Genomic DNA, 72,089 nt, shown 5'->3' on the forward strand with positions numbered 1-72,089 from the left:
ACAACAAAAGAAAATGTTCAACTGTCGGGTGTGTTAAGGGTGAAAGAGGTGTTAATAAACAAACAATTGGATGAAATTGCTAATCTGAAGCTTCAATTTCAAGAAGCGAAAATCGAAAACGAACGCATCCAATTAAAATTAAGCAGTTACAACTCCGCAAGCTTTGTTCTGCAGCACATTGTTCCCAAACCCATCGGGAAAAACAAAGCTGGCGAAGATGTATTTTCGGACGGAACTGGAGTGGGATATCATCAAGTCCCACCACCTGTTTTAAACAATTTCTCAAAGAAAAAGTCCGGACTGGTTAATGATGATGAAAATTCAGATGAAATAAAACTTCCAGAGTCGATTGATGTTACATTCTCATCATCATCATCTGATGATAGTGTTCAGACTGATATTGTCAAAAGCATGGCAGAAAGTGTCTTAGAGTCTGATTCAAATGAAGATGATGGTTGTTTCTTGGATAAATACATTCCGAAACAAAAATCCAAGAACAACTTAAATGAAGAACCAAATCTTGTCATGTACAAGATGTTGGGTTCAGATAAGTTGTTTTCGGATTCTGAGTTTCCGATTGAGAATGTAAATGTCAAGAAATTGAAAAATGTTTACAAATTGGTTGAAGTTGAGTTGACAGAAGTGAAGAGTTTGAACCAAACAAAAAGACAAATGAATTTCGAAAAGGATAAAGCTTACTACAAGAAACCCATTATTCCTCCACGTTTTTCTAATAACAATCGAAACAATTGGTCGGGTGGATATCAGGGGGGTAAGTCTTATCAGAAGAAAAATGTTCAAAACAAGAAGTTTGTTTCTAATGAAGAACCTGAAATCTTTTCAAAATCAAACAAAGAGTTCTTTGAGGAAAAAGCTTCACAACCTCAGTCTGAAGGCACAAGTCGGGCTGTTGATACCCGAACATGTTTCAGATGCAATCAAGTTGGGCATATTGCATGAAAATATACCAACTTGAAGCCTAAGACTGATGTTGTTGAAAACCAAAAGAAGAAAAATGATGAGAAAGAAAAGGCTCCATTGGTTGATAACACCAAAGCCAAAACTGAACCCGTAAAGAAGGTGGTAATTAAAAATGATAAATTTTACAAACGGGTCACAACAACTCAACAAACATGGAAGCCAAAAGTTGCTGTAATGAGAGCAAGTGGTTCAAAATCAAAGGTTTCTGAAATGGAAAAACAATCATCTTCTACCACATCGGTAAAGATGAGTGTTCCTGAAAAGAAAAGGGTTCCATTATCTCAACAAGTTTGGAAACCAAAAAGTGAGAAGAAAATTTCAACTTCCGAGGTGAAAAAGTCTGAAGAATAAATTACGGTTGATTATGATGCAAATTTTCCACCTCTCAAGGCTAAAAATTTCAAAATTCAAATTATGAGAGTCAAAGTTACACCTAAGGCTGATGAGGCCTGGGTGGATTCGATGTTTGACTAAACAATTTGATTTGCCGGAGCTTCCTTGATCGCGAAGCATGTATCGGCATCCTAAATTGATATATTCTAATCATGGTTGTTTATATGCAGGATCTTCCACAACTTGTTTCAAGATGGATCATGGATAGTGGAGCTTCCAGACATATGACAGGGAAGACTGCATTGTTGTACGATGTGAGGAATATAAATGGAGGATATGTTGGATTCGCGGGCAATCAAGGTGGTCGTATAGTTGGTGAAGGAACGTTATCCAATGGGATTGTAACGTTTGAAAGAGTCAATTACATTGCTGAGCTGGAGAACAACCTACTAAGTATTTCTCAGATCTGTGACAGAAAATACACCACTCACTTCACTGACAAAGAATGTTTGATACTAAAACCGGGATTTGTTGTACCTGAGGAGTGGATCATCATGAGGGCACCAAGAGTCAACGACCTGTATGTATTGGATATGAGCATATCAACGACAACAACGGGTCAGGCTCACTGTTTTATGTCAAGAGCAACTGAGAAGGAGTCAAGATTGTGGCACCGAAAGATGGGGCATATACATCTTAGAAAAATGAATTACTTGGTGCACAATGATCTGGTTACAGGAGTTCACATCAAAGGTTTTCATCTGGAAGGAGAGTGTATAAGTTGCATCAAAGGTAAACAGAAGAAAAAGTCGCACCCCAAAAAGCAAGTCAATTCAGTTTCTCGACCGCTGGAAAGACTTCACATGGATTTATTTGGTCCTGTGAATGTCAAAAGCATTACAGGAGATTATTATTGCTTGGTCGTCACTGATGATTATTCTAGATTTTCTTGGGTATCTTTCTTGAAGACAAAGGATGAAACGTTTGACAGTCTGATGGTGTTATTCAAAAAGATTGAGAATTTCTACCAGAGGCGTATCAGAAGAATTAGAAGTGATAATGGTACAGAATTTAAAAACAACAAGATGGAAGAATTTTGTGAAGAAAGAGGTATACTGCATGAGTTTAGTGCTCCGTACACTCCGCAGCAGAATGGAGTAGCAGAACGCAAAAACCGGACACTAATCGAGACAGCCAGAACTATGCTCACAGATTCAAAACTTCCAATAAATTTCTGGGCTGAAGCTGTTTCCGCCGCATGCTATACTCTCAACAGAGTTCTCACTGTCAAGAAATTCAACAAAACATGCTTTGAATTGATCAATAACCGCAAGCCTAATTTGAAGTATCTTGAACCGTTCGGGTCACCCTGTACGGTGATAGAACCTTTTGGAAAATTTGGTCCGAAGAGCATTGAGGGTATATTTGTTGGATATGCAAGTCCTTTGCGTCGTGTGTTCGTGCCAAGTGAAAAGCGGATTATTGAAGCTGCAAATGTTGAATGTCAAGGTAATACGATGCCGCCTCAGAACCCAGGAGATTCATGGCGTTACCACTACGACACGTTGTGGGATTCCTTTGATGTAATAGAAGAACCTGAAGATGAAGAAGACTTCTTTGATGAGCTGGATATTCTTAGAAACTATGAGTCATCAGAAGAAAGATTTCCAGCACAGTATTCTAGGCAATCTCAGAAAACTTCAGATGATGATGAAGCAGGTCCTAGTAATGCTGGTGAACAAGATGTTACTCCAGAAAATCAGACGGCAACAAATGATGATACAACAGATGTCGGTCCAACTTTTGATCATGGGGATTCTGAATCTGAGGGGGAGCAAATCCAGATCTTAGATCAAGCAGATCCTATCAGTGAAGAAGGTGCAAATCAAAATGTCACTAATCTGGAAGGCAATGTAGATGTTCCAAGTGAAGTAATGCCCAGAACTCTCTCATATCATCCGGAGGAGCTGATCATCGGAGAGCTTCAATCAGGAGTTCGCACCAGACATCAAATTGACCAAGGATTGAACCTCGAACGTATAAAGAGGCGCTTACTGAAGAATCTTGGGTCAACGCGATGCAAGAAGAGCTGAACCAGTTTGAGAAATTAGGTGTTTGGAAACTGGTAGATTTACCACAGGGTCACAGAAAAATCAACACCAAATGGGTGTTCAAGTGTAAGAGGGATGACAGAGGAGTAGTGGTCAGAAACAAAGCTCGACTTGTTGTTCAGTGCTTCAGTCAACAGGAGGGAATTGACTTTACCGAAGTATACGCTCCTGTGGCACGACTAGAAGCAATCAGAATTTTCCTAGCATTTGCATCATGGAAAAACTTTAAAGTCTACTAGCTTGATGTGAAGCGGCCTTTCTCTATGGCAAAGTGAAGGAGGAAGTGTATGTGGGACAGCCACCGGGCTTCGTCGATCCACACCACAAGAATAAAGTGTATCTCTTGGATAAAGCGTTATATGGCTTACATCAGGCCCGAGAGCCTGGTATGAGACATTATCTCAGCATTTGCTAGCCAATCACTTCATCCGGGGAACAATAGACGCCACCCTCTTCACAAAGATAGTCGACGGTCACCTGCTGATAGTCCAAATTTATGTGGATGATATAATTTTTGGGTCAACAAACGAGGACTTGTGCAAAGATTTTGAACAAGTGATGAAGCAAAAGTTCGAAATGTCATCAATGGGGGAAATGAAATTCTTTTTGGGACTCCAAGTTGAACAACTTCCTGAAGGAATTTTCATACACCAGACAAAGTACGTTCATGATATTCTAGAGAAATTTGGAATGTCAGGTTCTACTCCTGCGGCAACCCCATTAGCAACAAATCATGGGATTCACCCAGATCTCACCGGAGACAGGGCAGATGAAACACTTTATCGTTCCATGATTGGTTCTTTGATGTATCTAACTGCTTCAAGACCTGACATTATGCATCCAACGTGCCTTGCAGCAAGATTCCAATCTAACCTGAGAGCTTCGCACTTAATCATTGTGAAAAGGATATTACGCTACCTGAAGGGAACTCCATCGTTGGGGTTGTGGTATCCTAGAAAAGGCGATTTTACGCTCGAAGGGTATTCCGACTCGGATTTCGGATGCTGCAAAGTCAATGCCAAATCAACAACTGCAGGATGCCATTTCTTTGGACCTCGCTTGGTTACCTGGCAGTGTAAGAAACAAACATCTGTGGCGCTATCCACATGTGAAGCAGAGTACATTTCTGCCAGCAGTTGCTGTTCTCAGATCCTGTGGATACAGCAACAGATGCGCGATTACGGTTTGCAGTTTCTTAACACTCCTCTTTTTGTTGATAATGAGGCCGCAATAAATATAACAAAAAATCCGGTACATCACGCTAAAACCAAACATATAGAAATTCGTCATCACTTTATTCGCGATTGTTTCGAGAAAAAATTGATACGAATTGAGAAAATCCACATTGACGAGCAAAAAGCTGATTTACATACCAAAGCATTTGATAGAACACGTTTTAAATATCTTTTAAAACTGAATGGTATGATGCTTTTGTCGGTGAAGGATGGGATTGTTGGCGTTGATGAGGATTCCACTGTAGATGATGTTGATAATCTATCTGCAATGGTTTGTCGATTTTTTACCTGTTTTGGTCTTGATGGGGAGATAGGTATATTTGTATATACTTTTAGAAAATCCAAAAACATTAAAAAAATCAAAAATCCAAAAACATGATAAAATTTCAAAATCCAAAAACAATAAAAAATGTAAAAGAGCCTGTGTAAATGGGAAAATGATAGTACATCAGCTAGACTGTTACGGTATGCTAAAGATTTGTAAAGTTTTAAAAGGTTTAAATAGTCTCACTAATGATGTGTCGATAGGTTTTTACACAGTCAATAGATTTGTTCGGGATATAAACTTAAAAATTCAAAACGAGACTTACTTTGTGGGGAACACTATTTGGATATATAGGTAACCCCTGAAATCTCGTTTGATAGGTCCCTTATTCTGAGATACTAGGTCTTTATACTCAGTGATATCTGGGGTATTATTCCAGGACTTCTGCTGAATGGAAGTTCTGACCTAGTCCCCGAATAATACTTTCCGCAAAATGCTTGAAACATAGCATCACCCTCAGCAAGCTGATGAAACAATAAAATTGATAATCGTTGCTGTTGAAATCAAAAGATCCTCTAAAGGGGACACACCGAAATGTCGAAGCCGTCATCTCTCTGCGTATACGGAAGTATCGACCTGAGCTCTCACGGCCCTCGCATTTAACCCCTTACAGATATCATTTGTGGTATACTCACCTGTAAGACTGAATATTGGGAACTTGATACGGGAGTATATTCAAAAGGTGGGACACATGAATGAGTTAAGTTTATAAGACATCTAAATCGTATCCTGAATAAATTGAAATCTGTGAGAAAACTTAAAGTGGATAAGTATATCGACAATCGAGGTGAATTGTTTAATCCTGAATATGAAATGAAGCTTAACGGCACTTGTAACTTGTCCAAAAAGCTGATATGATTCCCTGACACGCTCATCAAAAATATGTTTGTAAGTAGATTTCCTTCTTTAACATTCTGTCTTTCAGTTTCAGTTATACTTTTATAGTTTAGAATCTGCATTAAAAACTCAAAAAGATTTTGCACTTCTGCATTATTTTTGACAAACCAAAACGGAGGATTGATCTTCAGATTCACAGTCTGATGCAAGTTGTAGGAAGTTGTTCTGAGCTGAAAAACAAGTTGGGAGCTAATCTTGATACAATCAAAGAATATAAAAAGTCAAAATGCAAGTTCATTAAGTTGAAACTTGTAAAATTTTCAGAAAAAAATGTTTAAAATATCAGTTTGTTTTTGCTTCGGGTCAACCAAGGTCATTAAGTTGAACTTGGTCGACAAATTAAGTACCTAGGGTCATTAACTTGGACCTAGATACTTAAGTGGATTTCTCGAACACTGATAATGTGATAAGGGTCAAAAAGTCAAATCGGTTTGAAAGTCAAAGTGCCTTGGATCGAACAGGCCAGCCGATCGGCTGGACTAGCCGATCGAATTGCCTAGCCGGTTCTTTGACACCATATAAATAGGAGTTCATGCTTCATTTGTACCTTTTCGCACTTCGATCGAACCAAAAACTCCCTCAGCCGACTCACTGTTTTCATTGATTTTCATTATATCTTTGCATCAATATCTTTGATTTGTTGACTTACTCATCATCTCAAATGGCAAAGGTATGATTTCTAACTTCAAAATCTTTGAAATTTTTCGTGTTCTTCATGTTCATACCTGTCGGACTTCATTTCTTAGATTTAGGAAGATTTAGGAAGTTTTGATGAAATCTAGTTATAGGGTTTAGATCGCAATACAAAGATCTTTAAGTTTACCGGTTCAATTTTTGAAAAATCATGTTAAAACTTGATAGATCTGAGATTAACGTATTACGGCAGTCGGCATGTTCATTGTGAAATTAGACCTTGTTTAGGATGAATTAGACAAGAATGAACATAGGGTTCTGATTGCGACAACATTAGGAACATAGATCTGTGCTCAATTTGTAATAATTAGCATAAATTTTTGAATCATTAGTTTATGTTCATAAAACTGTTCTTCATTGAAGATGCCAGCCGATCGGCTAGCCCAGCCGATCGGACAGCAATCATAATGTGTTTTAGTTGTTGATGCATAAGGTAGTTCATGTCTTGAAAAATGTGCTTTGATTGTGCTAAGTGCTTGGAATGTGGTTTTGCATTGTGCTAGCCGATCGGCTAGACCAGCCGATCGAATAGCAATGTGCTAGCCGATCGGCTAGACCAGCCGATCGAGTAGCAATGAAGATCATGTGTTTGTGTTGAGATAATTGATAATTCAATGTTGATGCCTTGAAATGTGTGCTAAATGTTTGCTATGAAATCTGTGTGTTTGAATCCTTTGAAGAACACTGTTTGATCATAGCATTGCCAGCCGATCGGCTAGACCAGCCGATCGAACATCAATTGCTAGCCGATCGAACAGCAATGACAGCATTGTCAGCCGATCGGCTAGACCAGCCGATCGAACAGCAATGTGCCAGCCGATCGATCGGCTGGACCAGCCGATCGAACAGGAATTGCTAACCTATTGAAAAGCATATGTTAGTCAATAGGGCAGCATTACTTGTTGAAAGGATAGTATTCTTTACACACTTAGATTTCTGTGCATAAGTTTGTTAGCCGATCGAAGAGCATTTGCTAGCCGATCGGACACCATATGTAAGAACTTCTTTGTCACATTTTGTCAGCCGATCGACCAGGCACTGTCACTATATTCATTCTCAGCCGATCGAACAGTAATGCTCTTCGATCGACCAGACCAGTCGATTCTGTAGTGTTGTCACATAGAAATTTCAAAGTGTTAGAAAAATTTTCAAAATTTTCATGTCTTAAGTCTCTATTCTTGTTTGAATAATTTTCACTGAATATTTTTACAGGGACGAGGAAAAGAGAAAGACAAGAGTCATAACACACCTTGTGAAATTGATTCTGAATCAACCACTGGTACTGTGGTAGAAAAGATGGCAACGTTTTTGAGAGAGAGCAGAATAGCTAAAGCTATGTCTGATAAAACTGTGATTTATGAATCACATGTTAGAACATTCTGGAACACTGCTAGATATGAAGATTCAGACAAGATGATACATGCAGTATTGAGAAAGAAAGATCGAGCTGGAAAGGATGTAGATGTGGAATTTAAGTTTGATGTAGGAGATGTGAGGAGAGTTCTAGATTTACAAGATTCTGACAATGATCCAACAATCATGTCTGAACGTCTTGTAAAAGGTTTGTGGTGTAGAATGGGTTTTACTGGGTACATTAATGGAAAGATGTACAAAAGATGCTTCTCCAAAGCATATAGGTACTTAATGCACTGTATGATACACTCAATGGGACATAGAAAGGGAGCATATGATGAGGTTGCTGATTACATCATGAATATGATAACAAGCTTGGTGTTAAACAGAAGGTACAACATTTCACAAGTGATTTTTGAGTACATGAAGGAGAATTGCGAAGCTGGAGCAGATAAGTACATCATGTATCCTAGATTCATCATGATGATACTAAATGACAAAATCAAAGATCTTCCGAAGGACTGTGAGGATGTGATGGAGGTGAGTGTTGTAAATAAGGTGACAATAGGAAGAATTACAAAAGATAAGGATGAGAAAACCAAGCAGATGATTTGCAGAATAAAAGATAAAGCATATGTTGCTCCTGAAAACGATAAATGGAGGCATGACGATAGTAACTCAGACAATCAAGATTCAAAGATGAATGAGATGGTTGAGAAAAAGACTAGGTGGTGGCATGTTAGAGATGGAAAAAGGAAAAGGACACCTAAGTCATCCCCTGCGGTTGTTATTCCTAAAGAAGTAGAAAAGGGTATAGTGAAAGGGGGAGCATTAAGACAATTAGATCACATATGGTTTAAATGTTACTAATCTTGTTATCTATGTTTGTCTTGTAGGGTCTTCTGGAGAGCCACAGCAAAAGTTAATTGATGAGACAGTTCTAGAGCCATCTGTGGTGATTGAACAAGGTGCTGATTTGTTAAAGCAATCCTTGGAAAGCTATTTGAAAAAGAATGAAGAAATTGCAGCACAACAAGCTCAAGGAACAAGTGTTCATGCTGAAAGAGCTAAAAGAGTTGAACCAGAAACAGAAGCTCAAAATAGTTCAAGTGAAGAGGATTCTGAAGCTACTCAATCTGAATCTGAATTGATTCCTGAAACTGTTGGTAAAGGAAAAGTTCAGTTAAAGAAAAGACCGTCAAAGAAACAAAAGGGTTCAGATGAAGAAGATTCTCCTTATGATCCTAAAAAGTCAAAGGGACAGAGAAAGAAACGAAAGGCAGCTCCAGTTGGTATAATTCCCAGAAATGTCAGATCAAAGAAATCAGGAGCTGAGACTCAAAAAGATAAAGAAGGGAAGGCAGCTCAACATGTTCAGAAAGAAAAATCACCAAGTGTTGATGTTCCAAAAGAACCGGAGGTGAAAACAAAAGAAGTTCCAGTTGTTGTAACAGAAGACAAAACAGATGATGAAGTAGAGATCACTGGATTCAGAGCTGCTAGTCCAAAACCTGCTCAACAAGATATTCCTCAGTCATCACATCAGAAAGTAGAAGATTTTAACTTTGATTTTGATAATATTGGTCTGGTTACTGGTATTTTCTCTGAAGATATGCCTGAAGGTGAAAGTGATATGTTCAATGATCAGGCGGTTAAAGAACTGATTAAGAAAGTTAAAGAACTGGAGAAAGAGAAAGAAAAAGCTGAGGAAGAACGTGATATGCTGAAAAGTCAAATTAATGATTTGATGGAAGCTCACAATAAAATAGTTGCAACATTGGTTGAAAAGGAGAAAAGAATGAACCAAATGAAGGATGATGTCGAGGGAAATTCTAAAGTGTTTGATTCGTTAACTCAAGAGATATCTTCTTTGAATGCCAAGATAAAGGATCTGGAGAATATAAATCAAACATTAAATCAGCTTCTCAATGAGATGAGTGAAGCTTCGTCGAATGAGATGAAGGCTATGAAGTTGGAGATGGAAGCTATGAAAGCTGACAAAGTAATGAAAGATCAACAACTTCAGATGCTGGTTGATGTAGTTGAAAGCCATCTAAAGATGAACATTCATGCTGCTTTTGACGAAATTGATATGATAAGAGCAAATGAAAGGAGATTGGAACGTGAACGCCAAATGGCTGAAGAAGCAAACCTAAAGAACAAAGAAGTAGTTGAAGAGGTTGAGATAGTTGATGCATCTTCGAGTCAACCAGATGTTGGAGGTTCTTCTTCACAGCCTGATGTTGAAATGATTGAAGTTGTAGAACCAGTTGAAGATGATCAGGAGATGGTAGAAGCTGAAGAGCCTCATGAACTAGAATACTTAATTGTCAGTGAGCCTTCTGAGCCAGTAATTGTTGAAAATATTCTTCGGAGAGTTGAAATTATTCAAAGAAGAAGAAGAGCAAGAGAAGTACTATTGCTGGAGTATACAACTGACAAATTTGTGTTAGTTGGCAATGCTTACCCTGTGCCATACAATTCAAAAGAAGTGGCAAAGTTGTTAAAGTTTCTTGATCGAAAAAGAAAGGGAAGAATAGCTCGTGGTGAGATTGTGGATGAAGATTCTGATAAAGAGTTGTTCGGAGATGATGAAGAGGAGGATGAAGAAGAGGAAAAGGAAGATGAAGATAAATCTGATGACAAAGATGATGACAAGTCTAATAAAGATGACAAAGACGATGACGACAATGATCAAGGTGCTTCGGGTCTATTAATCAGAGAACCAAATGTTCAAGAAAGAGTGGATGAGTTGATGAACAATGAAATAAATGAGCAGGAGGATGAAGTTGAATATGAAGCATCGTCGTCTGGAAAACAACCTGTTGATCAGGTACTTCTTTCTAATCCTACTGTCATTTACTTATCTGGTAAACAACAAGGAGAGGTAGAGGTTAGAAGAACACGGGCTGAAATGCTAGAGGAATTGGGGTTGGAAGATGGAAAATTTAAATTTGACATTGAAGATGAAATTCCTCATTCACCTGAAGTGATTGTTGAAAGCGCGTTGAAAGCGCGTCAGATTCAGAAGAAGATAGAGTAGATTTTCATTATGAAGGGGAAGATGTTGCATTCCCTACGTTTACTGAAATGTTTCAAGATAAGAATGAAGATGAGCTAAGAAGAAAGATTGAAGAAAGAATTTCTACAGCAGATATTCCTGAACCGGTTCCTAGAGAGATTACAGCAGAAGAAAGAAAAAGATGGTTCAAGAATATGCCAAAAGAAAGAAAGACTCTCAGGGCTCTTCAATACTTCACTCATAACAAAGATCTTTCTTGGGGAGATATTCTATCTTGGGGATATTTGGAAGATTTGAAAGTTTATGCAATCAGAAGGGAGCAGGGTGTACAGTACTTTGAATTCTTAGCTGATATAGCTACTTTACCCTGGTGGGACGTAGATGAGTTGGTGGTTACAAAGAATATTAAACAATACTACTACGGTCCAGAAGTTCGAGAACGTGATCAGGATTTGTGGAATTATATCAAATGGCAAGCAAAGAATAATTATCCAGATTGGAAACCACAATATCCGAAGCAGATTGTTACTTACTTGGAGAGTGGAGAGAAAGACATTACGTTGGACGTAAAGCCTCCAAGGTGTTTGAAAAATATGCCACTCAGAGCCATTGAACAAGACTTCTACGATCTATTTCAAGCTTGGCTATACAATCCTTCTACAGCTGAAGCAGTTATTTCTCTGTATGACAAGACCACTGGAGAAGGTCGAAGAATAAGTATCTTGGATCCTATGTGGCTGGTCAACTGTTCGAAGAAAGATATAGATTGTCTGTTTGTCAACAAGATAATCTATGATAAGAAAGACAAAGAGATAGCTATGCAGTATCAAGGAGTGATAGATGTTTGCTTCGCAAAAGAAATCAATTCAGGAAAAAACTGGAAGACGAAATGGAGAGATCTTGAAATTGATGAGTTCCTAAAGGTGTACAAGCGAAGTCAAAGATCGAAAGAGATAGCTAGAAAAGCTGCAGAGAGGGGAAGAAGAAACCTTGGTTATGTGCCGCCTACTGATCAAACGCCTATAGAATCTGAAGAGAACAAAATTCCAAAGTGGGATCGAAAGCGTGATGGCGACCCAGAATACCGAAAATGGTGGATAAATGAGGGCAGGCATAAAAGAAGAAGAATGTTAGAGGAACGAGCTAAACAGAGAAGACAAAAGGCTAAAGAGAGGAGACGCAACAGGAGGAAATAAAGACTATGTTGGAAGGAACTACAGCTACATCCGAGGGGGAGTCTGTTAGTGCAATAACGTCTGTAGCTTCCGTCAACATGTAGTCATATTTTGTATAGTTTTGTGTATGTTTTGTATGTTTGTATGTAAAGCAGGACAGAATACGATGAAGTTTTGTTAAGTGCTTATGCTGCCAGCCGATCGGCTAGCCCAGCCGATCGGACAGCCCGGCCGATCGAGCAGGCTACTCGATTGGTTAGCATTGTCAGCCGATCGGCTAGCCCAGCCAATCGACCAGCACTCTCTTATTCTGTCCTTGCCTATAAATAGCTGGTAGGTCAGTTTATTTAGAACCTTTTGACACTTTCACTTTCTACCTACCTTTTGTATGTCTGAGTTCTTTCTGGCTCCTGTACATTTTCATATCATTCAATAGAATATCAGACGGTGATTCAAAGTAGAATGTTGTCTTTGTATATCTGCTATGTGATTACATGAATTCCGTGCATTAATCACTTTATGATTCAACTACGTTTATGAACAAGAAGATCCCATCCAAGGGACCAACACCATTAAACTAATAAAAACAGAAATTAGGAGGTTAAGGACACTTACAATGGTCCTAAGCACAATTTAGAACTTTAAGGAAACTTGTTTGCAGATCAGAATGCTCCAGCTAATTGTTTGAAGCGCAAATGAAATGAGCAAGGATAATCTTTGCAACAATGAGCTCTTATATAGGATCTTAGATGCAACAAGATTGTTACACATAAGTCTACAGGTGTTCTTTGATTAGTTCCAGGTGTCCCTATGCATTAAAAACCATTGGAGCAGCCCCTGGAATCGAGAAACTAGGAAACTAATGCGGTGGAACCTGCAAACAGGCATCTGCCAGTTCTGCTGAAAAAGCGACTCCGTCACGCCACGTGACACGTTGTCGCGCCATGCGAGGGGACCAAGTTTAAAGTTTGTTTGTTTGTTGCATGTTCAGTCCCTGCACTCTTGTAGTTCGATATTCCGACATTTTCAACATGCAAAGTCAGTGAAAACAGGTCAGGGGTGTCCTAGGGAGTGTGGCCATGCATTGGAAAGTCTTGAATACTTTGGAAATGGCTCCCGAACAAAGAATTGGGATATTTACACTTTTAACCCTTATTCTTGGAACTTTAATTTATATCAGGATTTTGAATTGGATCCTTATGAAACTTTTATCAGATGTTCCTGAGGGTGTAACAATGTATTACAAACTTTCAGGAATGTAAAAAGGCTTCTCAGAGGTAAAATTAACATGTTGACACTTTTAACCCCTGTGTTTTGTAACTTTTGATTTATAAGTGCAAACGGCTTCTAGTGCTTGATAATTTATTCAATAATGAATACGGATGTTATACAGAGTCATTCAGAGGCACAAGTTTGGCATGATGACGCTTTTGGTCCTTCTGATTACATCTTTGCACTAGTTGACAGTTTTAGTCCCTCAAGATATCTTTAATCACAATCAGGGTTTATGACACGTGTCATTATTAAATTGGACGTGATTTTACGAGGTGTTACACTGGTATATGTGACTTTGTCACTCTATTCTGTGATTGCATCCGGTAATTCATCCGCTATTCTTCGCAAATGTATGATCTTTTGGACTTCATATTCACATTGACCACTTCGGGGGTCGAGATTTGATAGCGATGATGCATTCCACATTATTTCTTGTGTTACCAGACTTTCTTTGTCCTTATCTCCCCCTAAGACTGGGAACATCGTTTCATCAAAATGACAGTCAGCATACCGTGCTGTAAACATGTCTCCTGTCATTGGTTCTAAATATTTAATTATGGACGGGGAGTTAAAACCAATATAGATACCCAGTCTTTTTTGGGGTCCCATTGTAGTACGTTGTAGTGGCGGTATTGGTACATATACCGCACAACCAAAAATTCTAAGGTGGGACAAACTTGGTTCTCGTCCGGAGACCAGTTGCAATGGGGAGTATTCGTGATCAGCAGTTGGTCTCAATCTAATCAGTGCAGCGGCATGCAAAATAGCATGACCCCATGCAGAAGATGGTAATTTACATCTCATTAAGAGTGGTCTAGTGATTATTTGTAATCGTTTGATCAGAGATTAAGCTAAACCGTTTTGTGTGTGAACATGAGGTACTAAATGTTCAACATTGATCCCGATTGACATACAATAGTTATTAAAAGCTTGAGATGTGAACTCTCCCGTATTATCCATCCGGATGTTTTTAATTTGATTATCGGGGAAATTGGCTCTCAATTGTATGATTTGAGCTAAAAGTCGGGCAAATGCTACATTTCGAGTAGCTAAAAGGATCACATGTGACCACCTTGAGGATGCGTCTATTAAGACCAAGAAATAGCGGAATGGTCCACACGGAGGATGAATAGGCCCACAAATATCCCCTTGGATTCTATAAAAACGATGGGGTTTTAGGTGTCAATTTAGTTTGTGAGGGCCGAGTTATAAGTTTGCCCAGAGGGCATGCTGCACATGATAAGTCTTGTGGTAGCAAAACTTTTAAGTTTTTGAGAGGGTGCCCGGTTGCACTTTTGATTATTCGTCTCATCATTATGCTATCAGGGTGACCTAGACGGTCATGCCATATACTGAATGTGTCTTTATCTAACAGCTTTTGGTTACTCACCATGTATGATTCGATAGGATTGATATTCGTACAATATAATCCAGAGGATAAGGCTTCTAATTGTTCAACAATTGTTTCTTGGCCATTTTTGTTTGAAGTAATTTGAAGATATTCAATATTATTTTCAGATATTGTTTTTAGGTGGTAACCATTTTTTCGAATATCTTTAAAGCTAAGTAAATTTCTTCTGGATTTATTAGAATATAATGCATTATCAATAGTTAATTTGGTACCCGAAGATAATGTTATATGTGCTCTGCCGGAGCCTTCGATAAGGTTACTCACACAAGATATACTACTAATCGGTGTCTCTGTCGGAGACAACTCAGAGAAAAATTTCATATCTTTGAGAATAGTGTTAGTACTACCGCAATCTACTAGACATTCATCACCAATAATAGCTCTACTGGAGCTAGCATGCATATTTCTTCAGGAAATAAACAAAAAAAAAGTTAATTCAAGTGCGGTAAATTCAAGTTTTGATAAGTTCGACATATTATCTACAAAGGAAAAAATAAGGCATTTTAAAAACAAACATTCCAATGAAATGTATATTGTATGAGAACTTCAGGTTCTCTTTTGCTAGAACTGCAAGTTCTAAACTTTAAGTATGTTTATAAAATAGAGAAGGAAAATAAAGTCGTTTATGAATTTTGTATCCTGTAACATGGTTGTCTGGTAACATTATATTGGGTTAAAATTGGAATTCAAATAAATATTCGATCAAAACTAATATTAAATAATTATTATTGATATGTAATCAAAATATTAAATAATAATTATTATTAACACATATATTTTAAAACCACTCTTTAGTTCTTTTTCCCATCAAAAACTCCAATAACCAAAAACTGTTTATATATATAAAACATGGGACCAAAGTAAAATGAAAAAAAAAAAACAATTGTGATGAGAATGATAAGTAAAAAGTTTTAAATTCACATAGTCTCTCAATCTTTTATCTTTTCGTCATTTCATCCAGCCATATAAATAAAAGAGTAAACTGTCATTTTGGTCCCTGTGGTTTGGCCAGTTTTGTCACTTTAGTCCAAATCTCAAACTTATTACATCTGGGTCCCTGTGGTTTGCATTTTGTTGCCATTTTAGTCCAAAATCCAAAAAACTCCCATTTTGACTGTTCAGAGCTGCCTATTTTGTCCTTTAGTGCAGGGGCATTTTGGTCATTTTTTAAATTGAAAACTGATTATTATTTTTTTAGCTCTCTCTCTCTCTCTCTCTCTCTCATTAAAACCTATATTATCAGCTCTCTCTCTCTCTCTCATTAAAACCCAAAACAAATAATCAGCTCTCTCTCTCTATAGCACCACCACCACCGCCACGGCGCCACCTCCTCCCTCTCTCTCTCTAGAAAGAAACTCAGCAGCACATTGATTTGGGGAAGGAACTCCGATGACGGATCTGAGATTTGGGGAAGAAAGACGGTGGTGGCGTACGACGACGACGCTGCTGCTGCCGGCGATTGGATCTGGGGAAGAAAGACGGTGGTGGCTTACCGGAGACGGCGGCGCTGCTGGAGACGGTGGTGGCTTACCGGAGACGGCGACTGGATCTTGGTAGTGACGGCCGGCGGCGGATGGTGGATCTTAATGGTGGAGATGGTGGCGGTGGTGGATCTTAGTGGTGGAGATGGTGGCGGATTTGACTCAGTTGCAGTAACTTGGTGAGGGTATTAAGAATATAAGGGGTTTCAAGTTTTGTTGCTAATTGATTTGATTTCTTTGATTGAGTAATCGATGTGTTGATTTACGTAATCGATATGTTGATTTGCGTGTTCAGTTTTACAATTTGACTGTGAATTAATGAGTGTTTTGTTCCTAATTGATTATGATTTGTTTGATTATTCACCAAATTTTGAAGTTTTTCTTATTGATTGTTGATTCCATATGTTGATAAATCAGAGTGATGACCAGAGGGAGAGAAGAGAGAGAGAGGGGTAGTCAGCGGTGAACATTATCAACAGTGGTAAATCAGGGGGTAGGGTGCGTAGAGAGAGAGAAGAGGGAGAGAGGGAGGAGGGGGCGGTGGTGATGGTGGTGCTATAGAGAGAGAGAAGAGAGAGAGAGAGCTGATTATTTTAATCTGGGTTTTATTGCTAAAAAAGTGAAATTTAAAAAATGACCAAAATGCCCCTGCACTAAAGGACAAAATAGGCGGCTCTCAACAGTCAAAAAGGGGTTTTTTTGGATTTTGAACTAAAATGGCAACAAAATGCAAACCACAGGGACCCAGATGTAATAAGTTTGAGATTTGGACTAAAGTGGCAAAACTGGCCAAACCACAGGGACCAAAATGACAGTTCTAAATAAAATAGCATTTACGTGCGTCATCACTTTGACTTTATTAACTTGTCCTTTATTTATTTAAAGTTAAAATTACTCTAAAAGTACCACGAGGTCCATGATGGATCACACCATTTTTTTATGAGAAATGCTTAAATTAAATTGAGTAAATTACAACTTTTGTCTTTTACGTTAATACCTTTTTACAAGCGGTTTTTTTGGCGTAATAGATGACGAGTTATATACTTAATTTTTTAAAATTTTGCACAGTATGTCTTTTAGCCCTAACTCAATTATATTTTGTAGCAACTAGGTTCACTTTTTAATACAATGTATTACAAAATATAATATAGATAATAACGAGACTCTTGTTATTTGTGTAAAATTCTACTAGTATAATACTGGTTATATAAACTAAATAGGGAAATGTAAAATACAATTTAATTGTACCAATCTTGATTCAAGTCGATGTCCTTGGAAGAACTTCAACGCACCTTCTTGTTCGAAACTCCGCTGCATGACAAGCAAAATATCGTTGACGGTTTTGGTTAAGGATCATGTTTGACACGAGACCTTTAAAACAGGTCTCACACCTACTCTCAGACGATAGACGATCTGTTTGAAGAATATAACAATCGAAACAGTAGTTGTACTACCAAAGATGACTCTCACGCCCGAGATTACACCGGGTATAATCGTATTCCTCAAGTAGCAAAAATTTAATCTATCTATTATACTAAATGAATTCTCTTAGGCCACAAGGGCTATTCTTAGCCAATCATTTTGATGATGTGGACATGCTCTAAAGGCTGATAATTCCTTTTGAGCGGGATTTTGATTTCTCCTCTTTTTCATTCACGCGGTCGTCCTTCTGAGTTTCCTTTTTTATTCTCCTATTTAATTGAAATTGAAGCTTCTTCTAATCAAGAACCCTATATCCCTCTGTATTCTGCTTCTCACGTACGTTTCTTCTTCGCACAATATCTCTCTCCTCAACCTTTTCCCTATCTTATTTTGCAAATCACAAAACTAGGTGTCTAAAGCAAGGATTGAAAGTATCGATTGAAGGCAACACAGTAAGTTATTTTCGATCCTTAATCTGATCCACATATGATTTTTTCATAACCCTAATTCTCAGCGAGGCGATTCTCATATATCTCTGATTCATCCTAAATCGTTACCCTCTGTCCTACGTTTCTACAAAACCCTAATTGTGATATGTGCGATTTTCAGACCTTCAAACTTCAAAGATCCAGAAAGAATTTGAGGGCTACGGTATGAATCAGATTCTGATCGTGTGAAAGGTAATTGTTTTTTGTTCAGATCTGGTTTTAGTTCATTGAATAAATTGCATGTTTCTAATACCCTAATTCCCTCAATCCGTATGATTAGTGTTATAAAACTTTTGTGATGTAGACAGTATGTTCGTTCGTTTGTTTATGTTCCGATTTTGTTTTGAAGTTCCAGTATGCTTTTCAATTTTTCTTTCTTTTGCTTATTATTTTTGCATTAACAATTACAATCTGGGCGTTTAGATCTTTAATCGGGGTGTCTAGGTCTTTATTTTGGTTTTTTGTTGTTATAAAGCAATGGTTTTGTTTCATTTTTTTCTCAATTGGCGTTGTCATCATTTTGGATTTTTTAATCGAGTTGTTCAATTGGGGGGGGGGGGGGTTAGATCTCTACATCTGCGTTAGATTTTGTGTATAAGAATTGTTTTTGTCGGATTGTTCTGCTTGGATTAATGTCCGTCTGCGAATTTGCAACATTATTACTAAGGTTGGTGGTCGCAGGCGAGAGGTTTTGTGAATAGGGCTGGAAGTCACTGGTTAGAACATGATTTTTTTTTATGAAATTAATTCGGTTTTTTCTTATGTTTTAATGAAATTGAGTTTTTGGTTCTTCATTGCTGATTCTTGGTTAAATTGAGTTTTTTTGTTTCACTTTCATAACCTCTTTAATGTCAGTTTAACCTCTTTTGTTTTAAATCATTAATTTGTAAAACCCTATGTTTTTGTTATTGAGGAAGTTGGATAGGGAATTTGGTTATGTTGGTGTTTTATAACATTTTTTTGGAGGTGTTGATCCTCTGCCGCATGATTCTTGGAGAGTGTGCACAGTGGTTTTAGTTTAACTTTCTTAATTTTGACTTTTGGTGTAGAGAAAGGTCAAGAATACATTTGAAACTTTTTTATATAACTAATGCAAATAGTGCTATCAGTTTAATCTATTTGTGTATTTTATTCTTTTAGTTAATTTTGCAAATTTTATCAATTGCCAAGTATACGTATTTAACTAAATGATATAAACCGCTAAGAAAATAAAAGGTTGAAATAGATAGAAGGGCAATGAAGACTGTTTTATTTGTTGTTATAGGTGCCAATGTACATACTAAAAAATACTCTATGAAAAGGCAAGGGCTTGAACTTCTTGAAACATGACCAGAGACGTTTGATGGAGATCACAAGAAACAAGCATGGCTTCAATGCAAGTATGCATCCTTGGTGGTTCACGGTGAATGAGATATAGTTAACACCTGCTGAAACTTTTATATTTTATTTTAACTAAGTTTATTTATGAGTTGTTGTTGTTTTCATTATTATTATTATTCTTATTTTATTTTTTATTTTTTTTACATATTTTGCAGGTCTTAAGAGGCTTTGCTTGCAAACTATATGATTGTCCCTTCTTCCTTTGAGACTTTGGGCATATCATCCACCTGAACTTGAGGGATGAACATCTTCCATATAAGAATTTTATAGCCAAGGTATTTAATTTAAGACAACAAGAAAAAAATGTTTTTGAAGACATTTGCTCAGTGTTGCCTATGTTTGTCAGATTGTTTTGGACAATAACATGCCAAAGATACAAAGAGTTATCAGTAAGATTGATGCCATCAATAATGATAGGACATGATAGGACATGCTATCATGTTGCATCTACAAACACAAAGGTTAAAATAATGTGTGGTTATTGGAATTAGGCGTAGTTTATGTTCTATCATATCTGGTTTCATAAAGTACTTTTTATTGTGTAGGAATTTTATAATTTGGTAGATGTATATCTGGATGTTGTTTTCTTTCCCAAAGGCAGTCACTTTCTAGAGTCGGTTGGTATTTGAAACAACCTGTCTTCTTTCATAGTTAATTGTGTGTTACGGGCAGGCAATCCTATGGATATTGTAGCAGGTTGAAAATTCTTGGTCTATTCTATTTTTAGGTTGAAAAATAATGACCATTGTTCATCTCTTCAATACATTTTGCAAGACTTATATTAATTTTTTTTGCCCTCATGTAAGTTTGACTTTTTTTTGTCTATGTTGAATTCTAGCCTAATCCAGATTCCACTGGAAGCTTTGTTATTTCTCATGGTTGCAATGAAGTGGCAGCCCAAGCATGTAGTTTGGTTGACTTTGAGCATCAAAGGGTTAGTAATATCTTTTCTTAATTTTGTTGACTTGATGGTTCTAGAGAAAAATTGTGGCTGTTTTAAAGGTAAGAGAATGGGTGTATCGGGCGGGTCAATAACGGGTCGTAACACTAACAAGTTATGGTGGAATACCAGGATGAATGGTGTTCTTTACATGCTTCAAAGTATGTTAAAACCCTTAAATCATGTCTCCCTTTATATATTATGCACATGTTAACCTTTCTGTGGCTACCATTTGACCTAATCACTCTTTAGTGGTATACAAAGTCAACTTCACCTATATTTCACCTTATTGATCAATATTCTTTTTTTACTACATTAGTTGAATGGTTTGAATAACATGGCGTTTGGTTATTGATATCTTGAACATTATGTTTCACCCAACACTTGTAGTGGATATCACCAATCAGCTCTAAGCTTTTGACCTGTTTCATTTAAATTTCTTTATTTTGACATGTTTCATATTTTTTAGAATTATTTTGACCTGTTTAACCTAATTCATTTTAATTCCTGTACCTTGACCCACTTAATATTAGCTATATTTTACCATTTGTAAAATTAAATATAAAAGCAGTGTTTGAATTATACTTCAAATATTTAACCATTTCACTAATGATAGGACATGATAGGACATGCTACACAAAGGTTAAAATAATGTGTGGTTATTGGAATTAGGCACAGTTTATGTTATATCATATATCTGGTTTCATAAAGTATTTTTTTTATTGTGTAGGATTTTTATAATTTGGTAGATGTATATCTGGATGCTGTTTTCTTTCCCAAATGTGTGGAGGACATTCAGACTTTTCAACAAGAGGGTTGGCATTATGAGTTGAACAACCCTGAGGAAGAAATAACTTATAAAGGTCAATATGATTTTCGCCAAGTAATCCTTACTGATCTTGAGTTTTTAGTTTTTATTATAAATATATATTCTATTGTTATTTATATGATTACATGCTCGCATAGACTTCTCCTATTAATCAAATTCCTTTATTAAATTAGCTCAAATTAAAGTTTTAGTTGGCTTGAACACATATAAACTCGGCTCGATATTAACTTGCTAAACCGAAGATTTTCGTTTTTAACTTTCATCAATTTCATAAATACGTCTTATTTCAAACTGACTTCAAAATATAGTTCTATACAAATGGTTGAGCTGAGATCATTCTATTGTTTTATTTGAAAAGTTTTATTTCTACAGCAAACAATTGACGGATTCATGTATACGACTTAACTTTGCACATGATAAAGATTTACTTGGCACGTAGCTTTTAAGGAACTTTTTGAACCAACTAACAAATTGGGCGGGTTAGGCAGGTGTGGGTCACCTGTTAAAGTGACTTTGGGTCAGAATGAGTTCAGGTCAATATGGTTTAGGATTAAAATTAGTTTGGGTTAAGACGGGCTCAGAGCAAAATGAGTTCGGTTCATTTAAAAAACCTATTAATTAAGATCGGGTAAACATGAGTTTGGAGCAAAATTAATTTGGGTCAAACAGGTAGTTTAAAAGAAAAACTTTCAAACTTTTGGAATCTCTTGAAAAAAGTAAAGACTGGAAAATAGTGCGGGTCGGGTAATGGTGAAACAGATGGTTTGAGATACGGGTTAAAAAGGTGAGTCAACTCAGTTAACCTCTTACACCATTACCATTTATTATAGTTTTATAGTTGTTGAATACATGGTAACTGAGTTTTTGCTTATGCAGTCTAGAAATCACAAGGCATGTTTCAGTGATTATAATAACTCTCTCTACAAAGGAACTGAATACATCATCTATTGGGTGAGTTGGTTTATTACATTTTCTATGTTTTTGTTTAGTTAAACGTATCATCTTCCGGTAGGTGTTAATTTGACCATTTACATGTGAATGGGTCTAATTTGGTTAGGTTTTACATCAGATGGGTCAAATAAAGGGTTAGTGAAAAGGGACAAACGAGTTTAATGTTGGCTCAAAGCCAACATTTATTTCAAATAGGTCGAACAAAATAAATCTGAAAGGCAGCCATTGTAACGGGTCGAATGGGTTGAAAGTGGCTGAAAGTATGTTTTTAATGCAAACGCCCTTTTTCATTGTTTAATTCAAAGATATAGATGATCATTGTAATTATATTGTTTCTGAAATCATACATATTGAAATAATTGTTTTGCAGATATCAGCCCACATTATCAGCTAATCAGATGAAAGTGGCAACTGAGTTTGAGTATCATGGAGGTATGTCTTTCTAGGCATTTGTTTATCAAGCATTAATGATGAAGAGTGCACGTGTAGCTAAGGAAGTCGATCACAAGGTATTGCTTCTTTGTTCTGTGTGTAGTGATTTGTGTACACTTCGGATTTGGTTTGGGTAAAAAGGAAACTGGGTTGATTTGGGTAAAGATGAAATTTCATTTGGGTGTTTTTGGGTCCGCTAAATTAAACAATGGCTCAATTTGGGTCTTCTAAAACGGATCAATACGGGCTATTCTTATAAAACCCGCTAACTTAAAACGGGTTCAAACGGGTTTGCACTACCCATGACCCATTTTGACACGACTCATTCACGATTCCATTTTGGCCAGAACCTGTTTTGACCCAAAACTATTTGGAAACATTTTAAAACGGACTGTTTTGACCTGTTGGCTGACCTGACCTGGCCCGACCCGACCTGACCTGTTGGTTGAGTTGAGCTATACTTGCTTCACCCCTGCAAAAGAACAATTAATCCATGCTATTTAATATTTATCATGCAACTTTTTGCCAAGTAATCCTTACCGATCTTGAGTTTTTAGTTTTTATTATAAATATATATTCTATTGTTATTTATATGATAACATGCTCGCATAGACTTCTACTATTAATCAAATTCCTTTATTAAATGACCTCAAATTTAAGTTTGAGTTGGCTTGAACACATATAAACTCGGCTCGATATTAACTTGCTAAACCGAAGATTTTCGTTTTTAACTTTCATCAATTTCATAAATACGTCTTATTTCAAACTGACTTCAAAATATAGTTCTATACAAATGGTTGAGTTGAGATAGTTCTATTGTTTTATTTGGAAAGGTTTATTAAATTATAAGACATGTAAAAGTAAATCATCCTATCTTATTTAGTAATAATATTCAAAATATAGCTCTATACTACAGGCCCGAAAGAAAGCAAGAAAGGCTTTGGTGGTCACGATCTCGAACAACGAGAGGTTGTGGTAAAATTCCCACCCTATCACAAACCCGATCCCGATGAGTCTACTGTTTCGTAGGAGATGACGAGTGAGGATGGTGGTATGTGGAAGTAAGCAACAACAGCAGCGGCTGTGGCACCAGAGACAAATGCCGATGAACCAAATTTCCCCCGGTACGCTAATATCCATTCACCATTTTGTTCAACCTTAGCCCAGTTTCTATAATTCTACATAAGTTATTTAATAGATTTTGTTTTGTTTTGAAATATGTACAGCCGCCTCAATAGAACGTGATATCCAAACTCGATGCATCCAAATTTGATGCTAAGGTATTTGATTTTTCAAGAATATTTTTTTTTTGTTTTATTACACTGAAGGTTACTTATAAGTTATAATTGTTCGTGGCCAGGAGGGGCAGGGAAAAGAGACAACACTGTAAGTCTGTAAAAATTTAGTTTCCAAATTGTAGTATATGTCTTAACTCTTTTGATTTGCATGATAACCCTCACAGTGTATATACTTTGCATTCTCTCTAATTATTGTTGTAGTTATAATCTATTAATCAGATACTTTTATTGTAGTTTAATTTCGGGTGATTGTTTTCGATAAAAGATTTCGAATCTATTTTTTCGTCTTTTTATTTTATTTTTTAATTTTTATAGTTGAACAACAAAAAAGTGATACTACATGTCATATAAAGAATTCCGGAAAAAATTATGAAGTTTGGGACAAAAAATGACATGCGAACATCACAATCAAGTGAGCCAACCAAGTCAGCAGGCTTTTTTCCGTATACGATGATTTTGGTAGTTTGCTCAACTCTAGAACTTTTAGTAATAATCACCCTTTATGTACATTATGCTAGACATGCGACATTAATGACTCAAAAGGAATTACCTATTTCGTAATCTACTTATCTATTTATACTATCATCTTTCTAATAGCGATCTATTGGGATGGAGGAGAAGTCTGCCACATCTCACCCTTCCCAGCCCTACTTTATTAGCAAGACATTACTAAGAATGTTGTTTGTTTTTATTTTGCTATTTGATCGCGCTATGCTGTTTTTTTGAAGCCAACAAAAACTGAAAAGCTCAATAGGGCAGTTGATCTCATGCCTGGGTTGTTGAGCATGAAGAATCCAATAAAATGAATGCTAGAAACATTAGCATGGTTATCGCCCCAACATGACTCAGGTAAATCTTTTTAAATATTCATATTAATGTCCACAATCCTTATCACCTACTAAAACCAAGGTAAGATTTTCGTGGAGTTAATGCAGAGAGGCAAATGTTAATAAGTCAACTCCATATAATTCTTCAGATAGAAAAATGGGCGGGTTGGGTCACTGGTTAGACGGGTATATTTTTCATACCAAACGGCTGCCAGTAGGGATGAGCGTGGTACTGGTACCGGTACCGAAAAATGTTCGGTATTGTACCGACACAGGACCGGTGTGGTTCTGGTATTTGAAGGCAAAATTCGGTATTTTTCCGGTGCCGAACTGAAGGTACCGGTACCGACAAGGCCAAAAACTGGGTACCGAATACAAATCCGAAAAATTCGGTACACGTAATTTGGTACCCAGTACCAAATGCTCATCCCTAGCTGTCAGTCCAACACTTTTTTGTCCATTCTTCTAATTTGTTACTTAGTTTGTACACATATCTTCATAATAATCTGTATAATTTTGTATTTAATGTTAGTCTATACCCAAGAAGCCTGCAGATATGTGGTTGTGCATATCAAAAATATTCAAGGACATAATGGGTTATGCATTTGAGGAATAATCATGCGACTGGTAATTTGAGGTATGTAGTTATGGTTTAGCCTGCTTTTAGGGAGTCAAGTGGAATTTAAGAGAGTATACTGGCTTTAACATGATTAAGCTGCAGTAGTGATTTTCTATGTTCATGTTATAAGAATTGGGGTTATTGTACATATTAACCTCAGTTTGCTCTATGTGATCTTATTTCAAGTAGTTTTAGTTTCATTACATACTCATAAGCAAAACAAGTAAAGGCAATTAGTATTATTGTTATTATTATTCTAGAATGCAACAATATGCTCTTTCTTGGAATAATAAATTATTTAACTACACTGCAAGTTTGATCTTATAAAAAGATTCTACTAACCATACTACCAAAGCATTGTTTAGATCATATTAGGCTGAATTCACAACAAGATGGATCTATAGAAACTAATACCAGTTGTTTGGACACAACCATCAGCAGTGTTCTTTTATACAACCCGTATAATACACGTGAACTTAATTTATGATTATTTCCATGATATAAGAGATTTTCTCATTACAAAATATTATTTAGACTTATATATTATATAGGATGCATCACTCACATAGTATAAAACTTTTTAGGTTAGGCATACCCAATAAAGATTTGAAACATCCACTGGTCATATGTTTCGCAATGACAATCAACAAAAGTCAAAGGCAGTCACTTTCTAGAGTTGGTTGGTATTTGAAACAACCCGTCTTCTTTCATAGTTAATTGTGTGTTACGGGTAGGCAATCCTATGGATATTGTAGCAGGTTGAAAATTCTTGGTCTATTCTATTTTTAGGTTGAAAAATAATGACCATTTGTTCATCTCTTCAATACATTTTGCAAGACTTATATTAATTTTTTTTGGCCTCATGTAAGTTTAACTTTTTTTGTCTATGTTGAATTCTAGCCTAATCCAGATTCCACTGGAAGCTTTGTTATTTCTCATGGTTGCACTGAAGTGGCAGCCCTAGTTTGGTTGACTTTGAGCATAAAAGGGTTAGTAATATCTTCACTTAATTTTGTTGACTTGATGGTTCTAGAGAAAAGTTGTGGTTGTTTTAAAGGTAAGAGAAGGGGTGTATCGGGCGGGTCAATAACGGGTCGTAACACTAACAAGTTATGGTGGAATACTAGGATGAATGGTGTTCTTTACGTGCTTCAAAGTATGTTAAAACCCTTAAATCATGTCTCCCTTTATATATTATGCACATGTTACCCTTTCTGTAACTACCATTTGACCTAATTACTCTTTAGTGGTATACAAAGTCAACTTCACCTATATTTCACCTTATTGATCAATATTCTTTTTTTACTACATTAGTTGAATGGTTTGAATAACATGGCGTTTGGTTATTGATATCTTGAACGTTATATTTCACCCAACACTTGCAGTGGATATCACCAATCAGCTCTAAGCTTTTGACCCGTTTCATTTAAATTTCTTTATTTTGACATGTTTCATATTTTTTAGAATTATTTTGACCTGTTTAACCTAATTCATTTTAATTCCTGTACCTTGACCCACTTAATATTAGCTATATTTTACCATTTGTAAAATTAAATATAAAAGCAGTGTTTGAATTATACTTCAAATATTTAACCATTTCACTAATGATTTAATTTTTTTTTGTTGGAGCAGTTCTTTGGTGAGCTTAAATGAAAGCTTTCGAAGATGTCTGATGTAAAAAACTGCATTTTGTTCCTGATGCTCATGAACCTATGATGAGATTCAAGTGATATTGGATTTCAATATACTTTAAGTGCATATCTATATATGTGTGTCAGGTTATTTGTTTGGAGATGGAAGATCCCGACACCAATAGCTCCAGGGAACAGGGGGTAACTTTAAACATGATAGCATGTGCATTTTGTGAGGTGACAGCTGAAACAAGAGACCACTTATTGGTTCGATTTTGCACTGCAGATTCAGTGTGGCAGGAGCCATCTATATGGCTAAAAGCTCCAAGGAGTTCATGGAACGCGAGGAACCGTAAAGTATTTTCATGAAAGGAACACTTTGATTTATATAGTGGTGGAAGAGATGAAGGAAGAATTGTTTGAATGAGTAAAACATATATGGCGAAAGGCACACGGGTGACATGAAATGAATTGCCAAGATTTGATTTCGCAAAGATTTGATTACTTTGTATGTAGTATGTATGTTTGCTGTAGGGTGTTGCTTTACGGTCTGTACTTAGGACTGATATAACATCTTGCTGTTTTGTCTATTTTGGTTGTGAATTAAAAATATCTAGCATCATGGTATGGTGGCTTCAAGATCAATGCTATTTGTTGCATGCTCAGAAACATGCTATTTTGGGATTGGTTAGAGGGCTTATGTTCATTATGGTTGGTTTATTGTTGGGAAGATTTTGGTGTTGATGGAAGAGCAATTTATATGCCAGAACTAGAGACTTAATAAGGCAGGGGTATTTTGGGCATATTTTGGAAGTTAAGATAAACCATTAGTTGTGTCCTAAGATTTGGTTAGGAATGAATGTTGGCTGCAAATTCTGGTAAATAAAAGCCAATATAATCCCAGGATTGAGTGGATTACTATAAATTTTTAGTGGGAAATAATTCTAAAATGTAAAAGGTGTATTTATATTTTACTGTTGGTCAGAATCTAAAATGTGAAATCATGTGAACTAAAATTCATGATACTTATATTTTTAAACGATTATCAAAGGCAAATGGTTATATACTATTGTCATATATTTTTGACACTGATGTCATCTTTAAAAAGTAATGTTCGGTACTTTTTAAAGATGGTGAGGTATAAATTATAGTACTACTTTTGGTAAAATTGATTTGTTTTAATGCAACATTTATTTTATTTAAAAGTTTATCTCAAACACTATTAAATAATATTATGTATTGTGAGACCACCCCGTGTAACACACGGGTACTTAACGAATTTTAAAATGTTGTATTGGTTTTGACCTGACCCGTTTCAACATGTAGAATTTTAAAATGTTACAGGAATTGTATTGGTTTTGACCTGACCCGTTTCAACATGTAGAATTTTATAATGTTGGTTCTAAAGAAGTGTATAAAGAAGTCTTTAACGAATTGTGGTGTATATAGGGACGTTAACCATACGAATAAAACAACTAATGTGGTTTATAAGGAGGTTTTCAACGAATTGTGATTGTTGTATATTCATGTATTTCAATTTGTCGTTCTACTCTAATATATTTTTTTTTTGTGTTTTAACGTGTATAAAGTCATAAAATTATGTCAACGGTGATAATGAAGATATTTTCTTTTACCAACAGTGATATGCGGATTAGATATTTTCTTTTGCTTTTCAAAGGAGGCAATTTCCACTGGCCGTATGTTTTGCAATGACGATCAACAAAAGTCAAGGTCAGTCTCTTTCAAGAGTTGGTTTGTACCTCAAACAACCGGTCTTCTCTCATGGTCAATTGTATGTTGCCTTATCAAGGGTGAAAACAAGAAATGGGGTCAAAATACTCATACTTGACAACAACGGAAAAAAACAACTAATGTGGTGTATAAAGAGATTTTCGTCGAATTGTGATATCTGCATATTAATGGTTAATAAAAAGATTTTACATGATTCGTTTCAAGACGTGTATATATTCATAACATTTTATGTAAACAACGATGATGGAGCGATATTATCTTTAATCAACCTGTGTAATACACGGGTCCTTAGGCTAGTTGTATATAAAGACAAATTTAGAGAATTTACTTCCCTAAATTTCCATAAAAGACAAGTTCTTTTTACGTGTGTATTTCTTTCTATGTCACTCCAAAATGAAATTCCATGTTCATTTTATAATCACACAAAGAATTAGTCAACCCCATTTAATATGACAATAAACAAGATAATAAAATTTGTAATGAATACGGTTTAATTTCTTATTAATCTTGTTTTAACAATTAAATAGATTAAAATGAAAATGCCCATTTTTATTCATGATAAAATTAAACGAGTTGAGATCATTTAGACATTAACTCACTAGTGGTTGACCAATTTGACTGGTTGCCCGTGCGCGCAGGTGAACCCCCGCCATGGCTCCTGTCCGACAGGCACTTTGTGCCGCGCCAGATGGAGTCCGTGTGCCCGCGCTATTCGGAAGCCGTAGGTCCTATGCCTTCCAGAGTCGCGCGCAAACTACTCTTCCGCCGTAGCCAATGAAAGACACATAAGGAACTTGCGTCATGCGCTTACGCCGCCCAAGGTGCGCCATAAGCTGGCCACCCGCCATGTACCTGATCACATGCTCACGGACAAAAATACAAATGTGGCTCTCAAGCGGCGTTGCAAGTGTGTGCCATCAAAGCGCGCCACATTGCGCCCATCGCCCACGCCACACGCGTGTGCGAGTTAGGGTGCGACACACTCTATAGGGTACCACTAGTGTTTGCCTTTAGGGAAACAATATACAAGGAGTGCTTTTCTTTATAAACCACTTAAAGTTTTGTCATCCCACCTATGTGGGACAAGTTGACAAAGCTCAATCCAATTTTCTTATCTTTGTTTGTTCCAAACATACAACTTCAAGTTTAGATATCTCATTCATCTTAGCTCCATTTTGGACATAGTTTGGTTCGTTATGAAACTTTCACAACATAGAACACAAATCCAAAAATAATTATTTATACAACATATATATAAATATTATTATTGGTGTCCAAAATATTTAGTGAAAACCCCATTTTCACTAAACTTTCCAACAATCCCCTACATGAATGGAGATCGATTAAAACACACAAAATTCCCCAATGAAAATAGGTAGGTGTTGCCTTTGAACCTTCCTTTGTAAAGTATACTTAGCTTACTAGGGTTTTGTAGAATCGTTGTCCTTGAACAATCCCCCATTTGTGTAAATGACAATATACATTCACACAATACTTTCCCTAGTCGGGCCATCCCTTCATTTTTCGTGTCCAATAACGGTCATGGAACACTTTGCTGATTCTGTAGAAGCTCTAGGAATTGTGCTCTAACTCCATTTAAAGCGACCACACTTCTCTCCAACATAGGTGATTTCCCTTTAAATCATTAGAAGGTTTATGGTTTACTATGATTTACACAAATCATCTTTCCACTTATTATGCTTAACCTCATAACAATGTCACAGAATATTATAGGAATGGACTAGGACGTATCTAAACACCCTTTTATAGTTTAGGGGGATATATAAATATATATACTAGCCCATATATAAACATATATATTAGCTTTGCCCCCACAGTGACTACCCTTCGATTCATGATTAAGTTGTCCTATTGAACCTAGATCTTGTGATTTCCAGTCAACTACGTTATATTTCCCTCATGTCCCCTTTTCCATGGTTTTAGTCTCATTCCACAACTTGATCTCTTATCAACCCGCTAGTTGTTGGATCCAAATTTATCTTTCACTTCGTTAAGTCAATAATTTTCAATTTAGATCAGTTGTTCTAACATGTTCTTGACTTACTAGTCAGTTTTGCCCTTTAATCAATTCGTAAGACTTATAACTCATGATCTCATCATGGATTTAGTTATGTATCTTGTCTTTAGAATGACATGAAACTCAATTCATGGCTAGACACGTTTCCATCATGCCTTTGGTATGTCATAACTGACTTCTTACTAGATTTTGAATATAACCAATTGGCATTCAAGTCCAATCAACTTGATTGACTCCATATAACCATTGTGTACTCCACTTGGTCATGTGTTTGCAACATTTATTTGGATTACTAAAATCCTTATCGCCAAACCCTCCGCGTTCAAATGCAAGTCACCCCACATTTAAGTGTTATTGGATAACATCTAAATGGGGTGATGAAAGGTTCTGCCTTTCATTTCGAGTTTAAGAAAAGTTGTCAACTACCATTTCTACATACACTAAAGGGTTGTTTCTTAAATGGAGCTTATCACCACACATTGCTTGCACTTTGAATAAGTTTGAGTAATCCTTTTGGTTTGAAGTGAAATTATATTTATAGTTTGATTTAAGCACAAAATTCATTCTTATGTCATAACATATTTTGAATGTTTAAAGTTAATTTAATCTCCGTTGAGCATGTAAATTAACAAGTATTAGTCTAGTATGCTTTAGACCATAATACTATTGCATGTGAATAGAAAATACATCATTCTGATTCTTCACAGCCTTAGGACATAACACTCTTTCTCTTGCGAACATTCGTTTCTTAGTTTAGACACAATAGCGAAATTTTATTTCACCTTCCAAAACCTCGGTTTCTAGGAAGGTCTTGAAAACCATAGTTAACTTCATCCGTTAGGATCACAAGTCATTTGCCTTTAATCTCCAAGGCTTCACCATTGACTCACAAGGACTTTGAACATAAGTCTTACTCCAAGTCATTGTGATGACCACATTCATCACGAAACAAGATGAATAATATTTGTATAGATCACTAAAGTCTTCTAATATAGTCAAATAGATTGACACTCAAGAAAATGGCAATGCCAATTGCCTAAAGTGATTTATATATTTTCATTGTTGTTACCTTGAAAACCATGTAATGAAATACTCTCCCCAATTTAAGGACAAATCCTCATATAGTTCAAACAACATTGATGGAGATAGAAGCATCTACAAGTCCATCACTATTGTAAATATCTCATAATAAATTTGCTATGTTATTAAAATCATTTACAATAATAACATATATTTCTTCCATATGTTATAGTCTTCGAAAACATACATGTGTATTTCCATGTTGATGCTCTCAACAGTAGATTACATATCTCGTTTGCGTGTATTTCATCTCAACATATTTGCCACGTTTTTCATGATTCTCGCATGATGTGGTTAGACGGTTGTTGTCTCATTTATGACTTCTTACATTAGTCACTATTACATTTCGCTCATTGTGTTTGTGCAAATCACTTCTTGCACCTTCTGTTAAAATACATTCTTAATAAAATCGTAAAAGAAGTATCTTTAAATACACGTCTTGCATTTTTCTTTTATATTTATCATTTATTAGATTTGGTCAACTTGTTTATATATAATAACTAGATAGAAGCACCCCTCGCATTACGGGGGTGCGTAGAATCATGCGTCGTGCGTGGTGCATAGAACCGCGCCTCGTTTATTATGAAAGCACGGTCTCATTCCATTGCATATATGGTTATGTCTTCTTTTTAGGTTGGGTACTCGATTTTTTTTCAACATGTTAACATTTGAATTTCAAATTCGTATCTAGATAAATATGACATAATTCTTATAAGGAACAATTTAAAACGTGGGACTGGTGGGGGGAATATTTTGAGATGGGATTATTAATGGCCAATAAGGTGTAGGTAGAATTATTACAGGCCAATTCCCCTTAATTTTAAAGTTTTATTTGTTAAGTTTACACGTTTTAAATTGTTCCTTATAAGAAGGGGAATTGGCCTGTAATAATCTCACCTATACCTTATTGGCCATTAATAATCTCATCTCAAAATATTCCCCCCACCAGTCCCACCTTTCACCTATTTTTCCTACAATGGTCCCCCGTTAAAAAAACTTAACGGAGTTAAGCTTTTTTCCAAATTACAAACAGATTTTTAGGGCTTTTGATCAGAACGATGATATGAGTCCATTGATGTAAAACTTACTTCGAAATGGTGCTCCAAGTGACTTGATTTTGGTTAATTGGAAATTTCAACACCCGAATTGAAGCGCCGTTTTCATCGTTTGGAGCACCGTTTCGAGGCAAGTTTTACATCAATGGACTCGTATCGTTGTTCTAATCAAAAGCCCTAAAAATCTGTTTGTAATTTGGAAAAAAGCTTAACTCCGTTAAATTTTTTAACGGGGGACCATTATAGGAAAAATAGGTGAAAGATGGGACTAATGGGGGGAATATTCTGAGGTGGGATTATTAATGACCAATAAGTTCTAGATGGGATTATTACAGACCAATTTTCCTAAAATTAATAAACCTACCAAATTTAAATTGTCTCTATTTCCTAATGGAAGAATAATAGTTTTTTTATTTTTCTGCTTTAAAAATTAATAAACCAACCAAATTTAAATTGTCTCTATTTTCTAGTAGAAGAATAATAGTTTTTTACTTTTCTATTTTACTTGAATTACGACTTTTAATATGTAACTTACCTGCTTTTCATAATTTACGTTATCAATTCTCACTTATTCATATATTCATATATATGTATTAATTTCAAACATAACCGAGGAACAGTGAATTCACGTTAACGGCGTCAAATGGTTTAACACTTTAACTTTACTGGTTTAACAACGTTCACATGTACACAGAAGGCGATGGAGCCATCACCTCCGGCCGGCATCCTCATCTCGGTGCCCACTTCGACGGTGATGATGATGGTAACGGTGCCTACCTACCTACGTCATTCATCGGCTCTTATTCTTAGGATGCCTATCGTCTTCCTCGCAGGAAGGTTCAATCCTCTTTCATCTGCTTCGTTTTCGCCCCTTCATACGAACAGGAACGCCGCCTATTAGGGTTCACTGCGAAACTCAACTCTCCTCTCAGGTATTATTTTTTTCCCTTTTTTTGTTATTGATTGTGCTCTATTCTGTTGCATGGGTTTGATAGTATCGTCTGGAGGATTGAAGAAAGAAAGAAGAATTGGGGAAAATAGGGGTTTCAGAGTTTGATTTTGTTATCTATGAAGCATATTGAGTGAAATTGGGGTAAAATTTGGGGAAATTAGGGTTTCAAATTGTTGATTTAGGATGAAATTGACAAGTGAGATTCGATTAGTGTGTTGATTGTACTAATTTTGAGGTTGATTGAAGCTGATTTTGTGTATGACAGTGATGAATTATGAGTTTTTTAGTTTAGGTTGGAAGTTTATTAGAAAAAAAAAACACAATTGGTTTACTTGTGAGTTGTGACTATCAGACCATGATTATTCTTGTGACGGGATTTTAAATAATAAGCATGTGTGACTTTTTAATCAAGTCATAATAAATAGGTGTCGGTTATTAGCAGCGTTGTTGCGTTGATCATGTGTTAAACAACATAAAAAAGATCGTTTTGTTTGTATTTGAAGTTTAAACTGAAGTTAAACTTTTAGGCTATTTAGTTTAAGCTTATGAGGATTAGACTTCCGACAAAAGTGAGGATCGAGAGAATAAGAATATCTTAGCATACCGATGTTGACCGACTATAAAGCACATTAATAAACCCTTAGGAACTAGATTCTTACCTTCCTTAGATTCTTCTTACTTGAATTCACAAAAACAGGTTGTATTTTATCCTTTTTATATGCATTGAGGCATTGTATAAGGTTTGATTATGTTTTTCCTCTTCAGTCTCGCGTGTATAAACTTCACGCATATGAAGTTAAACATTATTAATGAACTTATAATTAGCTCATTTAGCCGTCGAACGCCGCTTCATCACAGCTAATCACCGCCGTCCTCTGATTTGTGATTTTAGATTGGCAAAGTAATAAATAATATGTTTACTTCAGACTCAGTTGAGTTGAGATCTAGAGCAGCAATAGTTTTGTGTGAACTCTTTGTTTGAACTGTAAAACTTTAATGCTAGCAAACATCACAATTGTCGTGGAAGTCATGGATTAGGTGTTCGATTTTCTACGCCTTCGATGTAGTATGTAAATTAGACTACTGAACTCTTTGCATAAGGTTAACTTGGTGATTGGATCAGGGTAAGAGGCCAATGCAAGCCAATTAAGTTGGCTAATGCTATTTTTACTTTTGCTTTCTTGAAATATTGCATGAAAAATTGAAGGCAAGTATATGTTATGACTTTGAAAAAAAGATTTGAGACCTACAACTGAATGACTAATTTTTACTTGGACTTAATTATTTTTTAAATATATTTAATGTACACAATCTAGAGAGAGGGAAGAAAAGAAACATTGGCTAGAATATTGAAAGTTTTTATTCACCAATATGTTCGAGTTGATTGTTGTGAAAAAAAGGTCAAAACAGATAATTTTAAGTCAAAAATAGGTAAATGTTTGTGTGGGTCAAAATGTGTTGGATCAGGAGAGATTGACCTGTGAACTTCTATCTACTCAGATTTTTAAACATTGTGAACTATAGTAACAAATACTATTCTATTACAGTTATAATCTCATTTGTTTGAATAAATCAATTTAGTAGGTTTTCCTATGCCATGTAAATCATCTACTTTTACCCGTTAAATGAGTTGAAAAAAAAAACCTTTTCTTATTATTATATGACCTTTTTCAACTGTAATCTAACTGCTTTTGGAGCAAATATCTTGCACACGGTCAGATACATATACAAAAGACAAGGTGCACAAGAGCTCGGAAGAAGCAATTTACCTTAATGGTCCAACGGGTTCAGAACAGAGGGCATTTTTGGAAATCACAAATTACTACAACAAAAGGTAAGCAGAAGCAATTTTGATCAAATTTTTATCTCACTTAACCAATTTTGTGTGTCTTATATCAAAGTTTGTATATATAGTTTGATCAATCAGAAGCAGTTCGAGTTTTGAAAGATATTGCACTCTTTAGTATTTAAAAAAGTGTATCCGTTTGTGTAGAAAACGTAATGGGTCAAAATGAGCTTTAATTTGTACTACTTCGAATGGGATTCTAATGTTATCATGATTTGTTTCATTTGTTATAGAATGATTCGGATTAACGCGCCGCAACGCGCGTGGGGTTAAAACCTAGTATATATTAATTCACAACATAACCGAACAACAGTGAACTGACGGTAACGGCGTCAGCTTTATCATCTTCTAAACCCTAAATCACATTCTTCACTTCTTCTTCACCAGATCGACACCTTCCCACCACCGCCCTCCATCATCGTCTTCAACGCCAACGCCACTCACTCCGTCGCCCACATCCGCCTCCATCTCCATCACCACTTCCCTGTCGCTGCTTCCGACCACCACGGCCTCACCCGTCTTCTCCAGCCATACCGGAACCACTACGAACCACCGTAGATCTGTGGTTATCTATGATACAAATGAGATTGTGAGGTATTAGAGAAAGAAATGGAGCGATGATTATTGCACCACCGTTGCCGGAGGCACCGGCTTCAGGTCAGCGTTTTGGTTTTTATTTTTCTTTGCATTTTGTGGTTTAATGTTGGGTTACTTTGTGGTGTGGTTGTTACAACCGCTGGTATTGTTGTTTCACCACCGCCGATGATTGGAGCCTGCCTATTGGCGTGGCAACTCCGGTTGCAGCCTGGGCGACACTGAGTCGTCAAGACGATGACGATCTATTAGATCCGGGTCTGTTGGTTTAGTTAAATCTGTTTTTTGTGAGGGTGAGATTTGAGATTTTGATATTGTCGGTGGTTTACGAATCTCTATGACGGCGACGAACGGTGGTTGTGGATGTATAGTGTTTCCTTAATTTTGGGGGTTTCGTGGTTAGCTTTTGTGTCATTGTTGCACGTGAGTTTGAAACCAGCTATGGTTGTTGCTTTTTTTTCCATGGATATCGATGTGTTGAGCTATGATGATGTTGTATGAAGTTTTTGGTGGTCTGATATACGATGCTTACCTGGCCGTGATGGTTTCCTGAGCCTTGGATGTGTGTTTCCGTTAACCTTTGTGTGCATTATGTTGTTATATTTTGTTATGGGTTGTACCCACTTCGTGTCTGTAACGAACTTAGATTGGGTGATGATGATTATGATGCATTCTTGGCATGGCAACTGTGATGCTTGAAATCAAGCAACCAGAACTGCAGCCATGAAATTAGAATCTGAGCCTAAAATCTTTAAATTGAACATGTGAGGAAGAGGATTTTTTTTTGCGAAAGATTGATCGGGACTGTGCTAATGAAGAAGAAGGTTTCTTAGATTGGAACATGGGTGTCTGTTTGATTTAATTTTAACTTTACTAACCATTTACATTTGTGGTGTCATCCGCAAGTGTCATTTGGGATATTGTAAACACACTCAAGGGGCGTGGCGTGGCGTGGCTTAAACTATGATCCGGAGGTTAATTATAACCAGAGTTTGCTGATCGACTACACGGTAACGTGTAGTCAATTTCGTTTCCCGCGATCGTTCTCATACCGTTGCACCATTCGGAGTTCCGCCTTCACAATGAACAGGTACGCCTCTAACGAAAACCTAACTGAACCCTAGGAAGTTAATAAATTTTATAAACTGCTCAGGCTACCATGGTTGAGCAGTCGTTGAGCCTGCGGGTTTAGGTTTGTTTTCTGGTTCGTCTTCGTCGAATGAGTTTAGGGCTCGACCATGGGGTTGTTTGATTTCACTTTATATCTTTCAATTTATATTACATTGAGTTGTTTTTGTATATGTGGGGGTTGCCATGAAAATGAGCTTAAAACGTTTTAACTTTTGATATTTGATACTCAGGTTGTTAATTTGGACATCCAATCCCAAATGTGTGGGCTTGGTAAAATTTGCAAGTTGGTAAAAATGAGTGCTGAATAGGCGCACTAAAAAGGCGGGTCAGAATCGGAGATTAGCCATAAACGAACTTTTCCATCTCACCATCAACTTCCAAATAGCTGCAAGAAAGGCAATCGAAGCAGGTTTTGACCAGCCTTCAAGATTCACCTAGCAAACACACAATCGACCAGTTCATGAAAGATTAAGTTTTTACCTCTTATAGCGTTTATGCTTTGTTTGTATACGGTGCGACTTAATTAGTATGCCCCTAGCCGCATCGCCGCAACGCGGCGGGGCTTACATCTAGTATGTATTAATTGACAAATGGTCGGTACAATAGTAAAGTATCCAAGACTCTTTATTTGACACCGAACTTTTCATCTTCTATGTTTCTATGCTCTCTGCTTTAGTCTCTCTCTACAATCATCGCCTCTGCTTTTGCTCTCTCTTCAATCACCGCCAAAACACCACCATAACAACAACAAAACCTTCAGAGACAGAGATCCGAAGCCGGTGAGTCTCAGAGACAGAGATCCGAAGCCGGTGAGTCTCCGGTCACCGGCCTCCGGCGCGAAGCCGGTGAACCATGATGGCAGCAGTGACGGCGTCGTGGCTCGAAGTCGAAATAGTTATACTTATATAACAATTTGCGTTGTTCTTGTCTACAGTTTCCGTTTATAGGTTTTGATGACTACATCTGCCGGTAACCTTGATAACCCACGTCACTCAACCCACCGCTTATACCACTGGTAACCCTCCCTCAAATTGGGTTTTCCGACACAACCATCGCCATATCAACACTGTGAACCGAGGTTTTCTGGTGGGTAACGACCATCGTCACCACAATCCCCTTCTCAAAAAGTAGGGCAATTCCTCACCACAATCCACATCACTACAACACCTGACATCCTCCACCAACACAGGCGCCCTACACCAACATCATCGTTGCTCTTAAATCAAGCTATTAAATTAGAGTTTCATCGCTCTGTTTCTCTCCCTTAAGGTAACATCTGTAATTCAGTATATCAACATCGGTAACAATTATAAATTGCTTTGATTTGTATCAACTTGATTGCCTAGGGGATGATATTCATGATGTTTAAGTAAAAAGTTAATTTGTTTAAGTAAGAAGATTATAAATTGCTTTGATTTATCACAGATAATAGGATTTAGGGTTTGGCTCATCTGGTTTGACTAAAAAAGTCAAAGATTTTAGATTTTTGGTTCCTGAGTATTTATTTAGGTTATAGGTTATGAACTTTCACTTTGCTAATAAAGTTGGGGTTTGCAGAAAAGAGTTTGTCTTGATTATTGTACAGGTTTGATTCAGCCATTAAGGTAGCAAAGGCATTTGTAAATCTAAGCAGGATTCATATTAGTGTTAATAATTTGAAACAAGATCTAACTAAAAAATAACGATGTGTCAGTGTTTCTGATTTTGGTTAATTAAAGACGCTCCAACATCAGTTAGCTTTTACGCTTTAAAGTAGGTGTTCAATTTAGTTATTGTTGTTGAAACATGTTTTCGTATTAAAATGACTACTTTTTTAGGCAAGTTTGTTGGTATTAGTTTCTAATATTTCAATTATCAATAATTATGTTAGTTATTATTAATTCAAAACATAACCGAGCAATAGTGTTTTAATGGTAACGGCGGTTAGCGAGTTCTTTTATTTTCCTTTTGATTCGATCTATGCTGTTCGTCATAGGACCTGCTCATATCATCACCACCACATCGTTCCCATCATCCTTGACGACAATTTTCTGCCGATGCTTCAACCCAACCACCACCACCGTCACTGCCAGCACCGCGCCGCTGGTAACGTTGGGTTGAGATGGAACTGAAGGTAGGCGAAGAGGGAGGATGTCCATGAATTCGATTGCCAACTGCAGGTGTTGATTTCCGGCGAACTGGAGCTATTCTGGTGAAGGAGGTGAGATCTGGTTGCTATTGTATTTTTTGGAAGTGGTGACCGACGGTGTTTCCTTATAACGTGGCGGTGGTGGTTGATACGTTAGACAACGATACTCGGCTGCTGGGGTGATTTCGGACAACCTAATATTCTGACAAGCTGTTGCGCGGGTCTCCGGTCAGGAGTCGTGACATGGTGTTGAAGGTCCGATGGGAGAAAGAGTAACTTGGGTTTTGTCATTTGTGATAAACTTGGTTGATTTTGGGGTTTTGAATGAGAAGACTGAAAGGACATGATCTGTGGGAGTAGCAGCAACTTTTGAAGATAATTTTTGTTAACACTATATTAATATTATGATCAGGTTAATTTTGTTTGCCTTGGCATAGAAAAATCCAAAGCTAAAACATTTCGTTAGCAATGAAGAATTGTAATTTCTTTTGTGAAATTGAAATGATAAATTCATTTGTTTAAGGTAGTATTTATGATAAATTGACATTGTATACCTATCGTATTGTGTCAAATTGAACATCAGTATCAGTACATTAATTAATACATAAACCCATATTGTGACGAATCAAACTTATATCATCTGAACAACATCAGTAGTGATACCGGTATTCAGTTTCATAATTTTCCATCAATGTAAAACACCTCTTGATACTATACCAAATGTCTCTATAAACAACCGCCGTGAAACGCGGAAAAACCCACTAGTTTCTATCAATTCTCATTACTCTATCTTCCAGAACACGCCTTATCTTTTCTCAACAAAATTGGACCTTCCTTTCAAGATTATGATGATGTATGTATATTTTGTAAATCTAGTATGCAATGGTTCTAAATTACTGGTTCATGACAATAACAGATCTCTTGTTCATGGGTCTAGGTATTCAAACATTACTTGAATCAACCCGACCAAAGCAACCCGAGATCCAAAATGAACCTTTAGGCCAGTCGTCACATATGACATTCTTTTTTTTTACCCAACTCAACACCTCCAAGAAATCAACAAAATCAAGACTTAAACAAAACCCACTTCAAATCTTAGGTCATGACCTGATACAAACAAAAATCAAACTCAACAATCATCTGGAATTCCATGTGCAAGTTTTTAAGCCCCTCCCCTCCCCCCCCCCCCCCCAAAAAAAAAAAAAAAAAAAAAAAACAACCAGTAGCGGTGTGAAGGGGTATGGTCCCAAAAAGTTGCGCAAACCTCAGATCAGGTTACGCGTGAGACCATACTCCTTAACACAACAACTTGTTAACAACAACCTCGCGCGACCTACATCGCACTACGATTTATCCCGCGCGAGGGATTGCACACAACAAACCCAGATATCAGCACTTAGCATAAAACAATGGAAGAAATGAGCCACTCAGCAGGGAAGCGCGCGGCTACCTACAGTGGTACATAAGGTACAAGTGGCAGTAAAAGGAGCCAATGAGCGTCTAGCAGGCTCTGGTCAATCGTGCGCCACGATCGCCTGACGAGAAGTACACAAGGACGCCTACATGGCACCAATCAGAGGACGGAGACAACTGTCCCACGATCTCCACTCATCTGCTGATGACAGAAGGACAACAAGGCCGACAACAATGACACGTGGCTCCAATCAAGGTGCGCCAGCACCAACGAGCATCTAGAAGCCACTAAGCGGTCGACGCCAGTGAGACAAAGAGCATATCCGTTTTGTTGTCCGCTTCTGGCCCAAGGCCCATCAGCCCATAACCCCTCACACCTCTCCGGCTATAAATAGAGACCTCATTCCACAGGTTAAACATTCTATTCTCTCGGCTCTTACTCTTTACACTTAATCACTCTCAAAGCAGTCGCTTATTCTCACGCCGGAGCCTGGTTAAGAGGGAAACCCCCACATTCCCCTCTTAACGAGTAACGGTGTTCTGTTTTGCAGGTTAGATCACCAAGTCGGAGCTCAAATATCCTTAAAGAAGATTAACCCTCATGAAAGGAACATAAACCAATCTAATTAACTCCCAAATTAGATCACTGTTTCTTCATTGGCGCCCACCGATTTTTTTTCTATAACCACCCTCATCTTCTTTTATTTGAGCCTTTGACACCTCTTCCTTCCTTCGACTATGACTGGTCAAGGAATCATCCCAGAGTTCGGTTTCGGAACCAACTCTAACACGGCGTTGGGCGAAGGAATCCAAAACTTCCAAGCCCAACAAATCGAAGAAATCGGCGAAGTTGAAATCAACAATACTGGGGGTCCGCGCGGGAGTTTCACCCGCATCACCCAAGTGGTCACCCCAGGGAACGGAGAAGGACCTTCGAACACAGCGCCACCTCAAAATGTATCTGCATTACTTGGCTTACCAGAAGGCGAAACCCCAGCCTCATGGTATGCCAAGAACATCGCCACTATCAATGCAGCATACCAATCGCTCATCGCGCAGCAGGCAGTTTTGACGGCAGAACCGTCCTTGGTCACCCCTCAGAGTCAGGGGGTGCGCCAAATGCCCCCACCAGCCAATATACAAGGCAGAACCAACAGGCCTCCCCCTACAAGACGTTTAAGCGTACAAGACACGCGCGATACAAGAGGGGAAACGGATAGTTACTATGAATATCCGTCGAACCTTCAACGAGGCCCTGTTCACAGCCGGCTCACGCCGCGCAACATGAACAATGAATGGGAAGAAACGGACCCATATGATCCCACATGGGAAGGTGACGAAGAATCGTCAGTCTTTAATCGTTTACCAAAAAACCATGAGTACTACAAGCCAAGACAACACATTGGCTACACAGAAGAAGCTGAAAGAGATTTCCGCCTGGCATACAGACCAGCGGAAGCTGCGGAACACTCCAAGTTTATCCCGAAAATTTCACTCGCGCCGCTTTCACGAGAAAAGCTACCCCCAACTGTTGGGAAATTCAATGGGTTGACTGACCCAGACGATCACGTCAGAACATTCACGAGTGTGGGCTGCATGGGTGGGTGGAATATGCCCATGTGGTGCCACCTGTTCATTCAAACTCTTACCGGAGCGGCTCGCGCCTGGTTTGACAGCCTCCCGCTTGGGAAGATTAAATCATGGACAGATTTCAAGACGCAATTCTTAAGCTACTTTAGCCAACAACGTCGCTACCAACGCGACACAGCTGAAGTAGAAGATATTTGGCGAAGAGATGGTGAAGGTCTGGAGGACTTCATCACGCGTTTTGACAAAGAGTGCCTGGAAATTGGCGGCGTCAGTGAGCAACTCATGCGCTGTCACTTCAAAAAGGCTATACGCTGTGATAGTCTCATTAGAACCATCACAGGCAAAGATGGAATGCCGAAGGAGTGGGATAAACTGATGGAAGCCGCAAAAATCGTCGCGCAAACTGAGGAGTCCCTTGCTGGTGGAAAGGGCTACTACCCAGAAGATCGATTTTCAAGAGGAAGTACGCGCGACAACAACAACAAGCGTAACAAATACAAGAGTCATGACTGGAAGTCTGAGAGACCAAGAGGCCGTGACGACAGGCCGCGATACAAAGAAGATGCGCGAGAAACGATTGACCGAATCGGTTACAAGAAGGCGGTCAGAGACGACAATCGTGACAAACACTGGACTCCGCTCACAAAAACTCCAAAGGAGGTATTGATGACGGAGAATGTCGATTTCAAGGCGCCAAGGCCAATGACAAACAAGAAAGGGCAAGACCCTAACTTGTACTGCGATTTTCACAAAGATTCAGGGCACCTGACTGACGACTGTTACAGCTTGCACCAAGAAATCGAGAGAGCGCTCAAAAGCGGCAAGCTAAGCCATTTAGTGAAGAATGTACGCAAGGAAACCCGTCAACTCCAGCGCCACGATGAAGGGAACCACAAAAAGGTCCGTCGACTAGAAACTCACATGGTCAACGGACCCAGGTACAGCGCGAAAGAGAAAGGCAAACGCCCTTATGAACCTTCTTGGCAAGAGCAGCAAGTTATATTTCCAGTAGTGCGTGGCGGACCTCGCGCCACACGTCCTGTGGTCATCACCGGCATAATCGGGCATTATGAAACTGACTACATATTCATAGACTCGGGGAGTACTGCCGACATTATTTACGAACAGTGTTTCAATCAGTTGGATGAAGAGGATAAAGCGCGACTCGAACCTGTCGATTATCCTTTGTCTGGATTTTGCAACGAGATGGTTTTTCCTCTCGGACAGATCAGTTTCCCCGTCACGCTCTCTGACGGGAAACACTCAAGAACAACAAATGTGAACTTCATGGTAATGCCAGTGAAATCGAGGCATGATGTGCTTATTGGGAGGGAAACACAAGGCGAGCTAAACATGGTGACTTCAACGCCTCACTCTGCGATAGGTTTCCCAACCAAGACAGGAGTAGCAATCATATATGCCAAGAAAGAAGTAATGTCAACTGAAGAGCTGCCCCCAACAAAGGCGGCGAAGGTCTCCACGACCGAGCCGGAGAAATGGGTTTTAAACCGAAAATACCCCGAGCAGACTGTGACAATTGGCCACGACATTTCGTCAGACATCAGAACACGTCTAAAGCAACTGCTGTTTCGAAACATGGATATATTTGCCTGGACACCGGCAGACATGACCGGTGTCCCGCGCAACATCACCGAGCATTGCTTAAACACGTACCCATCTGTCCAGCCAAAGGTCCAAAGAAGGCGCAGCCTAGGGGCAGACAAGACAAAAGCAATGAACGAGCAGGTATGTGAGCTGCTCAAAGCCGGGATCCTGCGAGAGGTAAGATATCAGAGTTGGGTGGCGAACCCCGTGATGGTCGAAAAATCAAATGGCGGATGGCGCATGTGCGTAGACTACACTGATCTCAACAAGGCGTGCCCAAAGGATTGCTATTCCTTGCCTGAGATCGATAAAAAAATAGATTCTCTCGCACCATACCGGTGGAAGTGCTTTTTGGATTGCTACAAAGGATACCATCAAGTACAGATGAAGCTAGAAGATGAAGACAAGACAGCGTTCAAAACGGATCTTGGAATCTTCTGCTACACAAAGATGCCTTTTGGCCTGAAGAATGCAGGCGCGACATATCAACGCTTGATGGACAAGACCTTCGCAGGTGACATCGGAAAGCATATTGAGGTTTATATCGATGATCTAGTGGTTAAAAGTCCTGAGGAGGACCAAATGTTGAAAGACATCGAGAAAACGTTCAACTCATTGCGCAGCGTAAATATGAAGCTAAATCCAGCCAAGTGTTCCTTTGGCATGGAAGAGGGGAAGTTTCTAGGCTTCATTGTCACAAACGACGGTTTCAAGGTGAATCCAGAGAAAGTACAAGCTATTGAGCGAATGCCCTCACCGAGAAACATCAAGGAAATGCAACGACTAGCCGGCCGGCTGGCCGCGCTTAATCGTTTTCTCTCCAATCACGCCGCAAAGTCGTATCCCTTCATTAGCACGTTGCGCAATTGCGTGAAGAAGCAAGAGTTCAAATGGACCCCGGAAGCCGAAACAGCTTTTCAACAAATGAAAGCGTGTTTGATCGAACTCCCTACCCTGACTGCACCATTTGAGAAGGAGCCCCTCGTACTGTACTTGTCCTCCTCGGATAAGGCAGTAGGGTCAGTGTTATTGGTCGACAGAAACGGGGTACAAACCCCGATCTACTATGTCAGCAGGGTACTCACTGACCCAGAAACAAGATATTCCACAATGGAAAAGCTGGTTCTTGCACTGCTACACGCCTCCCGAAGGTTGCGCCGATACTTCACAGGCCATGTGATAACTGTGCTTACAAATTTCCACATTGGCACCATACTACAGAAGCCTGAGACATCAGGCAGGTTGGCAAAATGGGCCATTGAACTGGGCGACCACAACATCTTGTATAGACCGCGCCCGGCCATTAAGGGCCAGGTCCTCGCCGACTTTATCACAGAAGTGCCGGCTCAGGAATGCGAGATGATAGAGACTCCCAAGGAAAATACAACAGAGGAGACTTGGATGCTTTACACCGACGGGGCATCAAATGAAGATGGCGCGGGAGCAGGTTTACGCCTAGTGAGCCCAGAAAAGCACGAGTTTACTTACGCCATTAAGTTGGACTTCAAAAACACCAACAACGAGGCTGAGTACGAAGCATTTCTGGCAGGCTTACGCCTCGCCATCAAGATGGGAGCAAGAAACTTGCGCGCACATGTTGACTCACTCCTGATAGCCAGTCAAGTAAACGGCATATACGACGCGAAGGGAGAAGTCATGGCTCTATATCTGGAACAAGCGAAAGAATTGCTCCAACAATTCGAAACTCACGAGGTTATACATATCAATCGCTCAGAAAACAAGCCTGCCGATGCCTTGAGCAAGCTTGCCTCGACTTCCTTTCAACATCTCGCCAAGGATGTAAGGATAGAGGTACTCAAGAATCCATCGGTATTACTGCGACAAGTGAACGTGATCGAAACAGGGCAACCATCGTGGATGACTCCAATCATCCAATACTTGCAAGAAGGGGTACTCCCTGAAAACAAAGCGGAAGCAAGAAAGATCCAAAACAAAGCCCTACAATACGAAATAAACGGCGGTATCTTGTACCGAAAATCCTTCCTAGGGCCACTACTGCGCTGTGTGGACCCCCAGGATGCGAATTATCTGATAAGGGAAATCCACGAAGGGATTTGCGGCATCCACTCCGGACCACAGATGGTTGTCGCGAAGATCATGAGCGCCGGTTACTACTAGCCTGGTATGCATGTTGACGCAATGAAGGAGATCCGCAAATGTGACTCTTGCCAGAGGCACTCTCCAAAAACGCTGCGCCCTAAAAATGATCTTATCCCCGTATCCACCGCATGGCCCTTTCAGCAATGGGGAATTGACATGGTGGGACCCTTCCCGGATGCTCCCGGCGCCGTAAAGTTCATCATAGTAGCTGTCGACTACTTCACAAAGTGGGTAGAAGCCAAAGCCCTTGCATCCACCACAGCTATGATTGTGCGCAAATTCATATGGGAGCACATCATATGCAGATTTGGCCTCCCGCTCAAGATCGTGACTGACAATGGAACCAACTTTGCTTCGGACGATCTTAAGAAATGGATGAAGGAGATGAACATCGAACACACTTTCACATCCGTTGCGCACCCACAAGGCAACGGACAAGTGGAAAGTGTGAACAAATGCATCGTCGAAGGGATAAAGGCCAGATTAGGAACAAGGCGGCGAGGATGGGTTGATGAGCTCCCAAGCATTTTATAGGCTCATCGGACCATGCCAAAGACAAGTACCGGCGAGACCCCTTTCAGCCTGGTCTATGGCTCAGAGGCGGTCATTCCGGCGGAGATTGGCCTGCCCTCGCCACGCATGACAACGGTCAACACAGTTGACAATGAAGCGGAAAGGCGCCTAGACTTGGACCTGTTAGAAGAAAGACGCGAAATCGCGAGAATCAGAGAGGCCAAGTACAAAACCCAGCTGGAAAGGTACTACAACACAAGGGTTCGCATTTGTACCTTCAACCCAGGGGAATACGTCTTCCGCGACAATGAAGCATCAAATGCGGAACGTCCAGGGAAATTGGCACCTAAGTGGGAAGGCCCATATCTGATTCATGAGGTCCTGGGCAAAGGGGCCTACAAATTGCGCACCCTAGATGGCCACATCTTACCAAGAACTTGGAATGCGCAACAATTGCGCAAATGTTACATGTAATCTATTTCGGCCTTGCGCCATCTTTCAATTCACTACGCCGGCTACAAGCCATTAGCAATTATGTATGAAGGCCTAAGCGCCCATTTCTGACTTGAATGAAAACATACGACATGTTTTTCTATTACATTTTTTCGTTACAAATGCATGCTAAACTTTTGATTAGCGCGAAAACGCTCCAGCATTTCAGGGTTGTTCAAACCACCTCCAAGGTCCTCCGCGAACAAAGCGCGAGACCGGGTGGATACCTTAATACTTAAAAAACGCTTCCATTTATTCGAGCTAATTTAACATAAAGTTTTTATAGCAATGCAATAATTGCAACGGAAAAAACAAAAAATGTTTCATTTCATTTAAAACTTGCGCAAATGCGCAGCATTGTACATAGAGTGTCCGAAGAAATTACAAAGGCACAAATGCCTATCAACCACCTATTCAACAAACTATCCTATTCATCGCGTCGATCATCACCATCATCTCCGTCATCTTCACCATCATCATCGTTGCCATCATCATCATTGCCATCATCATCACCATCACCGCCATCATCACCAGCTGGCTCCTCGTCGGACAACTCGACGGTAACTGGTGGATCGAGGACTGCCTTAAGACGCTGGCACCAGTCGTCTTTCTTCAACGATTCAACAACCAACTCCATGATAGGCAAGGAAAGGTTGTCATAGGAGTTTTCAGCACTTGCCAGTGCAGCATCAGCATGTTCCGTCACTGAGCAATGACTTATGTCAAATTCCTGCCCAAGCATCTGCTCAACGTGATCGGCACACTCCAGGTAGCCTCCCCGATGACCCACCGCACGCGCCGCATCTGTCAGAGCCGCTACGGCGCGGTCTAGCTCGCTCGCATTCAGGATGGAGTTGGCAACCTTCACAAAAAACAAAAAGCATTAAAGATAAAACTCTCAACAAGAAAAAGCATAAGACAAAGGCACTTACCAGCACTACTCCACGAGTGCGCATCCATTCAGCTTCTGAGACAAGCGTATCGACGATGCCTTGAGCCTCGGAGTAGTTGGTTTGGGCCACATTCAGCGCAGCAGTGCTAACAGCACGCGCCTCCTCAGCCGTAGCAGCCTTAACCCTCTCAGCTTCCAGGTCGATCTCCAACGACTCGCATCTGTCAATTTGCTCGTTTAAGCGACGTTTGAGCTCCGCAATCTCAGCGTCCTTGGCGTGGAGATCTCTGTCCTTGCTGGACAGTTGTAGTTTGACCTCAGACAATTCAACCTGAAGGCCGACAAAACAACTTAGGCCGATGTATTAACAAAATAGCAAGTATAAAGGAAAACAAATAGACTAACCTCCACCTGCTGTTTGGCAGCCTTCTCTCCCTGCGCCTCCTCTACCTTCGAGGTCAAGTCAGCAACTTTAGCCTCAAGATCAACTATTTTCTGTCGAGCCGCATAGGCGCGCTCATTGTCTTGGGCACAAATACGTTTAAAATCGGCCTTCTCCTTGGCCAGTTACTCTTCAACATTGTGGAGTTTTTTCTGCAGCCCCTCGCGGCCCCACTCTTCAGCCTTCTTGTCAGCCTCAAACTTGGCTCTCTCCTCACCAAACGCGGCTTTAGATTTTTCAAATTCAGCAATACGTTTCAGCATACGCTCGCGATAAGCCTCCCAGTCGGCGCGCTCCCTAACCATCGTTCGCCATTCGCGAACTATTTGATAGTTGGCAGCACGAGCGTTGGCCTCGCCAAGGATATAAGTACGATACAACATCTCGTGAGGTTTCGCCCTTTGCCGATTGACTTCAGCAGGTGTAAAGGAGTTCAAGAACCACTCGCGCGCAGGGCTGAACTCAATGAAGGTATCTTTCTGTTTTAAACTCCAGGGGGCTTGATGAGGAGCGTCACCACGTTCTTCTTCATTGTAAGTCTTGTAGTAAATATCCCCAACGGTGTCCTTCGCACCTATCACATTGGGGTTATAACCCCCAGCTCCACCAGAGCTCGCGCCGCTTGAGGAGAAGCGGCTGGAACCCTTGGAAGTAATAACAGGACCGGTGTTGGTTGGTTTGGTGACCTCAGGACCTGGAGATTTAAGAGGCTGATCCATAGCCTTTTTCGCCGTTAGCTCCTTCTCTAAGGCCTGCTTCCTCGCCACTTCAGCCAACCTCTCCTGTTCCGCCATCTGCTTCCTCTCCTCCTCCTCTTTTCTCTTTCTCTCCTCCTCTATCTTCTTCCTCTCTTCTTCTTTCTTTTTCTTCTCTTCCGCAACTCTCTTTTTCTCCTCCTCTCTCTTCCGATCCTCCTCCACCTTTCGCTGCGCCTCAGCAGCCTTCGCGGCATCCTGAGCAGCAGTGTCAGTGGACTTGACGGTAATCTTGGGCCTTTTCGCCGCAGCCTCACTGAACGTGACACCCTTCTCAGGGGTCTTCTTCTTGATTTCTGAAAAACAAAGCAAGTGCATTTGAGTAAAGAGAAAAGTATTAAGAAGAGAAGCGAAGAACTTACCAGGAGAAAATTTGTATAACGAGCGCAGCTTGCTCGTTTTCCCAACCACGGGAATCACAACAGATGTAGGGGCGGAAGCCACACCAGTCGTGGCTTCGCTCCTACCCCTCTTCCGCCCAATAAGATGGGCACCAGCATCTTCCTCTTCTACTTCTTCATCTTCTGGGAAAGACGGAGTCGCGCCAGCTTCAGGGTTGCGAGAACCCGCGCTCCCAGAACTCTTAGACCCACCAGCACCGGTCTTCCCCTTAGCTGCATGTGATAAACCTTCATATGAGTCACTGATTATCACATAGTCCTCTAAGTCACGTTGACGAAGGCGAAGAGTACCTTTGACAGCAGCAGATGTTGCGCGACTAGGGCCAGTGCCCTTACTGGTCACCTCAGGCTCCACCTTCTTCTTCCTCTTCACCGGTTTCTTCTTCTTCTCCTCGGGGTCAATCCCCAGGTCGCGCAACACACCTGCAAAGATTTTAGACCAAGAGCTTAGCTCGCCGCTGGAAGAACCTACGGACTCCTCGCTGGAAAGATAGAAAGTCTCTTTCCCAGCGAGAGTCACAGAGCGCAATGGACGAGGTTTAGGGTATTGCGCACCTTCAGTAGCGGTCGGCGGTGAAGCAAAAGCATCAGCAGCAGGAAACATGAAGTTTCCTTTAATCTGGTCATACCAGCTTTCCTCGTCATCGCGCAATGGGCGAACGCCCATGGAACCACCAAAGGTAGAGAAGGCAGCTTGGTAGAGTTGCGCTTCTACAAATGGAGATAAGTAAGTGACAATTACAGAAATCCTACTTAGAAACAGAATAAAGAAGACACTAACCTTGATCGCCGATCTTCAAAACCGGAACCTCCCTGCTGCTAGGTAACCACTGGTCACTCATCTTAGCAGCAACTAACACATTTTCCCCAAACACCCGATTTGAGGTTGGGGTTAGCTGCTGGTACCACCGAGCAGTTTTTGGGATGGGAAGATCTTCCTTCGGTATGGCCTCGGTCCAGTCCCTAAAGGGCATGGCAATCGGCAAGACTTCTTCCCTGATGAAGAAGAACTTGGGTTTCCAGTCGTGGAAACTCTTAGGAGGATTCAACAAGATCTTCTTTGCCGCGCCCCGGCTTGCAAACGAGAAGAACCCCATCGTTCTCTGCAACTGGTAGAAAGCACGAAACTTATCTACCGATGGCTCGACGCCATGGGAATGGCACAAAAATTCAAAGTGTCGTACCCTCACCATCCCGGGAGGGCTCATCTGAGATATATGGAAATTGTAGTAAGAAAGGATACTGCCTAGGAAGTTGGTCGCCGGCAGTCGGAAATTACCCTGAAGAAAGAAGTCTTCATACAGGGTAATGTAACCGGGTGGTGCATCAGCCGCGGTCTGGCCCTGAGCCGGATACCGGGCATCCCACTCCGGTGGGAATCTGAAACTACGAACAATCTGTTCGAAGAGACCTAAGTCCCATCTAAGGACAGGAACTGGTCCTTCCTCACTAACAGGAGCCTCTTGGTGTTCTTCACTCATCTTTTTAGAAAGATCTGGAAAAAAGCTTGAAGAAAAGTTTGAAGATTTGAAGAAATCTTGAAGAGACGAAGAACACTTTGAAGATTCAAAGAGTTTTTGAGAGAAAAGTGGAGAAGAAACGAAGAGAAGTGAGAATCTCTCACCTTCTCTTCGGATATATATACCCATCGCATTTAATGCGATGGGTAACCGTGCCGCGTTCGCCGCTAGGTTAACCAACAGGAGGTTGCCACGTCAAGCGGGAAACCAGGGGTGACGGTTACCACGCGCGCGTGGGCCTCACTCTCCTGACATGAAGTGCAACCGCCGCAGGCGGCATGATGACACCCGTGCCAGGGGTCAACTCAAACGTCGCTCTCAGCGACTTATCTCGCCAACCTGTCAGAAGTTCAAATTTCGAAGTTTCCCGCCATAAAACATGCAAGTAACTTCATGCAGAAGTCACATGAGCCGCGCCAGATATACGTAAACTACTATAACCTCGCGCGCCTAAAAGGCCAAACAATAAATCACTCAACACCTGCCTAGTACCTGCGCATTTAAAACGACAGTTTTCAATGTACGCCATACAAGTCAGGATCAAAAGAACCATTTCCCCTTCTCTTATTTTTTATTAAGTCCAGAGCTCCAACCACTTGCGTTGCGCATGGTGCAGCACTGGACTGGGGGGACTTGAAGGGGTATGGTCCCAAAAAGTTGCGCAAACCTCAGATCAGGTTACGCGTGAGACCATACTCCTTAACACAACAACTTGTTAACAACAACCTCGCGCGACCTACATCGCACTACGATTTATCCCGCGCGAGGGATTGCACACAACAAACCCAGATATCAGCACTTAGCATAAAACAATGGAAGAAATGAGCCACTCAGCAGGGAAGCGCGCGGCTACCTACAGTGGTACATAAGGTACAAGTGGCAGTAAAAGGAGCCAATGAGCGTCTAGCAGGCTCTGGTCAATCGTGCGCCACGATCGCCTGACGAGAAGTACACAAGGACGCCTACATAGCACCAATCAGAGGACGGAGACAACTGTCCCACGATCTCCACTCATCTGCTGATGACAGAAGGACAACAAGGCCGACAACAATGACACGTGGCTCCAATCAAGGTGCGCCAGCACCAACGAGCATCTAGAAGCCACTAAGCGGTCGACGCCAGTGAGACAAAGAGCATATCCGTTTTGTTGTCCGCTTCTGGCCCAAGGCCCATCAGCCCATAACCCCTCACACCTCTCCGGCTATAAATAGAGACCTCATTCCACAGGTTAAACATTCTATTCTCTCGGCTCTTACTCTTTACACTTAATCACTCTCAAAGCAGTCGCTTATTCTTACGCGGAGCCTGGTTAAGAGGGAAACCCCCACATTCCCCTCTTAACGAGTAACGGTGTTCTGTTTTGCAGGTTAGATCACCAAGTCGGAGCTCAAATATCCTTAAAGAAGATTAACCCTCATGAAAGGAACATAAACCAATCTAATTAACTCCCAAATTAGATCACTGTTTCTTCACGGTGGGTTTTACAAAAACAAAACTCACATCATGAAAGCATGTGAACCCACCCAAACAGACACCAAAGCGTTGTCGAAACAACAAGCATCATGCGGTGGGTTTTTAAAAAGCCCAAACAAAACTCACATGCAGAAAAAATGTCAACCACCCAACCTGACACCTACTTACGGTACCGACTCGATAGATACCGGCGACGACTATTTAAACAGATGTCACCGTGGACATCTAGATGCAAGGGAGAGAGAGAGAGAGAGAGAGAAGAGTTAGGGGTAGAGAAGCCATGGGTCCGCCACACATACACCAGTTACTGACCACCATACACTCTCGATCTCCCCCTCAGATTATCTAGTTACACACAAATATGTGTTTTTGTTTGGGGATAAAAGAGAAATGTAGAGAGAAATGAGAAAACCATGGAGAAATGTAGATAGTGGGTCTAAATAAACCAGGCAAATAACCCACCATCTCATAATACCAGCCCACAATATGCACAAAATCACCGTACAAACAAAGATGTGCAAAGCACAAACATACAAACTAAGCACAAAGTACAAACCACACACTAAGCACAACATACAACCTCTTATAGCAGAAATGATACTAATTATAGTATTATATAATATATAATATATAATATATAATATATAATATATAATATATAAAATACCCAAAATAAAGTCCATCATTTAAGATATAATAAAATTCAAACATATTTTGAACAGATACAGTAATGAAATCATAACATCAAATCTCAAAGTGTTATTGTCTTTAACACTTTCATTATTCGACCGAAATTATCACAATTATATCGTTTCGGATCATGTTTTGAGGTACTCTCTCACTCGTAGGACACGTAACTCGTTTCATCTTGAAACTCTAAACTTGAACAATTACATGTCGTCTAAAATAAAGTTGTTTATAATTAACTACTCGTAAATAGTTGAACAACTTTAAGTAACCCATGCCAAGATATTGTCCGTTTTGCCCTCGATGGGTTGCCCATCCAGGAACTCACAGTTTTATTTCCACCCGACGAGTTGCTCGCCCAGGCAAAACGCGTCTTGGTAGAGAAGGTTTCCACCTCCTTATAAGGAAGGTTTTGTTCTCCTCCTCAATTGATGTGAGACTTACATCTCCACCACCCTTAGGGAGCCCAGCGTCCTCGCTGGCACACCGACCCGGCCTCTAGCTCTGATACCATTTGTAACAGCCCAAGTAAACCGTGCCAAGATATTGTCCGCTTTGCCCCCGATGGGTTGCCCATCAAGGAACTCATAGTTTTGTTTCCACCCGATGAGTTGCTCGCCCACACAAAACGCGTCTTGATAGAGAAGGTCTCCACCCCGTTATAAGGAAGGTTTTGTTCTCCTCCTTAACCTTGTGGGACTTAAATTTTATGTCCATAACAACATCAAGTTGATTTTCCACCAAATAGGTAGTCTACTAGTGACTATTATATGGTTCATTACATGATACTTTTCGTAGTAGAATCGAACCACAAATTGCAAAAAAGAAATGTTTTATCCGTTCAAAACATTTGTTGAGTTTGCAAGTGTTTTAACAATAAACTATAATTATTTATGTTTTGATTACAAATCAAGACTATAAATTCTAAAATAGTTTTATTATTTAAAAGCGTATCGAACTCGCTAATTAGAATATATATATATATATATATATATATATATATATATATATATATATATAGGGTAGGGTTCCAGCGTGAACAACCTCCCAAGAGTGAACTGCGTGAACAAATCTTGACCCTTGATTTCCTTTTTAGTTGTTAAGGGTAGGATTGTAATTATATAAAAAATTAGATTTAAATCATTATTTTAATAATTGAATTAAGTTACATCTTTACTATTTTAATTTCATTATCCACATTATGTTTTATTTATTAATAATATAATTATCAAAACAAACAACAAATCACCATATTTCAATTTTAATTTTTATTTCAGATTTAATCACCAAAATTCAAATTTTGATTTTTAAGATCCACGTAAACTTCATATTTCAACGGTATACCTATGTGTACTTGGATATAAATAGAACGGTACACATATGTACTCAGCATCGTACATGTGTAATTAGCTACATAATACATACATATAAACAATACCTGTAAAACTATTTTATATTTAACAAATTACAAGTTCCATAATGTTTTCCAAACCAAACAAAAAAAACATATAATTACAAGTTCCAGTTTCGTAGATACAATAAACCCAACATAATCGGAAAAAACAGAAAACATAATCTTTTACAATTATTCGCCACGTTGTATGCTGAATCATCCTTATCGACCAAGCAAACAAACATATGTGAATCATCCCATATCGACCTCATACGTGAATCATCCTTATCGACCTTCCATCTCCACTTTTCTCTTTACGAAATCTCCTATAATAGCACAAAAAAACTCATCAATTAATATTTTGCATAATTCACAAGTGTACATCAACAACCTTACACATTCAATACACAAAAAATTCTGAGATATCACAAAAACAGACGCTATACACATGTGTACATCGCGTTAAAATCAGAATACACATGTGTACATCGCTTTAAAATCAGAGCAAAATCAGAATACACATGTGTACATCGCATTAAAACAGAGCAAAAATCTGAATACACATCTGTACATTGCATTAAACATTGTACCAATAATCATTAAAATTAAATATTAACTAATAAATAAATTAACTAAAACATTAAAAAAGAACCCAACATTTAATATCTAAATCAAGAATCTCTGCAACTGCAACTGATTCAGACCATGCTACTATCTTAGGGTTACACTCAAATCTAATTGGACCGATCATATCAACTCATTCAAAGGTTGACTATCAATATTGATGCACATGGGCCTGACAAACCATTTGACTATTGAGCCACTTTAACATGTAATTTGATACTCTTTGAATTTCTAAAACCACTAAGCCGACAATATTAATTACACTCAATTCTAATTGGACCGATCATATCAACTCATTCAAAGTTTGACTATCAGACATTTAATCATTCTTGATTGGGCCGAGTAATGAACAATAAAAAAAAGGTGTTTTTAATCTGGTAGAAGGGACGAGTAGGTTGGTATAACAATTACCTCCGATCGACGCCGTCGATCTTTGCCGTCTCACTTCTTCAACGCCGCCTTATTAATCAGCGGCGAGATAAGAGATGCGGGCAGGGCGATGTCGGTGACGATCTGTGTGGCATTGCAGTTCCGGCGACCTTCGATCTCTACTTTTCTCGTTGATGTCGGCGATGCAGTTCGGGCGACGGATCTGTGTGGTGTGGGATTTTCTTTGATGTTGGCTTTGATATGTGAGAGAGAGATATTTGTGGGATTTTGAAACGTAAAAGTAGATATAAATGGGAGGTTGTTCAATATGATATGGAGATTACATATTTACCCTTATTAGCTTAATTAAATAGTATCAAAAAACCTAATAATTACAATCATGCCACCCATTCAAAATACCAAGATCCTAATAATCAATGGTCCAGATCAGTTCACGTCGGAGAAATTGTTCACGTTTGAACCTAATCCTATATATATATATATATATAATGATTACAAATCATCTTATATAGTTTATCATAGTTAACTCGATTCTAACCCGTTTGTTAGAAATTAACGGTTGCAAATCGTTAAAATAGTTGGTTTATAAGATAAACCAATTCTAATATGCTCATTAGATTTTATATGCTAACAAACATTCAAAATATTTGGTTTTCTATAAAGCGAATCGTTTCTAACATGGCGGTTAGAAATTTAAATGAACACACTTATTGCCATAAGCCTTTTTTGGTTTATATAAAATAAACGTTTTCTAACCAACATGACAACACTTTTTTCTCACCAAGCCTCCAACCAAGCCTCATAACAGGGCCGTTTCAACGTTTTTGTAGACCCTAAGCGGACTACGAAGTGGAGGCCCTTTTGCAAAACATATAGAGATTAATAGAAAAATTATCTGCTAAAGTTAACATACGTTTAGTAATTTGCCATAATTTTGCCCATATATTCTCCTCCAATCCCGACAGACCCGACGCCACGAGTGATTACCGTTAGTGATAGTCGATAACCTAGAAATCGAAAGAGCTGGTTGCGATAGGAGGTAGAAACGATGATTGCGGCTCAATTTTAGGGATTTTTGGCGCTGATTCATGGAATTCGGATGAGGTTGAGTGGTAGATGATTGCTATAGACTGCAATTATGTCTGTGGTTTAATTTCGAAATTAGGTCTTGAATGTGGGTCTTTTTTCCTAAACGATTTTTATCTGTGTAACTTTATTAAAAAAACATGATTTAATTTTGCTTTTTATTTGAGCCTGATACATATATAATATATAAAACTTTACGAAAAACTGGAGGCCCTTGATTTTTGATGGCCCTAGACTCGTGTCTAGATTGGTAAGTCTAACAGGCCGACCCTGCCCAACACATAGCATTAGAATTACAGACAAAGCCGCAAAATAATAATTGTAAAGAAGTAGGATTTTACTTTTCTAGCGATCTATTAACTTTTTCTAATGACTTGTTTATACGAATAACTGAACATTTAAATTCTTGATAAATTTCTCCCAAGGCAATAAATAAAAGAATTTCAAATCAAAATGGAAATAATGAAAAGTTTACAACCTATAGCTTCTAGATCTAATCCCTTGCCCAAGTTGGCCTGACCCTTCCCAGATCTCATGCACACAGGAGCCTCGTGCATCAGGTTTGGGCTTCTAGATTGAACCTAGTTCATGATCAGACGGCATGCTTTTATAAATTTCTTGAATCAGTCTGGTTTGAAACTCACCATTCGAACCGGCAATATTTGATGACCGATGAGTTTTCGAAGCATGTTTCCCATCCTTATTGGAGTCTGTCAACTTAAACATCTTCTTGATCTTCCAAAATTTACCATGGTTGTCCCCTCCAAGTTGGACAGTCTTCATGCTCCTTCCACCATCAAACCCACCGTAGGTTGTTCTTCTCCATACCCTATTTGCATCAATAGAACTCGAACTCTTTCTTGAAATGGTTCTCGAAAAACTTCCAGATATGGTTTCCATTTGTATGCGATATATTCGCAGTTATGTGTGTGTTTTGTGTTGTGTTGTGTTGGAATTAATGTTTTGACGGCTATTTATACAGATATATACAATGAGGTCCCATAAAATCAACTTTTTAAATAGTATGTTAGACCAGTTTTTGCTGACCATACTAGTGTTTTGAAATCAACAAAGTCGATTTGTTTAGTAATATCAAACATGTACCAACTATTAGCAATTTGACATTAAAAAAAATTAAGGAGGACAAAAATCAACTTTCTTTATTCTAGAAGGTCACCATACCACATTTAACAAAACTCTCGATATGTTTCATTTCAAACATGAAGCTGAAGTGGTTTTCTTAGTAATTAATTTACTAAGACCATAGGGTATGGGCTCGTACCCGGGCCGTCCTCCCCGTTTTGGGCCGTCGCACACCGCCCCCAAGGGCCCGTCTCGGCACTTCCGACGGAAAAGAGACGTTGGAGACTGGGGGATTTTTTGAATGGGTGGGCCCTCCCTAACGGTAACTTGCATCATTTATATATAAAAAAAAAAAAAAGAAAATTCACCCCACCACTATAAATTAAACCACTTTTCACCCCATTTTTTTACCAAATACTTCCACTTTTCTCCCAATTTTATAAAAAATCCTCTCCCAACCTTAAAAAAATTATGGATTCCTACAACCCAAATAATCCCAACTCAAGTTCACACCCGTTTTCGTCACCCGGCTACACACCCGTAATGGACAATTCTTTTGCGGGTTACCAACAAATGCCCAACGCTTTCAACCAACGAAACCAATACCCGTTCAACCCAATGCAAATGCAACAACCCAACATGTCGTTCAACCCATATCAAATGCAACAACTAATGCAAAACCCGCTAAATGCCATATCAACCACCGCCACAAGCACATCCAACACAAATCGAGGAACAAGATGATGATGTAGAGGTTGTGCAGAAACACAACCTCAACCTTCAAAAAAAAAATACAAAGGGAAAGGGAAGGGGGAAAAAAGAAGACGCAGCCGCCAAACAACAACAAAATTGGACAAAAATTGAGGAAGTGGCGTTGGCGAAGACATATATTAACTCTTCAACGTCTCCTATAATCGGTAAAATATTATTATTGTTATAAAATTATTTTTTATACATTATATTATTATTGTTATTAAATATTATTTGTACATTATATTATTATTGTTATTAAATATTTATTGTACACTATATTTTTCTAACAAAATATTATTATTATTGTTACTAACTTGTAGGTAACAATCATCAAAGCGATGGGTTTTGGCAAGAAGCCCTTGATATATTCCACGGACTGATGGAACAAGGCGAGTACAGAACCATTAATTCTATCAGCTCCAAGTGGCGCAAGATGAATACGTTGATCCAACGCTTTTGTGGGTTTTATAACACAACGCTCGCCAACAAACCGAGTGGGTGGAACCACGAAAATGTTTTCAATGAAGCGTTGCGTTTATACGAAAATGAGAACAAAACTTCTTTCCCACATGTCCGTGCTTGGCAAATTGTAAAGGATCAACCAAAATGGAAGGGAACTCGAAATGAGGTTGCAAGCGCGAAACGAGCAACGAAACGGTCTAAAACTTCCGAGTTAGGAAGTTATAGCGTTGGAGGCTCAACCAGTCGTTGCCAAATAAATATCAACGACGAGCCCGACTATGAGGAGGAGCCGATTGAAGATGGAGAACGTCCCCCAGGAAGGGACAAAAGTAAAAAGATAGCGGCTGAAAAAAAGAAACAAGCCGCATCAGGAAGTGGTGGTGGTTCGAAGTTGGAAGGTATTATGGCCGAGTTGAAAGCATTCAACCAAACCTTTACCGAGACGCAAACCGAGAAGGTAAAGATGAAAAAAACTAGCCGAGGAGAAGCAAAAGAAGCAACAAGAAGCGTAGGAGTTGGAGGAATGGAAAATAATGACCACTGACCTTAGCGAATATCCACCGGAAGACCGTCCCATTTTACAAATGATGAAGGAAAAAATTAGGAAAAAATGGAGTGGGGAAGTGTAGTTTTTTTTTAAATGTAACTTTAGGTTTTTTTTTAAGTGTGTTTTTTTATTTAAATGTAACTTTAGGTTGTTGTTTTTTTTAGGTTTTATTTAAATGTAACTTTTTTATTTTTATTTACTTTGTTTTCATTAATTAATTAAATCAAATAAATAATAATAAAAATGGAGGAGGAACATCCACCACACCCTTGGGTAGTCTCCAAGAGGATGCTCCTCCACCAAAGCTTATGTGGCGCCTATGTGGCGGATAGTCTCTTTAGAGTCTATCCTCCCCATACCTCATGGTCTAAATACTATGCAAAACCATATTTTAGTTTAACACTATTGAAACCAGGGGCGAAGGTTTGTTGGTGCCCGGGGGTGCACCGCCCACCCCAATATTTCGGTTAGAAGTGTATAGGTTTCGATTTTTCGTCCGCAAATTTTAAAAATTATATAGGATCGCCTCCCCCCAATTATTTTCCTAAATATTTATACAATATATAAATTAAAGTAAAGTTTGTTACCACTTTGTATATAAGTGATGGGTAGTTTTGTAAATATATTTTAACTTTTATTTGTTTAACCCTAGGTTACCCACCACACAATAAACTTAATCACAAATTTTTATGTATAAGAAAGGGTCCTTTGAATAAATGATTTTTTTTAGTTTTATTTGGAACTATTATTATTTGACTTGACCCGAATCGATAGCCGACCCGACCCGACCCGAAACATAACGATAGGAAAAAAATTTTTTGGGTCCCATCACTTTACCCCCACTCGAAACTTTTGGTCAAGCTCCGCCACTGATGACTGATTGAAACACGCATATTCATCATGCAAAAGTACATAATAACATTAGTTGAATCTTTGAGAAACGATTTGTTATATCTTTCATATCATATAAACGTTTCGGTTTTGAATACCTGTTTATATTTTCCGATTTTGGAGGTTTGGGCCTTAGGGTGGATGGAAAGGGGGCGGCAAGTGAAGGCAACCGTAAGCAAGTTAGGCAAATGATCCCCTTAGTTGCGGCAACCATCGACAATGTGTTATGTAGCAAGGTGTGTTGTCATTTTGCCAATGATAACGAGAGGGAGAGGTGGGTTTGTGTGGGACCAATCACCAATACCAATTCTAAGTGATCACATTTTAGTTAGGTATCTTTTTTAATCATTTTTTTTTAAATTGGTTGTAGCATAAGAAACACGAGAAATATATGCATTTTTGGTGAGTTGGCAAGTTTTGACAAGGTAATTAAAAGGCTAGTGATGAAATCTAATATGACACTAAGTTGGAGGAGAGAGGTATTATGGCAAGTGCGACATGGGAGATAAGCACTCCCTCCACCTTTGGCAATGGCGGATCTAAAAAAAATCTAAAGGGGCAACGTTTCTATAAAAAGGGGTAGCGAAATCGAAAAAACGTCAAAATTTTCCAAAATTTATAATAATTTTACACTACCACCGAAGCGTTAAGGGGCAACGGGGGTTGCCCCTTTTTCTATGCTAGGTCCGCCCCTGACCTTTGGCACGTGAATACATGTTTATATGGCAAGTGTTGTAGAGCTCTTTGAATTCATATGTGCATATCCACAACTGCAAGCTAGGCAAGCAAAAAGGCAATGTATGTCATCCTCACCACAACCTGCTGGATGATTTGGAAGACTCGCAACGAACTTATTTTCAAAGATACTAATAGTTCATGCTCTAGAATCATTGGTGAAGTAAAAGCATGCTCTTTTTTATGGATTCAGTCGAGGGCTAAAGTACAGGAGCTGCTGGATTTGGTGAAATGGTGGAGTTTCAATTTTAATAGGTTCCCATTGTAATCATGTCTGTAGTGCCGAATGTGGTAAACACATGGGGATCTCCTATCGTTATTTTTACTTTTCGTATTTCTACGCTTGAGTAATCTGTTTAAGCCTTGATAAAAAAAAAATCGCCGTGCAAAAATAAAAAAAAGAATACCCGTATATATATTCTTATAACAAGTGAATGGATGCATATTCTATCGATGTCATTGTTAGTGTTCTTGTTACTTGTGTTTTTTGGGGCTTGATTGGAGCTTGCATTTAAGCCAAAGTAACTATAAACTTAAAAATAGGTCAAAAGTAGTTTAATTATCACATTGGTCATTATGTGTTATTGATGATACGTTGTTGAAGTTGTGTGTGTATATATATATCACGACGGGCTAGTGGGAAGGCCCACTTTACCCGCTTTGGACTATCTTTACAAAGGCCCAATTATACGAAAGCCCACAAAATGGAGTTACCTTGTTCATTAAGGCTCCTCTCATTTTGTAACGGGCGGGAAAACAGCTAGCAAAGAGAACAGGCTTCATTTAATGCTCGATAAGAATGGGATCTCGTCTGAAACAATGTACTTCTCCGGCTGGAGCATTAATTAAGGTGAACATCTCACTTTGACTGTTATGACGGAACGAGAGACCCCGAGGATCATCTGCATGCCTTCCGGGGAGCAGGACAACTGGGGCGATGGCCCATGCCTGTATGGTGTCACATGTTTGTACAAACTCTGACGGAGGGAGCCCGACTTTGGTTTGACAGCCTCCCTCCGGGGGGAATAGATAGCTATGAAGAGTTAAGTGAGAAGTTCCTTAGGAACTTTGGTCAACAGAGGAAAGTGGTCAAAAACCCAAATGAGATCCTCCATATAAGGCAGAGGGACAATGAGCGGATAGACAAGTATATGGAGAGGTTCGTCAAGGAAAGCCTGAACATCAAAGATGTCACACCCCGATTTCCACGTGTCTAACCGGTGGGGGATTACCGTGACGTGGTTGGCAACATAATAGTCAAACAACACAATTATATGAATGCACAGCGGAAGCAAAAGGTAAAATATATTACAATCCGAATATAAGTAATATCCAGTATTACAACGGAGAGTAAAAAGATCCACAGGCGGATCGACAATAAAACAGAAACGATAGTTCAACAGACTTTGACATCTAGAGCTTGCGAGACTTGAGTAATGATGTCTGGAGTAGCCAGCCTATTACGTCTAGCACCTGCACTTAACCTTTTTGGAAAATACGTCAGTTTACACTGGTAAATACAACTCAACTGACTCGTTTTGAAAAGAGTTTGTAAATTGATTTTAATGCACTTCGGCAAAAATATCTTTATAACTTGGGACAATTATTTGTATATAATCTTGTATATAGATTTACTTATTTGCCGTCCATTAGTACCGGTTAGAAGAGCCGGTTTAAGTTATCTGACACGCCACCGGTATAATGCCCACAAGGTAGATTCCTTTAGTGGATTACCAGTTTTTACATAATGCATCTGTCAGGTGTACGCCTACACCCCGTGCTTAGGTCGTGGCCATTTCGTAAAATGATGCCAAAGATATCCGGGACATGGTCATTTAACCCCAAGGGCCATACATCAAATAATACAGAACAAAGCGGGTTATGTAAATACATTAATCACAATCCAATTTAAATTACTACATACCCGACCAAGCGGTACTTTTATAGTACCGTATCCCAAGCCCGTATAGGGAAATAAGTTAAGAGTATTTACCTGAGCAAAGTATAATTCCAATACAGTAAATGTAAGTACTTTTACTGGGCTCCTAACCTGGAACGAAGGTTTATAATAACCTATTAGATTTCTAACGGGTCTTTAATTAAGCCTTAGCTTAGACCGGTCAGTTTCAAAGGATAATTACGGTTTAATCGCGTGAAAGGCGAAAACCGGGAATGGAATGTGATTTTGAACAACAAGTTTGAAGACTTGTTTTATATGGGTATAATAACCACACTCTGGAATTTGGGGTCAAAACAATATGGTTTGACCCGTTTCGGCTAGTTTATGTAAACCAGTTACATAAGCCGAACCGTGCGCGCAAAAGGCGCAACGGGTAACCGTAAGAGTCCTACACTGGTTTCCTAAGTCAATATGCTTTAAAGAGGTTGTGGTATCAGTAGGATACCTTCCATAATGCACGTAACGAGTTTAAATCCATTTTATGCCCCGTAGGGGTATTTCGGTCTTTTTAAAGATTATAAAAGAGGTTTCTGAGTTCTACAGGAAATCTGAGTTTCCCGAACAGTTTATAAATTCCAAAATACTTTATTTATTATTTAAAATCAGTAGCAACTAGAACCGGGTCAAAAGACCTTGTAGAACTCAAGTTATGGCCGAAAAGGGTATATTCGGTATTTACCGAACCGTTGCCATAACCGCAGGTTATGAGCAGGTTAAAATAATTAAAAATCTTTAAAAATCCCAAAATATTATTTTACATCAATGTGTAAAAGGTTTGGTGTCGAAATCTGGGTTTAGATAGGCGTTATGCTAATTGCGCTATTTAATTACTAAAGTTTCCGTAATTTGCGCTATTTAGCATAACTCCTATTCTGGACCTCGGATTGACGTGAAATTTTAGGGACATGCTTAGAAATCAGTAACTAAGGTTATGGTCCTTTCACATGTCCGAAATTCTCGTTTTAAATTGATGTGCTAAAAGTGGGTTAACTAAATTAACTAAATTAAACCCTAAACTAGACTCTCTAAGTTTTAAATTTATAAAACTAAGACTCTCTAAACCCTAAACCACACGACCGGCAAGTGTACCGATCGATGCAGTATAGCCTAAGGAAGTCCGAGTATCGAACCCAAGAGACTCTACTAAATTACGCTAATGACTCGATCTAGACCTAGACTGACACGGACTTAACTAATTGTTTATTTGATGGGGGGGGGGGTGGGGGTTTTCTAAATATCCTAAAAATATAATTAAAATTATACTAACTAGACGCGAACTCGAACGAAGGTTTTGACCAGAGATGATGAAGACTACCTAGGCTAGACGCAAGCTAAACTCAGACTGGATCTCTATTCGATGATTTTGTGGTGTGGAACCGGGATCTTTGAATGCTAAACCTATTAAGACGCCACTAAGCCCCTCAAACACTCTCAAGGCGATTCTTATGGCACTACCTAGGCTGTTACGCTCACCGGTTTTCTAGATTTCTTTTCCGTCCTCTAGTTTCTTGAAAGTGCCTATGTAAGACGCTCTACCTTGCCGCGCGAACGTCTAAAGCAACTACGGGTTTTTATCTTGGCTTAATAGACAGTGGAATGTTAAGTCCTTATAACTAAACCGAGACCTATTAATATCCTCGAGCCTTTCCGCGACAAGTCTAGCAGCACACTTGATTTTATTTAATTACCGAATATTGTTTCTAAGGTTACTTACGCGTTTTCACCCTAAAGGATTAATGACCTATTACGTGATATAGACACTCACCTAAATCAAGAACCCTAATCCAACTCTATTATGTGATAAAGGCCGTCACCAAGAATCGAATGAAGCAATAAACAATAATCAAATAATCACAAGCACGCATACGCACCAAGATAAACTACCATAGCGTTTACAATACAAGAAAGACCCACAACCACGACAAAAACCGAATAAAAATCCAAACTTTATTATGCTATTGTCATAACCTAGGCAGTATAAAAGTTTAGCCAAGAATCATTGTATCAAAAGACATAATAATCATAACTAATCCAGAATTCAGCATGAATAACAAAGAACAAACGAACAAGAAGAATAAACGAGAAGATAAAACCCGAAAATCTTCAAACCCGAATGCTTCCTAGCCTTTCACGATGATTCCACGCCTTTCCGAACCTTCAAAAGAAGTCCAATTTTCGCCTCCCAGTCGTGTATGATCTTCCCCTGATGTTGTATGGCGGCGACCAATTATCCACGTCTGATGACAGCCGTCCCGATATATATTTTTTCTGTTCGTGCGTTCAATTTATAGCCGTCCACCCAACCAATCAAGGCTTGCCGCCCCACTCTTCAATAATATCCCTCCAAATAGGGCACCTCCCTTATGTAATAAAGTCAAAAGATCACCGCCCCTCTCCTCCAATCGATGTCTCCTCCAAGTCGGCCCAATCCAAAAGTCCCATGCACTCTCTCTGTTCACGTGATCCCCTCAAAAGTCCAACAATGGCAGCCAATATACTTAGAGTTCGGTCCATGTTCCAATTACCTCCAAGGCGGCCCAATCATCTCTTCACGCGCGTGTATATATGTCTCTTGACTGCTTTTAATAACTTTCATAATATTATGCAACAACTTCCTTTTTGTACACTATTCTTAAAAAATATGGCATCCTCCCAAATAATAATTTAGAGATACTGGGCTCGATCCACTCACAGAAAAATAGTGGCGATTTTAGTTCAGTCATTGGCGCCCTACTCTACTCAACTGGCATGTTATTTCTTTATTACTCGTTTCCGCTCCATTTGCACCAGGACCTGCAAAAACACAATATAATATAATATACACTAAAAACTAAATAAAAACAAATAAAACTTATACAAAAAATATACAATTTACACGGGACAAGTATGTGTATTTTACCTCACATCAAATATCCCCACACTTAACCTTTTTTCGTCCTCGAAAAAGAATTATGCAAATGGAATCATAGTCGGAATAATCATTCGGGACAAAGCTTATGTTATTTTATTAAAACCGAAACTCGTGTTAGCCGCGATTGCAAGTATATTGATCCACTTAAACCCAACCCGGTTCCAAGCCCTTATCATGCAATTTAAGTTCAAATATGGGTCAATCTACCTAGGGTCTCACACTAAAAATCGCAGGCCCATCTAATCCCACCTCAAACTTATAGGACAAAGAGAACGATCACTGGACCAATTCCCAACCGTCTTATATCAAAACCAGGAGAGTTTACAATCAGATTTTTTTTTCTTTTTTCTCTTTTTTTTTCTTTTTTCTTTTTCTTTCGTGAGTCTAGACGGTGCTTTCCCGACACAAGAGGCAATCCGGCTGTAGAGTCGCTATCCCCAACCACAGACTACTTAGTTTCGGTACTTTTTATTATTTTTTCTTTTTATTGCTTTGCACGGTCGATTTCACACACCCTAGCGGTAATCCGGCTGTAGAGTCACTATCCCGAACCCAGACTACATAGGAATGGCTACTTTCATTTAGTTTCTAGCTCACTTTTTATTCTATTTTTTTTTTCAAGACCACAAACTCTAACGGTTTTAACTTATAACGGTGCCCCTTATGTTATTTTTGGCGGTTTCAATTTCCCCACTTTTCCTAGATGAGAACCCACTAGTAGACCGACATTAGGTATATTAAGATCAAAGGAACTCAAAACCGAACCAGGCCTACCCGCACATCCCAAACTAGACACAAGCTCAATTATTTTAATCTCATATTATTATTATTTGAACCCGAACAAAAACCACGACTTTTCTATCATTTTCCGTTTTTTAAGTTGCAAACTTCTATTTCAAAAAACATTTTCTGATTTTTTTCAATTTTTTTGGATTTTTCAATTTTTAATTTTTTTTTTAGTTTTTCGACTTTTTATGACTCAAGACTCACTAACTAAGACCTAAACGATAGTTTCCCATCCCCACACTTGAACTTTACATTGCCCTCAATGTAAGATGGAAACCGACTCAAAAAAACTAAAAATAAATAAGAAATAAAAGACACAAGGGCATAAATGGAAAGGACTTAGCTGGTTAAATTCTTGCGGATGCTCCAAAACTCTCGTCCAATCCAGCTCGATCGTATAGCATTTCATTCGCGATCGGCTTTGACACTGACTAACATGCTTGATAAATGCCCGAAATTTGAATAAACAGCTCCAAACTCACCCAAATGGAGATTGAGTACGGGTGGTACATATTCGAACCTGCATCAACAAAAACAAGCAAAATACCAAAGCAATACTGACTCTAAAAAAATGACTCAAAAACTACTAACTAAGACTCAATAAACAAAAACTACGACTCAAAATACAAACTCTACAAAACCTCCCCACACTTGAATTTAATCAGGAGGTTTTTCTTTGATCTGGACCCTATCCAACCCGTTTAATTCCACCTGATACTCAAAAATATTTAAAAATATAATGGTGGAATAATAAAATATTTTAAAATTTTCAAACGGGTCAGACCACCAAAATTTAAACATACCTGGAAGAAACCGAATGCGTGGCATGTAATGAGAAGACCGATCGTTCGTGAACGGCTTCTTCCTCTCCATCTCTCCCCAACCTTCGATCCTCTTCCGATTCAGATCCTTTATCTTCCTTTTTTTGCCCTCTCCCGTGGTGTTGTTGATTTTTCAGCTTCACTTAGTACTAACACCAGGGGGCAGCTGCGGTGCTCTTCCTCTTCCACCACCACTTCTTCTTCTTTAATGTCCGTCATTGGGTTTCCTTCAAGTAAAACTTCTAAGTAAGCAAGGTCTCCCTCCGGATCAAACTCCTTTACCTCTTCATCTACCGGCAACCCATCTAGTTCTTCCTTAAATTCATTCTCCCAAGTCATCTGATCTTCATTAGATGGTTGCTCAACTTCTACCTCCTCTTCTTCTTCTTCTCTTTCTACCTCTACTTTTTCTGCCTTACTCTCCACATATCCCCATATTGTCTCTCATTCAGCAAGCTCGGGGAGCACTATCGCCTTATAATATGAGCTTTGAACTGTAACCCACTCATCATCATCATCATAACCCCACTGTATCTGTTGCGTTCGCTCTCTACTTCTCCAACCCATTCCAACCCAAGCAGCAATCGCACAATCTTCAAACCGGTGTGATCCACCACATTCTTCACACCTTGGATCCCTTTGCCGACTGAGGTCACACTCTATATTTGGGCCTATTTGCTCGAATATTCGACAAGTAGATCGATCATTCTTGGTAACCTTGGATCCCTGTACTCCAAATCTTTTGTTGCTCGCACACACTCCAAAATTAATTCCCTGAGCTCGAAAAAATTTGGAAACATCTCCTTAGCATTTGCGGGATACCCCTGCAAAGAATATTGCTGTGGCTACACAAAGGGGTTAGCATAATATGGCGTAGAGGACCCCTCATATTGGGGGCATTTAATTGTAAAGTGAGGCCCTCCACAAATTTCACAAATATCTACTAGACTCAAGAAAAATAAAATAAATAAGAAAACAAAAAAACACGGACAATTAGACTCCTATGACTAAATCTACAAAACACAAATAGACTCACCAGACTCACCACGAAAACACAAAACAAAAGATAAGTAGCACAGATTATGTCAATTAAGTCCAATCGAAGCCAATAAACGCAATCGCCAAGAGTCCCCGGCAGCGGCGCCAAAAACTTGATGTGCTAAAAGTGGGTTAACTAAATTAACTAAATTAAACCCTAAACTAGACTCTCTAAGTTTTAAATTTATAAAACTAAGACTCTCTAAACCCTAAACCACACGACCGGCAAGTGTACCGATCGATGCAGTATAGCCTAAGGAAGTCCGAGTATCGAACCCAAGAGACTCTACTAAATTACGCTAATGACTCGATCTAGACCTAGACTGACACGGACTTAACTAATTGTTTATTTGATGGGGGGGGGTTTCTAAATATCCTAAAAATATAATTAAAATTATACTAACTAGACGCGAACTCGAACGAAGGTTTTGACCAGAGATGATGAAGACTACCTAGGCTAGACGCAAGCTAAACTCAGACTGGATCTCTATTCGATGATTTTGTGGTGTGGAACCGGGATCTTTGAATGCTAAACCTATTAAGACGCCACTAAGCCCCTCAAACACTCTCAAGGCGATTCTTATGGCACTACCTAGGCTGTTACGCTCACCGGTTTTCTAGATTTCTTTTCCGTCCTCTAGTTTCTTGAAAGTGCCTATGTAAGACGCTCTACCTTGCCGCGCGAACGTCTAAAGCAACTACGGGTTTTAATCTTGGCTTAATAGACAGTGGAATGTTAAGTCCTTATAACTAAACCGAGACCTATTAATATCCTCGAGCCTTTCTGCGACGAGTCTAGCAGCACACTTGATTTTATTTAATTACCGAATATTGTTTCTAAGGTTACTTACGCGTTTTCACCCTAAAGGATTAATGACCTATTACGTGATATAGACACTCACCTAAATCAAGAACCCTGATCCGACTCTATTATGTGATAAAGACCGTCACCAAGAATCGAATGAAGCAATAAACAATAATCAAATAATCACAAGCACGCATACGCACCAAGATAAACTACCATAGCGTTTACAATACAAGAAAGACCCACAACCATGACAAAAACCGAATAAAAATCCAAACTTTATTATGCTATTGTCATAACCTAGGCAGTATAAAAGTTTAGCCAAGAATCATTGTACCAAAAGACATAATAATCATAACTAATCCAGAATTCAACATGAATAACAAAGAACAAACGAACAAGAAGAATAAACGAGAAGATAAAACCCGAAAATCTTCAAACCCGAGTGCTTCCTAGCCTTTCACGATGATTCCACGCCTTCCCGAACCTTCAAAAGAAGTCCAATTTTCGCCTCCCAGTCGTGTATGATCTTCCCCTGATGTTGTATGGCGGCGACCAATTATCCACGTCTGATGACAGCCGTCCCGATATATATTTTTTCTGTTCGTGCGTTCAATTTATAGCCGTCCACCCAACCAATCAAGGCTTGCCGCCCCACTCTTCAATAATATCCCTCCAAATAGGGCACCTCCCTTATGTAATAAAGTCAAAAGATCACCGCCCCTCTCCTCCAATCGATGTCTCCTCCAAGTCGGCCCAATCCAAAAGTCCCATGCACTCTCTCTGTTCACGTGATCCCCTTAAAAGTCCAACAATGGCAGCCAATATACTTAGAGTTCGGTCCATGTTCCAATTACCTCCAAGGCAGCCCAATCATCTCTTCACGCGCGTGTATATATGTCTCTTGACTGCTTTTAATAACTTTCATAATATTATGCAACAACTTCCTTTTTGTACACTATTCTTAAAAAATATGGCATCCTCCCAAATAATAATTTAGAGATAGTGGGCTCGATCCACTCACAGAAAAATAGTGGCGATTTTAGTTCAGTCATTGGCGCCCTACTCTACTCAACTGGCAGGTTATTTCTTTATTACTCGTTTCCGCTCCATTTGCACCAGGACCTGCAAAAACACAATATAATATAATATACACTAAAAACTAAATAAAAACAAATAAAACTTATACAAAAAATATACAATTTACACGGGACAAGTATGTGTATTTTACCTCACATCATAAATTAAAAAGGGCGTTACGGTCATCTGTTAAGCATTTAACGGAAAGGTGTAAAAGACTCGGACAAACAACGAACCGGTCACAGAGGGTTATACCATCATGTAACCTGGTCCTAAGAGAGTCCTAAGGTATGTCTAAATCATACTTTAACGGGTCAGAACTGAAGTCAAAGCAAAAGTCAAAGCTTTGCGACTTTCGGCTGCGAACCGGGTCAAAACAGTAAATGGTCGGATCAAACAAGCTTTAGACTAGTTACTATACTTATTATCATGTTTTATGAGTGTTTAAACAGGTTACACATCATCTACATTACTGATTATGCATGAAATCGAAAAATAGCATTGCTGTTGACTTTTTCTAAGCATGTTTGACTCGACATTCGGACTAGTTAGAGTGGGAATCAGAGGGCTCCCTTTTAGGGGTTTAAAGCCCACATGATTACCAACACATAACTACCTTTGATTCGATAAACCACTAGACCATTCGTGATTTATCGCAAAGTCAACCGTTAGTTTCTTCTAAGCTAAAACTAAGTGATAACTCAAATAAGAAAGGAGTAGAACACTTACTGAAGTCCTATGTACGAAATGTGAAGACTTGAGCCTGGTTGGGAGCTCTAAGAATGACCAGAAGTGCACTTGAAGATGTGAGGAAACATGTTGCAACTTCATGGCCTTTTATAGTGGATTTCTCACCACAAGAAGTTGACACACAACTCTACCACTGACCACAACCCATCAACATGTGTCCCTAATGCTTAGGGATAGTTTAGGGGTCTCTTGGAAGGTTTTAAAGGCATTGCAAGTCGTTTAGGAGGCTGAACAGGCAAGTTAAATCATTTTTCTGCATCTGTGCCTTTCACGCGGCCCGCATGAAGGATTAGGCAACATGGACGCGGGCCGCCTGAATCCTATTGTCAGGAACCGTATCTACAGATGGCTCGCGGCCCGCATTAAGTTACATGTTTCATCAACG

The 72,089-nt window shown here is 39.0% G+C and overlaps 2 protein-coding genes and 1 long non-coding RNA gene across 9 annotated transcripts in view; 2 read left to right on the top strand and 1 right to left on the bottom strand.

The window, feature by feature from the left end:
* Positions 1-17,964: 17,964 nt before the first annotated feature.
* Positions 17,965-23,036, top strand: LOC110896890. 2 transcript variants are annotated; one of them, XR_002568255.2, is made up of 8 exons: positions 17,965-18,166; positions 18,324-18,394; positions 19,467-19,604; positions 19,738-19,857; positions 19,929-20,043; positions 21,253-21,385; positions 22,228-22,302; positions 22,673-23,036. It is a non-coding gene; the product is annotated as an uncharacterized LOC110896890 (long non-coding RNA). The 2 variants fall into 2 exon arrangements; XR_004874970.1 differs by lacking the exons at positions 17,965-18,166; positions 18,324-18,394; positions 19,467-19,604; positions 19,738-19,857; positions 19,929-20,043 and adding an exon at positions 20,410-20,516 and having other exon boundaries at positions 22,673-23,025.
* A 10,605-nt stretch (positions 23,037-33,641) lies between these two features.
* On the top strand, positions 33,642-40,274 carry LOC110895409. Of its 6 annotated transcripts, none has more exons than XR_004874972.1 (5): positions 33,642-33,966; positions 35,706-35,820; positions 36,220-37,516; positions 37,788-38,826; positions 39,533-40,235. XR_004874972.1 is itself a non-coding variant. In XM_022142717.2 (4 exons), the coding sequence occupies exons 1-4, from the start codon at positions 33,735-33,737 to the stop codon at positions 39,655-39,657; spliced, it is 402 nt and encodes a 133-aa protein (XP_021998409.1). In that variant the 5' UTR covers positions 33,650-33,734; the 3' UTR covers positions 39,658-40,237. The 6 variants fall into 6 exon arrangements, 1 of the variants encoding a protein (XP_021998409.1); XR_004874971.1 differs by having other exon boundaries at positions 35,901-37,516; positions 39,533-40,220; XR_002567127.2 differs by having other exon boundaries at positions 36,066-37,516; positions 39,533-40,220.
* A 27,847-nt stretch (positions 40,275-68,121) lies between these two features.
* LOC110893156 (ABC transporter F family member 4-like) overlaps positions 68,122-72,089 on the bottom strand; it is a 9,197-nt gene continuing 5,229 nt past the window's right edge. The window contains exon 3 of the mRNA XM_022140275.1: positions 68,122-68,451. Coding sequence (XP_021995967.1) covers positions 68,122-68,451 — 330 coding nt within the window. The remainder of the gene's footprint in view (positions 68,452-72,089) is intronic.

This window comes from Helianthus annuus, chromosome 12 (genome assembly GCF_002127325.2).
Source record: "Helianthus annuus cultivar XRQ/B chromosome 12, HanXRQr2.0-SUNRISE, whole genome shotgun sequence".
NCBI lineage: Eukaryota > Viridiplantae > Streptophyta > Magnoliopsida > Asterales > Asteraceae > Helianthus > Helianthus annuus.

What these genes read in the sequence shown, in the direction of transcription:
- LOC110895409 (XM_022142717.2), top strand. Translation starts at nt 33,735, where the DNA reads ATGGAGCCATCACCTCCGGCCGGCATCCTCATCTCGGTGCCCACTTCG. An exon ending in AAACTCAACTCTCCTCTCAG is followed by an intron (nt 33,967 to 35,705) that starts GTATTATTTTTT and finishes GCACACGGTCAG; the next exon opens with ATACATATACAAAAGACAAG. An exon ending in ACAAATTACTACAACAAAAG is followed by an intron (nt 35,821 to 39,532) that starts GTAAGCAGAAGC and finishes TGTTCGTCATAG; the next exon opens with GACCTGCTCATATCATCACC.